The sequence below is a fragment of the Bufo gargarizans genome, chromosome 6 (genome assembly GCF_014858855.1).
Source record: "Bufo gargarizans isolate SCDJY-AF-19 chromosome 6, ASM1485885v1, whole genome shotgun sequence".
NCBI classification, from domain to species: Eukaryota; Metazoa; Chordata; class Amphibia; order Anura; family Bufonidae; genus Bufo; species Bufo gargarizans.
In genome coordinates, this window is record NC_058085.1 from 205,274,791 (window position 1) to 205,346,879 (window position 72,089).

The following is a 72,089-nucleotide window of genomic DNA, read 5'->3' on the forward strand; positions in this document are numbered from 1 at the left end:
CTCCTCAAGGCTGTCTATTTGTTCCACCATCAGCACTGGCAGCCTAACAGAGGCGAGAAATACCTGGGTCTGACTGTCTCTACGCTGTAATCTAGTGGACTATAATTGCTTATAATATTCACCAAGGGGGGCGTGGCCGGATGCCGGGAGGAGAGGGCGCATAGTGCCAGAGCTCCGGCTGTGGAACTCCGACAGCGGCACAAAGCAGCTATATTTCAAAGATTTTGGAGATACTTACCTACCCCAGAACGGACCTTGCTCCAGTACTCCTTCCGATGATGACCAGAGGAAGGAAGAAGGGTTCGCAGCCTCAGAAAATGACGGCATTCTTCCATCCAGCTCCTGGGTCTTCACAAGATGGCGCCGGTTCCCGCCACACGGAGGGAGCGCCTTGCCCGTCCTCTGCAGCGGCGCTCATTCAGCGTTCACCAGGGTCTCCCTCTTCAGCAGGATCCGACTCTCCTTCCTCACAGGAACCTAAAAAACAAAAGAGGGTGAGTGAACAGCAGCCATACAGTCCTCCCCTTGATACTTACCCTGCGTCACCAGGCATAGATCCTGGATTAACAGTCAATGCAATGCAGGACATGCTGTCAGATCTAAAACGATCTATTCATGGCGACTTTAAAGAGACAATCTCTGTTATTCATGCAGACATAGTCGCTATAGGAGAAAGAACCGCACATTTGGAAGAAAAAATGGAGGAATTTGTCTCAGCGCATAACTCACTAGTTGATAATCATAATGCGGTTGAAGATGACATAGCCACCATGAAACTTAAAATCGCTGATCTGGAGGATCGCTCCAGAAGAAACAACATTAGATTCAGAGGCATTCCTGAAAGTGTTCTGGACTCTCAGTTGCAGGACTTTATTGCGGACCTCATAGTGGCATATCTGCCAGACACTCCAGGGCCAGAGTTGATAATAGACCGGGTTCACCGGGTTCCCAAACCCAAAGCTCTTCCAGCCTCTATTCCCAGAGATGTTCTTGCCAGAATACACTTTTATCACCTAAAAGACTCCCTAATGAGAGAAGCTCAAAAAAAGAGGACGGATATCCCTGAAAGATTTTGTAATGTCCTCCTATTCACTGACTTATCACCAGCGACACTGAGCAGGAGACGCGAGTTCCAAGTATACACCAAAGCATTAAGGGACAACAACATTCCCTACAAATGGGGTTTCCCTGTCAAGTTGATTGTGAGATACCAAAATTCATCAAATGTCCTAGTTTCTCCACAGGAAGCGTCAGTAGCTTTTGCCAAATGGAACATCTCTGTGCCACCGGAGGGCGCCAAAGCCAAAGACAAAGACAAAGAAAGAGACAAAGCAATGAACTCTCCTTCTAATAGACCTTCCTCTGATAGAAGCCACCTTAACCTGACTCCAGAATGGACCAAAGTGGGAAGAAATCCTCCGTGAACTTATGCGGGACAGTTTCCTTGATACCATAAGTATCCTTCCATGTTATACTTGTTTGGTTATACTACTATTATGCTATTCTTATGGGGTTCCACACCCTGATGCTCTACCTCTGAGAACACATATTACATCTCTGTGTTCACATTCCCTAATCCACTGTTTTCCTAACGCCTCCCATACTAAGTGAGAACATCACTACTTGTGGTCACTGTTAGACCATTGTTATGTTTCTGTTATTTATTAATCTTTTTTTTTTCCATGTTTTATCTTATTGTTTTATAAGGTTACACAAAAAAGGTCTACCTCAAACAAAGGAAGTCAAAGATTCAAATCTACGTTCCCCACAATTTCCTTACGGTAACATAAGTGTACTTCACTATTTCACTCACACACTAATTATTAATCATCTCAGGTTAGAAATATTAGCATATTGCATTAGAAATCAATATGGCTAGTAAAGGTATAAAAATCTTCTCTGCAAATGTTAAAGGTCTTAATAGCCCATTTAAGCGGTCAGCATGTTGGAATGAGGTGAGGAAACAAGGAGCTGACATCATCTGTATTCAAGAGTCCCACCTTAATAAGGAAGACTCCTACAGATTTTATCACCCCTCCTTTCCACACATCTTTTTCTCATCAGCTTCAAATAAAAGAAAAGGTGTGATTATAGGTTTTCAAAAATTCTGTTGCCTTCCAGTGTCATAATACAATAATTGATGAAGAGGGCAGATACATCATCATTATATGCGATATAAACAACTCTAGATACACAATAGTTAATTTATATGCCCCTAATGCTGATCAGATCAATTTTATCAAACGTACAGTCAAAATAGCTCAGGATACTAAGCAAGGCTCTCTATTGATTTGTGGCGACTTCAACATGTGTCCTGACTCCTCAATTGATAGGCTGCCCTCTCCTCTTCCCTCTCAAAAGAATTCACACCTCAGAGATTTCTTATTCCAAGAGGGTCTTCTAGATATATGGAGGGTTCACCATGCTAATGAAAAAGATTTTACTTTCTTTTCACACCCACACAATACTTACTCTAGAATTGACCTCTTTGTATCAGATAAATGGCTCCTTCAAAAAGTGTTAGAAGTATCAATCTCTAATATAACGTGGTCTGACCATGCGTTTATCACTCTTACTCTGGATGATAAGTATAGTAATAGAATATATTCCCCATGGAGACTCAATAACTCCTTACTCCAAAATTCTTCTATTCGTACAGAAGTAGAAAATTCATTAAATGAATATTTTAAATCCAATGACAATAAGCTGGTTTCAGATATTACATTATGGAGTGCGCACAAGGCATTTATAAGGGGTGTTTTGTTAAAACATGCGGCTATCCAAAAGAAGAATAGACGGAAAACTCTTGATAAATTACTAGCTGATATCAAAAACCTAGAGGATTCTTCTAAGATTTCGTTAGACCCTAAAATTATCAGCAAATTAAAAACAGCCAGACATCATTTATATCTTCATTTACACGAAAAACATGAATTCCACCTGCGTAAACTCAATTCAGACCACTACTCTCAAGGTAATAAAGCGTCAAAATTTTAGCTAATAGAATTAAAAAAAGAGAAATTAAATCAAGAATCCCCTTCTTATACGACAGTCAGGACCAAAAATTATATAATCCCAAGCATATAGCAGAGGAATTCGCCAAATATTATGAAAATTTATATAATCTGGAGAAAGCGCCTGACATTGTCCAACCGACTACTGAATATATTAATGATTTCCTTACTGGTATATCACTTCCTTCTATAACTCCAGCCCAAAACCAATCCCTTAACTCTAAAATCACACATCAGGAAATTTCTGAAGCAATACATTCCCTCAAAAACAATAAATCTCCTGGTCCGGACGGACTTACAAATGAATATTATAAAATTTTCTCACACATTCTAAACCCCTTTTTGAATAGATCCTTCAACTTAATAGCAGAACAGGAGTCGATCCCCAAAGATATGTTAAACGCACTGATAATTACGCTCCCCAAACCTGGTAAATCTGCAGACAAGCCGGCTAACTTCAGGCCTATATCGCTACTAAACTCAGATATAAAGATTTTTGCGAAAATTCTGGCAAAAAGATTATCTGGTATCCTTCCTACATTAATAGCTAATGACCAAATTGGTTTTGTCCCCAACAGGCAATCATCAGATGGCACTAGGAGGTTCATAGACCTTTTAGATGTAGCACACTCTACACGAACGCCTTCTCTGCTCCTCTCCTTGGACGCGGAGAAGGCGTTTGATAGGATACATTGGAAATTCATTCATGCAACCTTGAAAAAATTTGGATTTGGTGATTTTTTCCTGTCTGCGGTAATGTCCTTATACTCCAACCCTAGCGCCTCTATTTACTCATCTAGTTTCTTATCTGCTCCATTCAATATTAAGAATGGAACTAGACAAGGGTGCCCCATGTCCCCTTTAATATTTGCCCTTGCAATGGAACCCTTTGCGGAACATATTAGATCCTCCCCTCTCATTAAAGGGTTAACGGTGGGGAACACAGATCATCGCATAGGTCTTTTTGCAGATGATGTGTTAATCTTAACATCAAACCCTACAACTGCATTAAATGCTATTAACAATATAATTACTAAATTTGGCAAAGCGTCCTTCTATAAAGTTAATATCAACAAGTCCCAAATTCTTGACCTGGGTTTATCCAGAACTACCAAAAACTTAATCTCCAACTCATACAAATACCCCTGGGCTGTAGAATCATTGACATACCTAGGCATTCAGCTTGCATTCCCTACTAGTAAATTATTCAAAGTTAATTTTTGGCCACTATATAATAAGATAAATGATTCCTTAAACAACCTAAGAATGGACTCTCTTTCATGGTTAGGGAGAATAGCAGCAATTAAAATGATGATATTACCCAAAATTATTTATATGTTTCGTAATATTCCAATTGCCATTCCCAAAGGATATTTATCAAAACTACAAACCTTACTCAACCGACATATATGGGGGAAATTTAAACCCAGAGTGAAAGGTCTCATCCTTCAAAGATCACTTAAAACAGGCGGACTCAACACCCCTTCTATTAAACACTACTATGCCTCTTCTATACTTGATCAAATGAGATACTTGATTAAAAATGATACCTCTAAAAAATGGGTTGTACTGGAGAAAAATATAATGGGTGCCCATGACTTAAACTTATGGCTCTCAGCCACAGCGGTCTTTGGTATTAAACATGTCTCTTCACTATCAACCCTGAATGCAATCTTTAGCATCTGGTATGTCATTGCTAGAACAGAAAAATTAGTTACTTCTTCAATCTCCTCCCTACCTCTAGAAATATGTGAATTAGCCATACCAGACCTTCAGATTGGTAACTGGATATCCTCCGGTATTACAGATATTGGTCAATTGAGAATTAATGAAGTTTTTGTTGACTTTGCTTATCTTCATAGAGAATTCAGCATTCCCAACTCAGATTTCTATAAATACCTTAGAATAAGACATCTACTTCAATCCCCAAGAAACTTTCAATTTACCTCACAAAACCATTCGCTAATGGACTGGATCCATATGACACATAGACTAGATAAAGGTATCACGAGAGGATATCAATTACTAAAAGAATCTAGCGCAAATCCATTACAACACATCATGGACTTGTGGAACTCTGAGTTGGGCTCTGTTCTCACAGAAGCGGAATGGGGGGAAGCCTTCAACTCTGTATCTAAGCTTTCCAAATGCTCAGACCATTTAGAAGGAGCGAGAAAAATACTATATAGATGGTACAGAACCCCTATGTACTTGAATAAAATATTTCCTGAAATGTCGCAAGCATGTTGGAGATGTGGTAATGCCCCTGGTACATACCTACACATGTGGTGGGACTGCCCATCAGTTAATTGTTTATGGATCTCAATTTTTGAATTAATATCTCATCTAGCAGGCTCCCAAATCACTCCCTCTCCTAAGATGGCTCTTTTATCTGTAGGCCTTATTGAACTCCCTCAACATTATAGATCCATTGTTAGCCATCTAATATTTGTTACCCGCCTAAAAATTGCTGCCTGCTGGAAAGCCGGTGATCTCCCCAATATCAAGAGAATTCTTAGAACGCTAGATAATTGTTGTTTATATGAAGGAATTTGGGCGTCATCTAGGAACTCGAAACTTACCTTTCTGAAGAACTGGGATATGTGGTTGAACGACAATAAGTGCAAGATACCTCCCAATGCGTCTATTAGGTTATAACGCTTCAATCGTGTTGCGTTACCTGTACACTAATATTTTGTTATGTGAAGTACCTGTGATGTCATTTCTTATTACTGGTATTAGTTTATCTGTCTTATGAAGTGTAATTTCTAATTTTCTAAAAGAAGTTTCACAAGTGCCTAAAAATACCTCTGCTAAGAATGTATTCATGTGATTGTATTCATGCAATTGTAACCTATTTTTTTATTTTATGTAAATCTTAATAAAAAACTATTGTTCAAAAAAAAAAAATATTCACCAAATATTACCATAATGTCTGTGCTTTCCGTTGTTAAATTACCTGTCGCATCCCTCATACACCCTACAAATGAGGGTCCCCGCTGAGCCTTAATGACAGTGGCCAGCATATGGCCCACACTTTCTCCCTCCTCAAAGTACTTCAGTTTCCAGAAAAGCCTTTTATTATTTGCTATTTACACTCCGTATCAGTGACTCTAGACTGTAATTCTTGTGTCAATTGCTTATTTCTAGTTTTGTGCCTTTGGATACGCTTAATGTTCAACAGGCGCCTTAAAGGAGTCCCACACTACCCCCAATGGTGCTGACCCAATGTTGATTGACATGAATTCCTGCTTCTCTGTCAGTATTCCCACCTCATCCTGTAATATGGTCAGCCAGAAAGGATTTAACTTCCACAGGTCTCTCAGATGCAGAATCCAAGTTCAGTTCTACTCTGATGGGGGAATGATATGAAAGACTTCTGGGCAGATATTCCACTGTCCGCACAAGTCTTAATATCTGTTGGTTGCCTATTGCTAAATGAATTTGTGATAGTGAATTATGATAGCTAGAGTGACAGGAGAATTGTCTAGTGTGAGGGTTGCGGATTATCCAAATGTCTCTGAGTGTTGCCTCTGTTAATACCTTTGCCATATTGGACAAACGTGTTTCACCATGGGTGCCTATCTCATGATGTCTATCTATACGATAGTCAAGCATCATGTTAAAATCTCCGACAATAAGCATAGGGATATCAGGGGACGCAGCCACAAACGCCAGTACATGTTTGAACACCTCTCCCGTGTACGGAGGTGGGACATATATTGCCACTACTATACATGTGAGTTGATATATTGTGGACTGTAGGCATACATATCTACCATTGGGATCTATATTTGATGCAGTGAAACGGAATCTGTTTGTGTACAAGTACACTGACCCCTCTAGCATGACTAGAGTATGTCGAGTGGTACGCAGGCCCAAACCATGCACGGTTTAACGTGGCTACAGATTCCGCTATCAGATGCGTTTCGGAGAGACATCTAGTAGCTAGTTGAAATTGTCAAAGGGAGTTCAGCATTGCATATCTTTTGGCTGCCTCACCGAGACCCCTCACATTCCATGCTAACACATTAACCCCCATCATCAAACCCCACAGATATCACACCACGGATATCTCTCCTAGTCCATCCATCTTTCATAATTTCTACATTACTTTCAGCGAAAATACTAGTAGTACAGAGAGACCCGATACTATGGTCATTGATACAGTGATACAAAAACACTCCCCTCTGCAACACGGGCATATAAACTATTAACCAAAATATACCCAGCGACTATGGGCAATGTGAGTGTATCGTCTGCCTGAAGTATGGAATAAGAGATAGTCTCTCCCTCCAACTACTCTTACTCTCAATTCACCCTCCTCCTGGACATATTTTACATAATAAACAAATATGCATCCTATTGTGCTTAATGTAGTGCAACCAGCTTTCCTTAAGATGGCATCTCTGTCTTTGAAGTGCAGCAGCTTCATCAGGATGGGTCTCGGAGGGGCCCCTGGTGGTGAAGAGTGGAAAGGCACTCTATGAGCCTGTTCTATAGCAAACATATTTGATAGGGAGTCTTTCCCAAATTTCTCAATCAGCCACTGCTTAAAGAAAACTGCAGCATTCGTGCCTTATACTTTTTCTGGGACACCCACAAGCCGCAAATTATTCCTGCGGAGTCTGTTCTCCAAAGCGTCCACCTTATTCAGCAAATCAGTGATTTTACCCAGGTCTTTTCTTAAAGGAGACACTGTATCTTCCAAGCAGCTGACCCGTTCCTCCACTTCTTTCATTCTCTCTGTGACCTTTCTGAGGTCATGCCTAATAAAAGACATGTTTTCTTGCAGGCTCCCCATTTGTGTATTCAGGGTTATAAGCACTGTGTTGCAGTTGGTAATTGTCTTAAACACATCAGTCATTGTTGGTTCAGTGGGTATCCCCTCCAGTCATCATGCTCACCACCTCCTCCCCCTCTGCCCCTTGTTTCTCCATGCTGCCAGCACCACCTGCAGTCGCATCCAGAGGTGAGTACACCAAGTCCTCAGCGTCTTCACTATGCTGGTCCACCAGGGCTGCCATATGTTCAGGGGGTTTGGTCTGGCAAACTTTCCCAGCTGTGCTGCGATCTCTGCAGCCTTCTCTCCCGCTCTGGCGCCATCTTGCCTAGAGCGCACCGCTGGCCCGCTCACCTTCTCCTCACTCTCCTTCTTACTTTTTCTTTTCATATCACCGGCGGTCGATGTATCCCGACTCCGGTATCATAGCACTACTTTGAGTGTCTTTCAATAAAGTTACTCTGTGGATGCCGAAGGATTAACAGGATGCTTGTCCAGGAGAGTGAGCTTCAGCGTTTCCTCACATGCCGTGCTAGGCCACGCCCCCAATAGACCTTAATTTCAGTCGCAAAATTTTCTACCACGAAATCTGCCACATATGAAGGCACTCTAATGTAGATAGCACGTATAAAAACGTTATGGCAGCTTGTTAATCCAAGCGCGGTAAAGGCAGTGCAGAGTGCAGTAACGCCGGCAAGGGACCAATTAGAATGGTCCCTTGCTGGCGATCGATCTGATTGGTTAGTCTGTGCAGACTAACCAATTGGATTGCGGCAGTGTAAAAATACAGTTTCAGACTCTGATCTGCACTCTGCAGATCAGAGCCTGAAATCAGGCATCAGCTGATTTGTGCCCCAATCTGTGCCCCCCCATCTGATGGGTCCTACCATGCCCCTTCTATGCAAGCCGGCCGTGCCCCTTCTGCGCCGGCCGTGCCTCTTCTGTGCCGACCGTGCCTTTTTTGTTCTGGCTGTGCCCCATCCATGCCCCCTCCATGCTGGCCGCACCCCCTCTATTCCAGCCCTGCCCCGTGCCCCTGATGCGGTCCCCCTGCTGTATATGATGGCGGCGGCTCAGTTCCTGAGCTCCTGCCATTAGCAGCGAGTGTCAGCTGTATGCTGACACTCTGCTGCAACCCCTTAGATACCGCAGTCAGCGGCATCCAAGGGGTTAACAGAGAGAGGGGGCTCCATCTCTTAACCATCGGGCTGCTGCGATGGTTGCCATGGCAGAGGCCTTGCAGAGTCCAGTGCCATCTATCAGTGTAAAACTAATAGTATTATACAATTCAAGAGCATTGCAAAGTATAGTACAGCCATCAGCCCCACTGGATCTTCAAGATCCAAGTGGGACTTGATTTGAAAAAAAGTGAAAATAAAAAAAAGTTAAAAATAAATGTAAAAAATAAATAAAAATGTTAATTAAAAATAAAATAAATTGCCTTTTCCTATATCCGCTCATTTATAAGAAATAAAAAAATTAAAAAAATAAAATAAACTACACATAATAATTGGTATCACTGCATCCTTAATCACCTGATCTATAAAATGATAATGGTAATAATCCTTCGTGGTAAGCGCTGTACAAAATAAAAATAAAAAACAATGGCGGAATTTTTTTTTTTTAAATGATACCAATAAAAACTACAGCCCATTATGCAATAAATAAGCCCTCATACAACTATGTTGACAGAAAAATAAATAAGTTATAGGTCTTAGATTTCGGTCATGCAAAAAAAAAAAAAGTTGAACAAAAAGTGATTTCATGATATAAAAGTCGTAGAATAATAAAAAAAAAATATACAAATTTGGTGTCGCCATAATTCTATCAACCCACAAAATAAAATTATCATATCAAATATACCACATGGAGAACCCCATTAAAAAATTAAAATAAAAAACACTGGCAGAAATGCAATTTTTGCCGACTTCACCTCCTAAAAATGTAATAAAAAGCGCTCAAAAAGTCATATAATTGGTCTTTTGACCATATTTTGTCTTTTTCATGTGCTGCTAATTAAAACACAGCTTTTATGAACTCTCCTTTAAAAACTGCCTTTACAAACTTACTATTTCTAATAATGCTGTGTCTCTTTTTTTTTTATCTCAGTTTTTGAGCAGGAAAATAGATCAGCTTATAGCTGATTTAATTGATATGTTACTGCTGTTATTGTCTTTCACGGCAGCACGTCTTTTGAAACACTGTAACTGTTCAGCCATAGGCCTCATGCACACGACCGTTATGTGCATCCGTGGCCGTTGTGCCGTTTTCCTTTTTTTTTCGCGGACCCATTGACTTTCAATGGGTCCGTGGAAAAATCGGAAAATGCACCGTTTTGCAGCCGAGGCCGTGATCCGTGTATCCTGTCCGTCAAAAAAATATGACCTGTCCTATTTTTTTGACGGACAACGGTTCACGGACCCATTCAAGTCAATGGGTCCGTGAAAGAACACGGATGCACACAAGATTGGCATCCGTGTCTGTGATCCGTGGCCGTAGGTTGCTTTCATACAGACGGATCCGAAGATCCGTCTGCATAAAAGCTTTTTCAGATCTAAGTTTTCACTTCGTGAAAACTCATATCCGACAGTATATTCTAACACAGAGGCGTTCCCATGGTGATGGGGACGCTTCTAGTTAGAATACACTACAAACTTTGTACAAGACTGCCCCCTGCTGCCTGGCAGCACCCGATCTCTTACAGGGGGATATGATAGCACAATTAACCCCTTCAGGTGCGGCACCTGAAGGGGTTAATTGTACTATCATATCCCCCTGTAAGAGATCAGGGCTGCCAGGCAGCAGGGGGCAGACCCCCCCCCAGTTTGAATATCGTTGGTGGCACAGTGTGCGCCCCCCATCGGGCCCCCCGTCCTCCCTCTAGTGTAATAAATCGTTGGTGGCACAGTGTGCACCCCCCATCGGGCCCCCCTTCCTCCCTCTAGTGTAATAAATCATTGGTGGCACAGTGTGCGCCCCCCATCGGGCCCCCCCTTCCTCCCTCTATTGTTATAAATCGTTGGTGGCACAGTGTGCACCCACCATCGCCCCCCTCCCTCCCTCTATTGTAATAAATCTTTGGTGGCACAGTGTGCGCCCCCCATCGGCCCCCCTCCCTCTATAGCAGTAACAACATTGGTGGCAGTGTGCGGCCTCCCATATCCCCCCCCCCCCGATCATTGGTGGCAGCGGAGTTCCGATCGGAGTCCCAGTTTAATCGCTGGGGCTCCGATCGGTAACCATGGCAACCAGGAAGCTACTGCAGCCCTGGTTGCCATGGTTACTTAGCAATAGTACAACAGTAGAAGATTCATACTTACCTGCTTGCTGCTGCGATGTCTGTGACCGGCCGGGAGCTCCTCCTACTGGTAAGTGACAGTTCTTTAGCAATGCGCCGCACAGACCTGTCACTTACCAGTAGGTGGAGCTCCCGGCCGGACACAGACATCGCAGCAGCAAGCAGGTAACTATGAATCTTCTACTATTGTACTATTGCTAAGTAACCATGGCAACCAGGACTGCAGTAGCGTCCTGGTTGCCATGGTTACCGATCGGAGCCCCAGCAATTAAACTGGGACTCCGATCGGAACTCCGCTGCCACCAATGATCGGGAGGGGGGGGGAGATGGGAGGCCGCACACTGGCCACCAATGTTGTTACTGCTATAGAGGGAGGGGGGCCGATGGGGGGTGCACACTGTGCCACCAACGATTTATAACAATAGAGGGAGGCAGGGGGGCCCGATGGGGGGTGCACACTGTGCCACCAACGATTTATAACAATAGAGGGAGGAAGGGGGGTCCCGATGGGGGGCGCACACTGTGCCACCAACGATTTATTACACTAGAGGGAGGAAGGGGGGCCCGATGGGGGGCGCACACTGTGCCACCAACGATTTATTACAATAGAGGGAGGAAGGGGGGCCCGATGGGGGGCGCACACTGTGCCACCAACGATTTATTACACTAGAGGGAGGACGGGGGGCCCGATGGGGGGTGCACACTGGGCCACCAACAATATTCAAACTGGGGAGGGGGGGTCTGCCCCCTGCTGCCTGGCAGCCCTGATCTCTTACAGGGGGATATGATAGTACAATTAACCCCTTCAGGTGCCGCACCTGAAGGGTTAATTGTGCTATCATATCCCCCTGTAAGAGATCGGGTGCTGCCAGGCAGCAGGGGGCAGTCTTGTACAAAGTTTGTAGTGTATATTAACTAGAAGCGTCCCCATCACCATGAGAACGCCTCTGTGTTAGAATATACTGTCGGATCTGAGTTTCACGATGTAGCTCATATCCGACAGTATATTCTAACATAGAGGCGTTCCCATGGTGATGGGGATGCTTCAAGTTAAAATATACCATCGGATTGGAGAAAACTCCAATCCGATGGTATAAAAGAACTCCAGACTTTGCATTGAAAGTCAATGGGGACGGATCCGTTTGAAATGGCACCATATTGTGTCCACGTCAAACGGATCCGTCCCTATTGACTTGCATTGTAATTCAGGACGGATCCGTTTGGCTCCGCACGGCCAGGCGGACACCAAAACGACTTTTTTTTCATGTCCGTGGATCCTCCAAAAATCAAGGAAGACCCACGGACAAAAAAACGGTCACGGATCACGGACCTACGGACCCCGTTTTTGCGGACCGTAAAAATAAACTGTTGTGTGCATGAGGCCTTAGACTAGGTCTACACGACGAAATGTGTCGCACGACAATAAGTCGCATGACAGATAGGGCAAAACTACACTACAACATTTGTCGTACAACATTTTTTATAATGATAGTCTATGGTGTCGCAATGCAACATGCTGTGACTGCGGTGAGGCTGTCGCAGAAAAATCCAGCTTGAATGGATTGTTTGCGACTGTCGTGTTGCAGTCGCAGCATGTCGCATGTCGCAGTGCGACAACATAGTCTATCATTCGTGAGAAGGCACAAGGTGCCATAATAGATGATAGATACGTGTCACCAAGGTGCCTGGCCTCAGTGAAATGAACCTGTAATGTTTTGTCAGTAACCCTAGGTTACTGACAGTTGCTAGAAGTAGTTTAGCTGCTAGCTGCAGCTCATCCGGGCCGGGTTTCATTGGGGTAGTCAAAGAGCAGGGTGGGATGACTACTCCCACGTATCCAGGCCAGGTGTTGGCTGGCCTATTTAAGCCAGGAATCCCAGGATGTGGTTCCTAGTCTGGAAGTGTAAGAGACTGGGAGTAAAGCTGTGTGGTGTGTTGCTGTGGATAAGCCTGCCGTTGCCTACTCTTTTCCCCCCTCTCCAGCGGGTGGTGGAACTCTGGAACTACAGAGGACTGTGACTTGTACTATTTCATATGGACTGTGTTTCTTTGTGTTTACCCGCTGAAGTAAGCAAGCATTTGTTAAGGCTGTGTTGAACAAAATAAAAGACTATTGTTTAAATGACACCTGAAGTCACTGTTTGAGCTGATCCCCACACATTATAAAAATTGTCGGGCAACATTGGTGCGACAAAAAGCAGATGCCGCTCCTTTCCTTTTGAATTCTGCTATCTGCTCATACAGGAGTTTACGACCACATGTGGAGTGTTGCCGTATTCAGGAAAAAATGGGTAACAAATAATGGGGTGAATTTGCTCCTGTTATTCCTTGTCACTGTTTGAGCTGATCCCCACAAGTGGTGTCGGATGCAGGCATAAACCCGCGGTCGAATTACATGTCCTGGGTCAAAGCTGCAACACAGAGCCAACCCACACCAGCTGCCATGGAGGAAGTGATTAAGCATCTGGTGCAGGCAAACTTGCAGCAACAGAAAGCACATACGGACGCCATGCAAGCCCAGCAAGAGACCAACAAGCTGCTCATCCAGCAGATGGCCGTTCTGACCGACACCGTTCGCACCCGGGAGAGTTCAACTCCTCCCACTCCGAATGATGGTCATCATGTCAGGAGGACTGTGAGGGAAGCTTTACAAAAGATGACGTTGAGGTTTTCCTAATGGTAAAAAATGTAGGGAGTTCAGTCAGCACAACCCATGTGAATAGCCCCTCCTTCCCGCCACCTCTTTAGCCCTCTCGGTATCCCCATTAGGACTTTGCCCACTTCCTTGCCCACACTGCAACTATAGGCAGTATGCGCATGCGCGCGCACAACGGCATGATGCACGCTCCTCCCTAATGCAGCAGGACTACGTCACTACTGAGCACCCCGCCCAATGGCTCTATCCTGGCGCGTGCGTTCACTCAACAAAGACGCGCATACATCATTGTGGAGCGCCGCCCCCACATGGCCAGCGAGTTTAAAAAGGGTGCCAGATACATATCTAATCCAGATCCAGCGCACGCCTATTTCTACTGCCTTCAGGTACGTCAGGACTCTCTTGCTCTAACCTTCTATACCCAACAATAGAGCGATTGCACTTTAGAGAATATTTACCTATACTTAATAAGCTAGTCTAGCCTCTAGAATCATCACCACCATGGTATCAAAGGAATCGCATCTTTCACTCCAGTGTATGCTGGGGTTCTCGCTTTTTAACCCTCACCCTGTGTTCTTTCACACCCCGTCTTTTAAAATTTACTATTAGGACAAAAAACCTCTGTAAAACGCTGCTTTTCTCATTTTATCTTAATCTATAACAGCATGTCCATATACTCAAGAAACTTGTATGACTACATTATATGCATGTTATATATCTCTTTAGACCCCGCTGAAGAAGGTTGCAGAGACCGAAACTTTCGGGATTTTTCTATCTGATATGGCATTAATACTTACTATATGTAAATGAATTTGCACTGGATGTATATTAACAGCATTCTGTTTACTAAGAATTAAATGAGATTATTTATCTTGCAAAAACTTTTGAAGTGCCGTGGATTTAACTTATACAGCACAACCCTGTATGCAGGTGCACATTGCTATGGCGAAATACACATACAAACGCAAAAACACAAATAAAATGGCACTCTGCAACCAGCACTCTGCCCTGCCTCTATGCTGGATGTTGAATGAGGCATTAGTGTACATTTTGGCCAAATCGTAATAAGACACTCACCACGTCAAGGTCGCCTCTATGAGTGGTCCCTAATAGAGTTGAGCAGACACCTGGATGTTCGGGTTCGAGAAGTTCGGCCGAACTTCCCGGAAATGTTCGGGTTCAGGATCCGAACCCGATCCGAACTTCGTCCCGAACCCAAACCCCATTGAAGTCAATAGGGAAACGAACTTTTCGGCACTAAAAAGGCTGTAAAACAGCCCAGGAAAGAGCTAGAAGGCTGCAAAAAGCAGCAACATGTAGGTAAATCCCCTGAAAACAAAAGTGGATAGGGAAATAAATAAAAATAAAAATAAATAAAAATTAACCAATATCAATTGGAGAGAGGTCCCATAGCAGAGAATCTGGCTTCACGTCACCCACCACTGGAACAGTCCATTGTCATATATTTAGGCCCAGGCACCCAGGCAGAGGAGAGAGGTCCCGTAACAGAGAATCTGGCTTCATGTCAGCAGAGAATCAGTCTGCATGTCATAGAAGAGAATCAGGCTTCACGTCAGCCACCACTGTAACAGTCCATTGTCATATATTTAGGCCCAGGCACCCAGGCAGAGGAGAGAGGTCCCGTAACAGAGAATCTGGCTTCATGTCAGCAGAGAATCAGTCTGCATGTCATAGCAGAGAATCAGGCTTCACGTCAGCCACCACTGTAACAGTCCATTGTCATATATTTAGGCCCAGGCACCCAGGCAGAGGAGAGAGGTCCCGTAACAGAGAATCTGGCTTCATGTCAGCAGAGAATCAGTCTGCATGTCATAGCAGAGAATCAGGCTTCACGTCACCCACCACTGTAACAGTCCATTGTCATATATTTAGGCCCAGGCACCCAGGCAGAGGAGAGAGGTCCCGTAACAGAGAATCTGGCTTCATGTCAGCAGAGAATCAGTCTGCATGTCATAGCAGAGAATCAGGCTTCACGTCAGCCACCACTGTAACAGTCCATTGTCATATATTTAGGCCCAGGCACCCAGGCAGAGGAGAGAGGTCCCGTAACAGAGAATCTGGCTTCATGTCAGCAGAGAATCAGTCTGCATGTCATAGCAGAGAATCAGGCTTCACGTCAGCCACCACTGTAACAGTCCATTGTCATATATTTAGGCCCAGGCACCCAGGCAGAGGAGAGAGGTCCCGTAACAGAGAATCTGGCTTCATGTCAGCAGAGAATCAGTCTGCATGTCATAGAAGAGAATCAGGCTTCACGTCAGCCACCACTGTAACAGTCCATTGTCATATATTTAGGCCCAGGCACCCAGGCAGAGGAGAGAGGTCCCGTAACAGAGAATCTGGCTTCATGTCAGCAGAGAATCAGTCTGCATGTCATAGCAGAGAATCAGGCTTCACGTCAGCCACCACTGTAACAGTCCATTGTCATATATTTAGGCCCAGGCACCCAGGCAGAGGAGAGAGGTCCCGTAACAGAGAATCTGGCTTCATGTCAGCAGAGAATCAGTCTGCATGTCATAGCAGAGAATCAGGCTTCACGTCAGCCACCACTGTAACAGTCCATTGTCATATATTTAGGCCCAGGCACCCAGGCAGAGGAGAGAGGTCCCGTAACAGAGAATCTGGCTTCATGTCAGCAGAGAATCAGTCTGCATGTCATAGAAGAGAATCAGGCTTCACGTCAGCCACCACTGTAACAGTCCATTGTCATATATTTAGGCCCAGGCACCCAGGCAGAGGAGAGAGGTCCCGTAACAGAGAATCTGGCTTCATGTCAGCAGAGAATCAGTCTGCATGTCATAGCAGAGAATCAGGCTTCACGTCAGCCACCACTGTAACAGTCCATTGTCATATATTTAGGCCCAGGCACCCAGGCAGAGGAGAGAGGTCCCGTAACAGAGAATCTGGCTTCATGTCAGCAGAGAATCAGTCTGCATGTCATAGCAGAGAATCAGGCTTCACGTCAGCCACCACTGTAACAGTCCATTGTCATATATTTAGGCCCAGGCACCCAGGCAGAGGAGAGAGGTCCCGTAACAGAGAATCTGGCTTCATGTCAGCAGAGAATCAGTCTGCATGTCATAGCAGAGAATCAGGCTTCACGTCAGCCACCACTGTAACAGTCCATTGTCATATATTTAGGCCCAGGCACCCAGGCAGAGGAGAGAGGTCCCGTAACAGAGAATCTGGCTTCATGTCAGCAGAGAATCAGTCTGCATGTCATAGCAGAGAATCAGGCTTCACGTCAGCCACCACTGTAACAGTCCATTGTCATATATTTAGGCCCAGGCACCCAGGCAGAGGAGAGAGGTCCCGTAACAGAGAATCTGGCTTCATGTCAGCAGAGAATCAGTCTGCATGTCATAGAAGAGAATCAGGCTTCACGTCAGCCACCACTGTAACAGTCCATTGTCATATATTTAGGCCCAGGCACCCAGGCAGAGGAGAGAGGTCCCGTAACAGAGAATCTGGCTTCATGTCAGCAGAGAATCAGTCTGCATGTCATAGCAGAGAATCAGGCTTCACGTCAGCCACCACTGTAACAGTCCATTGTCATATATTTAGGCCCAGGCACCCAGGCAGAGGAGAGAGGTCCCGTAACAGAGAATCTGGCTTCATGTCAGCAGAGAATCAGTCTGCATGTCATAGCAGAGAATCAGGCTTCACGTCAGCCACCACTGTAACAGTCCATTGTCATATATTTAGGCCCAGGCACCCAGGCAGAGGAGAGAGGTCCCGTAACAGAGAATCTGGCTTCATGTCAGCAGAGAATCAGTCTGCATGTCATAGCAGAGAATCAGGCTTCACGTCAGCCACCACTGTAACAGTCCATTGTCATATATTTAGGCCCAGGCACCCAGGCAGAGGAGAGAGGTCCCGTAACAGAGAATCTGGCTTCATGTCAGCAGAGAATCAGTCTGCATGTCATAGCAGAGAATCAGGCTTCACGTCAGCCACCACTGTAACAGTCCATTGTCATATATTTAGGCCCAGGCACCCAGGCAGAGGAGAGAGGTCCCGTAACAGAGAATCTGGCTTCATGTCAGCAGAGAATCAGTCTGCATGTCATAGCAGAGAATCAGGCTTCACGTCAGCCACCACTGTAACAGTCCATTGTCATATATTTAGGCCCAGGCACCCAGGCAGAGGAGAGAGGTCCCGTAACAGAGAATCTGGCTTCATGTCAGCAGAGAATCAGTCTGCATGTCATAGCAGAGAATCAGGCTTCACGTCAGCCACCACTGTAACAGTCCATTGTCATATATTTAGGCCCAGGCACCCAGGCAGAGGAGAGAGGTCCCGTAACAGAGAATCTGGCTTCATGTCAGCAGAGAATCAGTCTGCATGTCATAGCAGAGAATCAGGCTTCACGTCAGCCACCACTGTAACAGTCCATTGTCATATATTTAGGCCCAGGCACCCAGGCAGAGGAGAGAGGTCCCGTAACAGAGAATCTGGCTTCATGTCAGCAGAGAATCAGTCTGCATGTCATAGAAGAGAATCAGGCTTCACGTCAGCCACCACTGTAACAGTCCATTGTCATATATTTAGGCCCAGGCACCCAGGCAGAGGAGAGAGGTCCCGTAACAGAGAATCTGGCTTCATGTCAGCAGAGAATCAGTCTGCATGTCATAGCAGAGAATCAGGCTTCACGTCAGCCACCACTGTAACAGTCCATTGTCATATATTTAGGCCCAGGCACCCAGGCAGAGGAGAGAGGTCCCGTAACAGAGAATCTGGCTTCATGTCAGCAGAGAATCAGTCTGCATGTCATAGCAGAGAATCAGGCTTCACGTCAGCCACCACTGTAACAGTCCATTGTCATATATTTAGGCCCAGGCACCCAGGCAGAGGAGAGAGGTCCCGTAACAGAGAATCTGGCTTCATGTCAGCAGAGAATCAGTCTGCATGTCATAGCAGAGAATCAGGCTTCACGTCAGCCACCACTGTAACAGTCCATTGTCATATATTTAGGCCCAGGCACCCAGGCAGAGGAGAGAGGTCCCGTAACAGAGAATCTGGCTTCATGTCAGCAGAGAATCAGTCTGCATGTCATAGCAGAGAATCAGGCTTCACGTCAGCCACCACTGTAACAGTCCATTGTCATATATTTAGGCCCAGGCACCCAGGCAGAGGAGAGAGGTCCCGTAACAGAGAATCTGGCTTCATGTCAGCAGAGAATCAGTCTGCATGTCATAGCAGAGAATCAGGCTTCACGTCAGCCACCACTGTAACAGTCCATTGTCATATATTTAGGCCCAGGCACCCAGGCAGAGGAGAGAGGTCCCGTAACAGAGAATCTGGCTTCATGTCAGCAGAGAATCAGTCTGCATGTCATAGCAGAGAATCAGGCTTCACGTCAGCCACCACTGTAACAGTCCATTGTCATATATTTAGGCCCAGGCACCCAGGCAGAGGAGAGAGGTCCCGTAACAGAGAATCTGGCTTCATGTCAGCAGAGAATCAGTCTGCATGTCATAGCAGAGAATCAGGCTTCACGTCAGCCACCACTGTAACAGTCCATTGTCATATATTTAGGCCCAGGCACCCAGGCAGAGGAGAGAGGTCCCGTAACAGAGAATCTGGCTTCATGTCAGCAGAGAATCAGTCTGCATGTCATAGCAGAGAATCAGGCTTCACGTCAGCCACCACTGTAACAGTCCATTGTCATATATTTAGGCCCAGGCACCCAGGCAGAGGAGAGAGGTCCCGTAACAGAGAATCTGGCTTCATGTCAGCAGAGAATCAGTCTGCATGTCATAGCAGAGAATCAGGCTTCACGTCAGCCACCACTGTAACAGTCCATTGTCATATATTTAGGCCCAGGCACCCAGGCAGAGGAGAGAGGTCCCGTAACAGAGAATCTGGCTTCATGTCAGCAGAGAATCAGTCTGCATGTCATAGCAGAGAATCAGGCTTCACGTCAGCCACCACTGTAACAGTCCATTGTCATATATTTAGGCCCAGGCACCCAGGCAGAGGAGAGAGGTCCCGTAACAGAGAATCTGGCTTCATGTCAGCAGAGAATCAGTCTGCATGTCATAGCAGAGAATCAGGCTTCACGTCAGCCACCACTGTAACAGTCCATTGTCATATATTTAGGCCCAGGCACCCAGGCAGAGGAGAGAGGTCCCGTAACAGAGAATCTGGCTTCATGTCAGCAGAGAATCAGTCTGCATGTCATAGCAGAGAATCAGGCTTCACGTCAGCCACCACTGTAACAGTCCATTGTCATATATTTAGGCCCAGGCACCCAGGCAGAGGAGAGAGGTCCCGTAACAGAGAATCTGGCTTCATGTCAGCAGAGAATCAGTCTGCATGTCATAGCAGAGAATCAGGCTTCACGTCAGCCACCACTGTAACAGTCCATTGTCATATATTTAGGCCCAGGCACCCAGGCAGAGGAGAGAGGTCCCGTAACAGAGAATCTGGCTTCATGTCAGCAGAGAATCAGTCTGCATGTCATAGCAGAGAATCAGGCTTCACGTCAGCCACCACTGTAACAGTCCATTGTCATATATTTAGGCCCAGGCACCCAGCAGAGGAGAGAGGTCCCGTAACAGAGAATCTGGCTTCATGTCAGCAGAGAATCAGTCTGCATGTCATAGCAGAGAATCAGGCTTCACGTCAGCCACCACTGTAACAGTCCATTGTCATATATTTAGGCCCAGGCACCCAGGCAGAGGAGAGAGGTCCCGTAACAGAGAATCTGGCTTCATGTCAGCAGAGAATCAGTCTGCATGTCATAGCAGAGAATCAGGCTTCACGTCAGCCACCACTGTAACAGTCCATTGTCATATATTTAGGCCCAGGCACCCAGGCAGAGGAGAGAGGTCCCGTAACAGAGAATCTGGCTTCATGTCAGCAGAGAATCAGTCTGCATGTCATAGCAGAGAATCAGGCTTCACGTCAGCCACCACTGTAACAGTCCATTGTCATATATTTAGGCCCAGGCACCCAGGCAGAGGAGAGAGGTCCCGTAACAGAGAATCTGGCTTCATGTCAGCAGAGAATCAGTCTGCATGTCATAGCAGAGAATCAGGCTTCACGTCAGCCACCACTGTAACAGTCCATTGTCATATATTTAGGCCCAGGCACCCAGCAGAGGAGAGAGGTCCCGTAACAGAGAATCTGGCTTCATGTCAGCAGAGAATCAGTCTGCATGTCATAGCAGAGAATCAGGCTTCACGTCAGCCACCACTGTAACAGTCCATTGTCATATATTTAGGCCCAGGCACCCAGGCAGAGGAGAGAGGTCCCGTAACAGAGAATCTGGCTTCATGTCAGCAGAGAATCAGTCTGCATGTCATAGCAGAGAATCAGGCTTCACGTCAGCCACCACTGTAACAGTCCATTGTCATATATTTAGGCCCAGGCACCCAGGCAGAGGAGAGAGGTCCCGTAACAGAGAATCTGGCTTCATGTCAGCAGAGAATCAGTCTGCATGTCATAGCAGAGAATCAGGCTTCACGTCAGCCACCACTGTAACAGTCCATTGTCATATATTTAGGCCCAGGCACCCAGGCAGAGGAGAGAGGTCCCGTAACAGAGAATCTGGCTTCATGTCAGCAGAGAATCAGTCTGCATGTCATAGCAGAGAATCAGGCTTCACGTCAGCCACCACTGTAACAGTCCATTGTCATATATTTAGGCCCAGGCACCCAGGCAGAGGAGAGAGGTCCCGTAACAGAGAATCTGGCTTCATGTCAGCAGAGAATCAGTCTGCATGTCATAGCAGAGAATCAGGCTTCACGTCAGCCACCACTGTAACAGTCCATTGTCATATATTTAGGCCCAGGCACCCAGGCAGAGGAGAGAGGTCCCGTAACAGAGAATCTGGCTTCATGTCAGCAGAGAATCAGTCTGCATGTCATAGCAGAGAATCAGGCTTCACGTCAGCCACCACTGTAACAGTCCATTGTCATATATTTAGGCCCAGGCACCCAGGCAGAGGAGAGAGGTCCCGTAACAGAGAATCTGGCTTCATGTCAGCAGAGAATCAGTCTGCATGTCATAGCAGAGAATCAGGCTTCACGTCAGCCACCACTGTAACAGTCCATTGTCATATATTTAGGCCCAGGCACCCAGGCAGAGGAGAGAGGTCCCGTAACAGAGAATCTGGCTTCATGTCAGCAGAGAATCAGTCTGCATGTCATAGCAGAGAATCAGGCTTCACGTCAGCCACCACTGTAACAGTCCATTGTCATATATTTAGGCCCAGGCACCCAGGCAGAGGAGAGAGGTCCCGTAACAGAGAATCTGGCTTCATGTCAGCAGAGAATCAGTCTGCATGTCATAGCAGAGAATCAGGCTTCACGTCAGCCACCACTGTAACAGTCCATTGTCATATATTTAGGCCCAGGCACCCAGGCAGAGGAGAGAGGTCCCGTAACAGAGAATCTGGCTTCATGTCAGCAGAGAATCAGTCTGCATGTCATAGCAGAGAATCAGGCTTCACGTCAGCCACCACTGTAACAGTCCATTGTCATATATTTAGGCCCAGGCACCCAGGCAGAGGAGAGAGGTCCCGTAACAGAGAATCTGGCTTCATGTCAGCAGAGAATCAGTCTGCATGTCATAGAAGAGAATCAGGCTTCACGTCAGCCACCACTGTAACAGTCCATTGTCATATATTTAGGCCCAGGCACCCAGGCAGAGGAGAGAGGTCCCGTAACAGAGAATCTGGCTTCATGTCAGCAGAGAATCAGTCTGCATGTCATAGCAGAGAATCAGGCTTCACGTCAGCCACCACTGTAACAGTCCATTGTCATATATTTAGGCCCAGGCACCCAGGCAGAGGAGAGAGGTCCCGTAACAGAGAATCTGGCTTCATGTCAGCAGAGAATCAGTCTGCATGTCATAGAAGAGAATCAGGCTTCACGTCAGCCACCACTGTAACAGTCCATTGTCATATATTTAGGCCCAGGCACCCAGGCAGAGGAGAGAGGTCCCGTAACAGAGAATCTGGCTTCATGTCAGCAGAGAATCAGTCTGCATGTCATAGCAGAGAATCAGGCTTCACGTCAGCCACCACTGTAACAGTCCATTGTCATATATTTAGGCCCAGGCACCCAGGCAGAGGAGAGAGGTCCCGTAACAGAGAATCTGGCTTCATGTCAGCAGAGAATCAGTCTGCATGTCATAGAAGAGAATCAGGCTTCACGTCAGCCACCACTGTAACAGTCCATTGTCATATATTTAGGCCCAGGCACCCAGGCAGAGGAGAGAGGTCCCGTAACAGAGAATCTGGCTTCATGTCAGCAGAGAATCAGTCTGCATGTCATAGCAGAGAATCAGGCTTCACGTCAGCCACCACTGTAACAGTCCATTGTCATATATTTAGGCCCAGGCACCCAGCAGAGGAGAGAGGTCCCGTAACAGAGAATCTGGCTTCATGTCAGCAGAGAATCAGTCTGCATGTCATAGCAGAGAATCAGGCTTCACGTCAGCCACCACTGTAACAGTCCATTGTCATATATTTAGGCCCAGGCACCCAGGCAGAGGAGAGAGGTCCCGTAACAGAGAATCTGGCTTCATGTCAGCAGAGAATCAGTCTGCATGTCATAGCAGAGAATCAGGCTTCACGTCAGCCACCACTGTAACAGTCCATTGTCATATATTTAGGCCCAGGCACCCAGGCAGAGGAGAGAGGTCCCGTAACAGAGAATCTGGCTTCATGTCAGCAGAGAATCAGTCTGCATGTCATAGAAGAGAATCAGGCTTCACGTCAGCCACCACTGTAACAGTCCATTGTCAGATATTTAGGCCCAGGCACCCAGGCAGAGGAGAGAGGTCCCGTAACAGAGAATCTGGCTTCATGTCAGCAGAGAATCAGTCTGCATGTCATAGCAGAGAATCAGGCTTCACGTCAGCCACCACTGTAACAGTCCATTGTCATATATTTAGGCCCAGGCACCCAGCAGAGGAGAGAGGTCCCGTAACAGAGAATCTGGCTTCATGTCAGCAGAGAATCAGTCTGCATGTCATAGAAGAGAATCAGGCTTCACGTCAGCCACCACTGTAACAGTCCATTGTCATATATTTAGGCCCAGGCACCCAGGCAGAGGAGAGAGGTCCCGTAACAGAGAATCTGGCTTCATGTCAGCAGAGAATCAGTCTGCATGTCATAGCAGAGAATCAGGCTTCACGTCAGCCACCACTGTAACAGTCCATTGTCATATATTTAGGCCCAGGCACCCAGGCAGAGGAGAGAGGTCCCGTAACAGAGAATCTGGCTTCATGTCAGCAGAGAATCAGTCTGCATGTCATAGCAGAGAATCAGGCTTCACGTCAGCCACCACTGTAACAGTCCATTGTCATATATTTAGGCCCAGGCACCCAGGCAGAGGAGAGAGGTCCCGTAACAGAGAATCTGGCTTCATGTCAGCAGAGAATCAGTCTGCATGTCATAGCAGAGAATCAGGCTTCACGTCAGCCACCACTGTAACAGTCCATTGTCATATATTTAGGCCCAGGCACCCAGGCAGAGGAGAGAGGTCCCGTAACAGAGAATCTGGCTTCATGTCAGCAGAGAATCAGTCTGCATGTCATAGAAGAGAATCAGGCTTCACGTCAGCCACCACTGTAACAGTCCATTGTCATATATTTAGGCCCAGGCACCCAGGCAGAGGAGAGAGGTCCCGTAACAGAGAATCTGGCTTCATGTCAGCAGAGAATCAGTCTGCATGTCATAGCAGAGAATCAGGCTTCACGTCAGCCACCACTGTAACAGTCCATTGTCATATATTTAGGCCCAGGCACCCAGGCAGAGGAGAGAGGTCCCGTAACAGAGAATCTGGCTTCATGTCAGCAGAGAATCAGTCTGCATGTCATAGAAGAGAATCAGGCTTCACGTCAGCCACCACTGTAACAGTCCATTGTCATATATTTAGGCCCAGGCACCCAGGCAGAGGAGAGAGGTCCCGTAACAGAGAATCTGGCTTCATGTCAGCAGAGAATCAGTCTGCATGTCATAGCAGAGAATCAGGCTTCACGTCAGCCACCACTGTAACAGTCCATTGTCATATATTTAGGCCCAGGCACCCAGGCAGAGGAGAGAGGTCCCGTAACAGAGAATCTGGCTTCATGTCAGCAGAGAATCAGTCTGCATGTCATAGCAGAGAATCAGGCTTCACGTCAGCCACCACTGTAACAGTCCATTGTCATATATTTAGGCCCAGGCACCCAGCAGAGGAGAGAGGTCCCGTAACAGAGAATCTGGCTTCATGTCAGCAGAGAATCAGTCTGCATGTCATAGCAGAGAATCAGGCTTCACGTCAGCCACCACTGTAACAGTCCATTGTCATATATTTAGGCCCAGGCACCCAGGCAGAGGAGAGAGGTCCCGTAACAGAGAATCTGGCTTCATGTCAGCAGAGAATCAGTCTGCATGTCATAGCAGAGAATCAGGCTTCACGTCAGCCACCACTGTAACAGTCCATTGTCATATATTTAGGCCCAGGCACCCAGCCAGAGGAGAGAGGTCCCGTAACAGAGAATCTGGCTTCATGTCAGCAGAGAATCAGTCTGCATGTCATAGCAGAGAATCAGGCTTCACGTCAGCCACCACTGTAACAGTCCATTGTCAGATATTTAGGCCCAGGCACCCAGGCAGAGGAGAGAGGTCCCGTAACAGAGAATCTGGCTTCATGTCAGCAGAGAATCAGTCTGCATGTCATAGCAGAGAATCAGGCTTCACGTCAGCCACCACTGGAACAGTCCATTGGCATATATTTAGGCCCAGGCACCCAGGCAGAGGAGAGAGGTCCCGTAACAGAGAATCTGGCTTCATGTCAGCAGAGAATCAGTCTGCATGTCATAGCAGAGAATCAGGCTTCACGTCAGCCACCACTGTAACAGTCCATTGTCATATATTTAGGCCCAGGCACCCAGGCAGAGGAGAGAGGTCCCGTAACAGAGAATCTGGCTTCATGTCAGCAGAGAATCAGTCTGCATGTCATAGCAGAGAATCAGGCTTCACGTCAGCCACCACTGGAACAGTCCATTGGCATATATTTAGGCCCAGGCACCCAGCAGAGGAGAGAGGTCCCGTAACAGAGAATCTGGCTTCATGTCAGCAGAGAATCAGTCTGCATGTCATAGAAGAGAATCAGGCTTCACGTCAGCCACCACTGTAACAGTCCATTGTCATATATTTAGGCCCAGGCACCCAGGCAGAGGAGAGAGGTCCCGTAACAGAGAATCTGGCTTCATGTCAGCAGAGAATCAGTCTGCATGTCATAGCAGAGAATCAGGCTTCACGTCAGCCACCACTGTAACAGTCCATTGTCATATATTTAGGCCCAGGCACCCAGCCAGAGGAGAGAGGTCCCGTAACAGAGAATCTGGCTTCATGTCAGCAGAGAATCAGTCTGCATGTCATAGCAGAGAATCAGGCTTCACGTCAGCCACCACTGTAACAGTCCATTGTCATATATTTAGGCCCAGGCACCCAGGCAGAGGAGAGAGGTCCCGTAACAGAGAATCTGGCTTCATGTCAGCAGAGAATCAGTCTGCATGTCATAGAAGAGAATCAGGCTTCACGTCAGCCACCACTGTAACAGTCCATTGTCATATATTTAGGCCCAGGCACCCAGGCAGAGGAGAGAGGTCCCGTAACAGAGAATCTGGCTTCATGTCAGCAGAGAATCAGTCTGCATGTCATAGCAGAGAATCAGGCTTCACGTCAGCCACCACTGTAACAGTCCATTGTCATATATTTAGGCCCAGGCACCCAGCAGAGGAGAGAGGTCCCGTAACAGAGAATCTGGCTTCATGTCAGCAGAGAATCAGTCTGCATGTCATAGAAGAGAATCAGGCTTCACGTCAGCCACCACTGTAACAGTCCATTGTCATATATTTAGGCCCAGGCACCCAGGCAGAGGAGAGAGGTCCCGTAACAGAGAATCTGGCTTCATGTCAGCAGAGAATCAGTCTGCATGTCATAGCAGAGAATCAGGCTTCACGTCAGCCACCACTGTAACAGTCCATTGTCATATATTTAGGCCCAGGCACCCAGCAGAGGAGAGAGGTCCCGTAACAGAGAATCTGGCTTCATGTCAGCAGAGAATCAGTCTGCATGTCATAGAAGAGAATCAGGCTTCACGTCAGCCACCACTGTAACAGTCCATTGTCAGATATTTAGGCCCAGGCACCCAGGCAGAGGAGAGAGGTCCCGTAACAGAGAATCTGGCTTCATGTCAGCAGAGAATCAGTCTGCATGTCATAGCAGAGAATCAGGCTTCACGTCAGCCACCACTGGAACAGTCCATTGTCATATATTTAGGCCCAGGCACCCAGCAGAGGAGAGAGGTCCCGTAACAGAGAATCTGGCTTCATGTCAGCAGAGAATCAGTCTGCATGTCATAGAAGAGAATCAGGCTTCACGTCAGCCACCACTGTAACAGTCCATTGTCATATATTTAGGCCCAGGCACCCAGCCAGAGGAGAGAGGTCCCGTAACAGAGAATCTGGCTTCATGTCAGCAGAGAATCAGTCTGCATGTCATAGCAGAGAATCAGGCTTCACGTCACCCACCACTGGAACAGTCCATTGTCATATATTTAGGCCCAGGCACCCAGCAGAGGAGAGAGGTCCCGTAACAGAGAATCTGGCTTCATGTCAGCAGAGAATCAGTCTGCATGTCATAGCAGAGAATCAGGCTTCACGTCAGCCACCACTGTAACAGTCCATTGTCATATATTTAGGCCCAGGCACCCAGGCAGAGGAGAGAGGTCCCGTAACAGAGAATCTGGCTTCATGTCAGCAGAGAATCAGTCTGCATGTCATAGCAGAGAATCAGGCTTCACGTCAGCCACCACTGTAACAGTCCATTGTCATATATTTAGGCCCAGGCACCCAGGCAGAGGAGAGAGGTCCCGTAACAGAGAATCTGGCTTCATGTCAGCAGAGAATCAGTCTGCATGTCATAGCAGAGAATCAGGCTTCACGTCAGCCACCACTGTAACAGTCCATTGTCATATATTTAGGCCCAGGCACCCAGGCAGAGGAGAGAGGTCCCGTAACAGAGAATCTGGCTTCATGTCAGCAGAGAATCAGTCTGCATGTCATAGCAGAGAATCAGGCTTCACGTCAGCCACCACTGTAACAGTCCATTGTCAGATATTTAGGCCCAGGCACCCAGGCAGAGGAGAGAGGTCCCGTAACAGAGAATCTGGCTTCATGTCAGCAGAGAATCAGTCTGCATGTCATAGAAGAGAATCAGGCTTCACGTCAGCCACCACTGCAACAGTCCATTGGCATATATTTAGGCCCAGGCACCCAGGCAGAGGAGAGAGGTCCCGTAACAGAGAATCTGGCTTCATGTCAGCAGAGAATCAGTCTGCATGTCATAGAAGAGAATCAGGCTTCACGTCAGCCACCACTGTAACAGTCCATTGTCAGATATTTAGGCCCAGGCACCCAGGCAGAGGAGAGAGGTCCCGTAACAGAGAATCTGGCTTCATGTCAGCAGAGAATCAGTCTGCATGTCATAGCAGAGAATCAGGCTTCACGTCAGCCACCACTGGAACAGTCCATTGGCATATATTTAGGCCCAGGCACCCAGCAGAGGAGAGAGGTCCCGTAACAGAGAATCTGGCTTCATGTCAGCAGAGAATCAGTCTGCATGTCATAGAAGAGAATCAGGCTTCACGTCAGCCAGCCACTGTAACAGTCCATTGTCAGATATTTAGGCCCAGGCACCCAGGCAGAGGAGAGAGGTCCCGTACAGAGAATCTGGCTTCATGTCAGCAGAGAATCAGTCTGCATGTCATAGAAGAGAATCAGGCTTCACGTCAGCCACCACTGTAACAGTCCATTGTCAGATATTTAGGCCCAGGCACCCAGGCAGAGGAGAGAGGTCCCGTAACAGAGAATCTGGCTTCATGTCAGCAGAGAATCAGTCTGCATGTCATAGCAGAGAATCAGGCTTCACGTCAGCCACCACTGGAACAGTCCATTGGCATATATTTAGGCCCCGGCACCCAGACATAGGAGAGAGGTCCCGTAACAGAGAATCTGGCTTCATGTCAGCAGAGAATCAGTCTGCATGTCATAGAAGAGAATCAGGCTTCACGTCAGCCACCACTGTAACAGTCCATTGTCAGATATTTAGGCCCAGGCACCCAGGCAGAGGAGAGAGGTCCCGTAACAGAGAATCTGGCTTCATGTCAGCAGAGAATCAGTCTGCATGTCATAGAAGAGAATCAGGCTTCACGTCACCCACCACTGCAACAGTCCATTGGCATATATTTAGGCCCAGGCACCCAGGCAGAGGAGAGAGGTCCCGTAACAGAGAATCTGGCTTCATGTCAGCAGAGAATCAGTCTGCATGTCATAGAAGAGAATCAGGCTTCACGTCAGCCACCACTGTAACAGTCTATTGTCATATATTTAGGCCCAGGCACCCAGGCAGAGGAGAGAGGTCCCGTAACAGAGAATTTGGCTTCATGTCAGCAGAGAATCAGTCTGCATGTCATAGCAGACAATCAGTCTGCATGTCATAGCAGAGAATCAGGCTTCACGTCACCCTACATTGGAACAGTCCATTGGCATATATTTAGGCCCCGGCACCCAGACAGAGGAGAGAGGTCCCATAACAGAGAATCTGGCTTCATGTCAGCAGAGAATCAGTCTGCATGTCATAGAAGAGAATCAGGCTTCACGTCAGCCAGCACTGTAACAGTCCATTGTCAGATATTTAGGCCCAAGCTCCCAGGCAGAGGAGAGAGCTCCCGTTACAGAGAATCTGGCTTCATGTCAGCAGAGAATCAGTCTGCATGTCATAGCAGAGAATCAGGCTTCACGTCACCCACCACTGTAACAGTCCATTGTCATATATTTAGGCCCAGGCACCCAGCCAGAGGAGAGAGGTCCCGTAACAGAGAATCTGGCTTCATGTCAGCAGAGAATCAGTCTGCATGTCATAGAAAGAATCAGGCTTCACGTCAGTCACCACTGTAACAGTCCATTGTCATATATTTAGGCCCAGGCACCCAGCCAGAGGAGAGAGGTCCCGTAACAGAGGATCTGGCTTCATGTCAGCAGAGAATCAGTCTGCATGTCATAGCAGAGAATCCGGCTTCACGTCAGCCACCACTGTAACAGTCCATTGTCAGATATTTAGGCCCAGGCACCCAGGCAGAGGAGAGAGGTCCCGTAACAGAGAATCTGGCTTCATGTCAGCAGAGAATCAGTCTGCATGTCATAGAAAAGAATCAGGCTTCACGTCAGTTACCACTGAAACAGTCCATTGGCATATATTTAGGCCCAGGCACCCAGGCAGAGGAGAGAGGTCCCGTAACAGAGAATCTGGCTTCATGTCAGCAGAGAATCAGTCTGCATGTCATAGAAGAGAATCAGGCTTCACGTCAGCCACCACTGTAACAGTCCATTGTCAGATATTTAGGCCCAGGCACCCAGGCAGAGGAGAGAGGTCGCGTAACAGAGAATCTGGCTTCATGTCAGCAGAGAATCAGTCTGTATGTCATAGCAGAGAATCAGGCTTCACGTCACCCAACATTGGAACAGTCCATTGTCATATATTTAGGCCCCGACACCCAGACGTAGGAGAGAGGTCCCGTAACAGAGAATCTGGCTTCATGTCAGTAGGGAATCAGTCTGCATGTCATTGAAGAGAATCAGGCTTCACGTCAGCCACCACTGTAACAGTCCATTGTCAGATATTTAGGCCCAGGCACCCAGGCAGAGGAGAGAGGTCCCGTAACAGAGAATCTGGCTTCATGTCAGCAGAGAATCAGGCTGCATGTCATAGAAGAGAATCAGGCTTCACGTCAGCCACCACTGCAACAGTCCATTGGCATATATTTAGGCTGAGGCACCCAGCCAGAGGAGAGAGGTCCCGTAACAGAGAATCTGGCTTCATGTCAGCAGAGAATGAGTCTGCATGTCATAGAAGAGAATCAGGCTTCACGTCAGCCACCAATGTAACAGTCCATTGTCAGATATTTAGGCCCAGGCACCCAGGCAGAAGAGAGAGGTCCCGTAACAGAGAATCTGGCTTCATGTCAGCAGAGAATCAGTCTGCATATCATAGAAGAGAATCAGGCTTCACGTCAGCCACCAATGTAACAGTCCATTGTCAGATATTTAGGCCCAGGCACCCAGGCAGAAGAGAGAGGTCCTGTAACAGAGAATCTGGCTTCATGTCAGCAGAGAATCAGTCTGCATGTCATAGAAAAGAATCAGGCTTCACGTCAGCCACCACTGTAACAGTCCATTGTCAGATATTTAGGCCCAGGCACCCAGGCAGAGGAGAGAAGTCCCGTAACAGAGAATCTGGCTTCATGTCAGCAGAGAATCAGTCTGCATGTCATAGCAGAGAATCAGGCTTCTTGTCAGCCAACATTGGAACAGTCCATTGGCATATATTTAGGCCCCGGCACCCAGACATAGGAGAGAGGTCCCGTAACAGAGAATCTGGCTTCATGTCAGCAGAGAATCAGTCTGCATGTCATAGAAGAGAATTGCATGATTTTCCTATCTTATGACGTAAAGTCATGATTTTATTAAAGACACGGAGGCGAGTATTGCTATCTCTTTCTTTACTAAAATCGTATAGCAGCAAAAAACGAACAAATCAATCAAAGTGGAAACCATGGCAACTGACTCCTCCCCACTGTGCCAGTATAACAGTCCTAGTCACTGTCGACTCCTCCTCTTTCTTTGATGGTGATAGTCCACTGGAAAAACTGATCTCGATGATTAAAACTCCATAGAAACTGAAGATGAATCAACTCTTTAACCGAAGGACGAAAACTGGAAACTGAAACGATAGCAGTAGCTGGGAAGTAGTAAATTCATCCTATGAAAGGAAAAAAGACAAAAGGTAGAAAAAACGTCTAAATGAAGGTAACAATCATCAGTTACACATTGCAGTATACATATAGTACTATAACTGTCAGATGTAGATATAATATAAAAAATCATAGTTATTCAAATCCCAAAACCTCAGGGGGGGAAATAGGGCGGGGCAATACTCGCCTCCGTGTCTTTAATAAAATCATGACTTTACGTCATAAGATAGGAAAATCATGCAATTTTATTACATGACACGGAGGCTCCTATTGCGAGTTCAAAGCTGACTTACCACAGAAGAAAAAACATGAACCGGAGGCCGGAAATAGAATTCACGAAAGGTAGAAACTCGAGACCAATCCGCTAATTTCATAATGTCCTCCAAACGGGCGCCTGCCATAGTCATTGAGGTTGCCGAAGCCCCTCTAGTGGAATGTGCGGTGAAAATTTCCGTATTCACACCTGCCAAAGACATAACCCACTTCACCCAGCGGGCTAGAGTGATTGTTGATACCGGACCAAAAGGGCGACGGTATGATAGAAAAAGCTGAGGACAATTAGGGGAACGAAAAGGGAGAGTACGTATCTCATATTCCCGAAGGCAGGTCACTGGGCAGAGGGCAGGGGAGTCCGGAAAACATGGATAAGAAACGGACCTGATACTAGTCTTGGTGCGTCGTGTGATATTGAACACAACCCCATTGGGAGTGAAGGATCTAGCGTCGTAATCCAAAGCGCGGACGTCGGATACCCTCTTGCAGGAGATCAAACAAAACAAGGAAACCAGCTTAGCCGAAAGCTGGCGAAGGGTAAGGTCCGTATTAGAAGGCCAGGAGGAAAAAAGGGACAGCACAGAGGAGACATCCCACGTAGAGGAAAAACGAGGCCTGGGCGGACGGGAAAGACGGGAACCTCTAAGAAGACGGCAAACAAGGGGATGCTGACCCGCCGGGCACCCCCCAAACCCGTGGTGAAAAGCAGAAATAGCAGAGCGGTACAGGTTGATGGTACGGTAAGCTTTACCGTCCTCAAAAAGTGAAGCAAGAAATTGAAGCATGTCTGTTACAGGGGCTGAAACGGGATCCAGGTGCCTAGCCAGGCACCAATCAGTCCAAGATCTCCAGGCTGACCGATAAGACCGTCTGGTCCCTGGAGCCCATGCCTCGTCCAATAGGCGTCTAGCTGAGTCCGAAATTCCAGCGATGTTCCAGGGTTCCCTGAAATTCTGCACGTCAGAAATTGGAGGGAGCCCTCGAGGATAAGAGGATGTCCGAGCCCCGAAGGATCTAACAAGAGGTCCGGGAAAAGCGGAAGAAGTAGAGGACACTGAATTAAGCACTCCAGAAGTTGGGGAAACCACGACTGGGTGGTCCAAAACGGGACTATAAGAACAAGGTCCGCTCCCTGAAGGCGGGTCAGAGTTAAGACCCGCGGGATCAGAGCGAACGGAGGGAAGGCGTAGGAGATGTGACCTGTCCAATCTTGAAGGAATGCATCTACCGCCTCTGCGTCTGGATCCGGACGCCAGCTGTAAAATCGTGGAAGTTGGGAGTTCAGGCGAGACGCAAAAAGGTCTAGATAAAAAGGACCCCAACGGGATGAAATGGATGAGAAGACTGTGGTGTCTAATCTCCAATCGCTGGAGTCCGACAGAAAACGAGAGCTCCAGTCCGCATGGGTATTGTGTAGGCCCGGTATATATTCTGCCGACACTGTGATCTCCCTGGCAAGGCAGAAAGTCCAGAAATCCCGCGCCAGGTGGGATAGGGTTGTAGAATGTGTGCCTCCCATGGCATTGACATACCTGACTGCAGAGATGTTGTCCATCCGTAATCTGATGCAAGTCTTGGTCAGGTTGCTCGCGAAACTGTGAACTGCAAAAGAACCCGCCAGCAGTTCTAAGGCGTTGATGTGAAGGGTCGACTCCTCTACCGACCAACGACCTCCAGTAGACACACCGTTGCTGTAAGCTCCCCAGCCTAGAAGGCTGGCATCTGACTCTATCGTGATATCCGGATGGGGGCGAAAAATCGCCTTCCCATTCCACACTTCCAGGTTGTGGATCCACCAAGACAACTCGTCTCTGGTGTCCTCGTCCAAGGTGATCAAATCCGCGTAGGATGCTCCCGATTGAAGGTGGGCAATCTTGAGCCTCTGCAAGGCCCGATAATGTAGAGGAGCTGGGAACACTGCTTGGATGGACGAAGAGAGAAGGCCTATTATACGGGCCAGGTGGCGTAGGGAGACTTCTGGAAGAGAGAGGGCATGAAGGAGCTCCTTGCGGATGGCTCGCACTTTGGAAGGAGGGAGACTGAGGGTCTCCGTGGACGAATTGATGGTGAAGCCTAGAAACTCTATGGACTGGGCCGGAGTCAAAGTCGATTTCTCTAGGTTGAGAAGAAGACCCAGTCGAGATAATAGGTCCATGGAACATTGCAGATGTGTAAGCAGGACGGAAGGGCACTGGGCCATGATGAGGATATCGTCTAGATAAATAATCAGACGAATCCCTTGACTGCGGAGACAGGAGATGACCGGCCGTAGAAGTTTGGTGAAGCACCAGGGGGCCGAAGAAAGACCGAAAGGTAGACATGTGAATCTCCATATCTCCGAGCCCCAGAGAAAACGAAGAAGATCCCTGGACGACTCGGCTACCGGCACTGTCAGGTAGGCATCTTTCAGGTCTAGTTTGACCATCCAGTCGCCATGGAGTAGCAAATCCCTGAGAAGGTGAATGCCCTCCATCTTGAAGTGCCGATACCGCACGAAAGCGTTTAGGGCCCGAAGGTTGATTACGGGGCGCATTTGACCTCCTTTTTTGGCCACCAGGAACATACTGCTTAGGATTCCCTCCGTGGATACGGGAGCTCGCTCTATGGCACCCTTCTGACATAGCGTCGTCAGTTCCTGATGTAACAGCCTGCGCGTTGAGGACGGGAGGACTACAGGATGTGGGGGGGGAATTTGGATCTGCGAGCAAATCAGTTCTATGTGGAATCCCCGTACAGTAGAAAGAACCCATGGGTCGGCCGTGATGGTTGACCAGACATGGGAAAAAATACGGAGTCTGCCCCCTACCCAAGGGGTCAAAGAAGATGTTGGAAGTCGACTTACCGAAAGGGCGTCGGTTAGATGAACCCCTGGCTCCGCGGGAACGCCAAGTTGATCCTCGGGTGGGGAAGAAGGCGGGTGGCTGTCGGAACTCTTGAGTGTAGTGACGATAGGGGATGGAGCCTCGACCCGAACCACGGGTCTGGAAGGAAGAACGGCCGGACAGGCGGCCCCTGGAGCTGCCGGCCCTGTGAGAGACCCTACCCTGGAATACTCGTTTCATCGAGGTCTGGGCCTTGTCAAGGGCAGTGAAGGTTCCTACGAACCGGGACATGTCCTTTATAAAGGAGTCCCCAAACAGTAATCCCTGGGCCTCTTTACCAGCCTCTGTGAGGGCTAAATTGGAGAGTTTGGGTTCTATTTTGAAAAGAATCGCCTTTCTTCTCTCTATGGATAGTGACGTATTAACGTTGCCTGTTATGCACACAGCCCGCTGAACCCATCCCCGGAGTTCCTCCGGATCCACCAGTGAATTCTGGGATTTGGCTGACTCAGCCATTTCGAAAATTTTTGTTAGTGGGCCCAATAGGTCTAACAGTTTGTCCTGACAGGACTTTAAGGCCGACTCTAAACCCTTCTTTGGGTTCCAGCCCGATTTAGCGAGGAATTGACACATTTTCGGGTCAACGATAGGTGTCTCGCATACTTTATTTGGGATTATGGGTCTGGGGCACTCCGCTTTCATTTTATTGCGCGCCTCCTTAGAAAGAGGCTGGCGCACTCGGGCTTCTAGGTACTTTGCCACATGTGAGGACGGGAGCCACTCTGCGGACCTTGGGTGATGCAATGTATCGGGATCAAATAGGGGTTCACCCTCGGGATCTAAAATGGCTGAGGATTCTATAGGAACCTCCGTGGAAGCAGACCGTGGCGTGATAGATCTGGAGGATGGACCTGGAAGGTCCGGATCCAAAAGATCGTCCTCCTCCAAGTCCTCAAATTCAATAGAGTTGTACTGAGCCTCCTCATCTGAGTCGGGTTCAGAGCCCGAAACATAATCTTGTAGCGCTCTAGCGCTTTTCCACCGCCTCGCCTTTTCTGCCTGGCGGGCATAGGCTCTTTTGCGTGAACGGGGCACGCCATCTTGGGTGGCTTCAGTTCCACCAGTCTTAATGGTTCTGGAGGCAGGTAGTAAGGTCTCGGATGGATGGGACCTAGAAGTTTTGGAGGAGGAGGGGCCGGCCATAAGGGCCTCAGAAATTGAAGTGGATATGGCCGTGGACATAGACCCCATGGCAGCCTGGATAGCTGCAGTCACTGAACGCTGAATAGCTGAAGTTTGTGCCTCTACAGACATGACAGCTTGTTCTTGAGTATCAGAGGGCACCTCTACAATTTCAGGGTTAGATTCACACCCACCCATATTCACTTTGGACATTGTATCCAAGACAGGGTATTATTAATAGAACCTAATGTGGCTTAACAAGAACGGGCTAATATTAATAGGGCCTAATGTGGCTTATCAACAAAGGGCTAATATTAATAGGCTGATATTAATAGGGTTATAAGCAGTATGAAAATATAGCCCAATGCGACCAAAAAACCCTAAATTCTATATATCTAAGGGGTAGCAGATATACTGAGGTATACTGTGATGCTCCGGCAGCTCTACTGAGGAGAATCGGCGCAAATCTCGCGAAATCCCGCGAGATCACGCTCGATTCAGAGGAGAGAGCGGGATGCGCGCGAAAAGACGTCTGAGGTAAAATGGCGGCCGAAATCTCGCGAGATCTCGGCCGCCCAGAAGGAAGCAGAAGCTGAGCGGTGCAGAGGTGGCGGTGGGTGACGGGAGAGTTATGGAGCGGCGAAATGGCCACACATGGAGTGGGGACGAACCCAGCAGCGCTACAGGTGGGAAATGAAGCCTAAAAGGGAGGAAAATTTGTGCCTATGGGGAAAAGCAATAAGGGCAAAAGGAAAGGGTGGGGAGGAATGACACACCTCACCAGAATGAAGACTACAAGGAGGCATAAAATATATAACATATAATATATGACATATACAATAATACAATAATACTAATAATACTAATAATGCTCAGCCCACAGACAATGAGACCACTGTACTTATCTGTGAGGAGAGCAGCAAAGAAAGAGGAGGAGTCGACAGTGACTAGGACTGTTATACTGGCACAGTGGGGAGGAGTCAGTTGCCATGGTTTCCACTTTGATTGATTTGTTCGTTTTTTGCTGCTATACGATTTTAGTAAAGAAAGAGATAGCAATAGGAGCCTCCGTGTCATGTAATAAAATCAGGCTTCACGTCAGCCACCACTGTAACAGTCCATTGTCAGATATTTAGGCCCAGGCACCCAGGCAGAGGAGAGAGGTCCCGTAACAGAGAATCTGGCTTCATGTCAGCAGAGAATCAGTCTGCATGTCATAGAAGAGAATCAGGCTTCACGTCACCCACCACTGCAACAGTCCATTGGCATATATTTAGGCCCAGGCACCCAGGCAGAGGAGAGAGGTCCCGTAACAGAGAATCTGGCTTCATGTCAGCAGAGAATCAGTCTGCATGTCATAGAAGAGAATCAGGCTTCACGTCAGCCACCACTGTAACAGTCTATTGTCATATATTTAGGCCCAGGCACCCAGGCAGAGGAGAGAGGTCCCGTAACAGAGAATTTGGCTTCATGTCAGCAGAGAATCAGTCTGCATGTCATAGCAGACAATCAGTCTGCATGTCATAGCAGAGAATCAGGCTTCACGTCACCCTACATTGGAACAGTCCATTGGCATATATTTAGGCCCCGGCACCCAGACAGAGGAGAGAGGTCCCATAACAGAGAATCTGGCTTCATGTCAGCAGAGAATCAGTCTGCATGTCATAGAAAAGAATCAGGCTTCACGTCAGATACCACTGCAACAGTCCATTGGCATATATTTATGCCCAGGCACCCAGGCAGAGGAGAGAGGTCCCGTAACAGAGAATCTGGCTTCATGTCAGCAGAGAATCAGTCTGCATGTCATAGAAGAGAATCAGGCTTCACATCAGCCACCACTGTAACAGTCCATTGTCAGATATTTAGGCCCAGGCACCCAGGCAGAGGAGAGAGGTCGCGTAACAGAGAATCTGGCTTCATGTCAGCAGAGAATCAGTCTGCATGTCATAGCAGAGAATCAGGCTTCACGTCACCCAACATTGGAACAGTCCATTGGCATATATTTAGGCCCAGGCACCCAGCCAGAGGAGAGAGGTCCCGTAACAGAGAATCTGGCTTCATGTCAGCAGAGAATTAGTCTGCATGTCATAGAAGAGAATCAAGCTTTACGTCAGCCACCAATGTAACAGTCCATTGTCAGATATTTAGGCCCAGGCACCCAGGCAGAAGACAGAGGTCCCGTAACAGAGAATCTGGCTTCATGTCAGCAGAGAATCAGTCTGCATATCATAGAAGAGAATCAGGCTTCACGTCAGCCACCAATGTAACAGTCCATTGCCAGATATTTAGGCCCAGGCACCCAGGCAGAAGAGAGAGGTCCCGTAACAGAGAATCTGGCTTCATGTCAGCAGAGAATCAGTCTGCATGTCATAGCAGAGAATCAGGCTTCACGTCACCCCACATTGGAACAGTCCATTGGCATATATTTAGGCCCCGGCACCCAGACAGAGGAGAGAGGTCCCGTAACAGAGAATCTGGCTTCATGTCAGCAGAGAATCAGTCTGCATGTCATAGAAGAGAATCAGGCTTCACGTCAGCCACCACTGTAACAGTCCATTGTCATATATTTAGGCCCAGGCACCCAGGCAGAGGAGAGAGGTCCCGTAACAGAGAATTTGGCTTCATGTCAGCAGAGAATCAGTCTGCATGTCACAGCAGACAATCAGGCTTCACGTCACCCTACATTGGAACAGTCCATTGGCATATATTTAGGCCCCGGCACCCAGACAGAGGAGAGAGGTCCCATAACAGAGAATCTGGCTTCATGTCAGCAGAGAATCAGTCTGCATGTCATAGAAGAGAATCAGGCTTCACGTCAGCCAGCACTATAACAGTCCATTGTCAGATATTTAGGCCCAGGCACCCAGGCAGAGGAGAGAGCTCCCGTTACAGAGAATCTGGCTTCATGTCAGCAGAGAATCAGTCTGCATGTCATAGCAGAGAATCAGGCTTCACGTTACCCACCACTGTAACAGTCCATTGTCATATATTTAGGCCCAGGCACCCAGCCAGAGGAGAGAGGTCCCGTAACAGAGAATCTGGCTTCATGTCAGCAGTGAATCAGTCTGCATGTCATAGAAAAGAATCAGGCTTCACGTCAGCCACCACTGTAACAGTCCATTGTCATATATTTAGGCCCAGGCACCCAGCCAGAGGAGAGAGGTCCCGTAACAGAGGATCTTGCTTCATGTCAGCAGAGAATCAGTCTGCATGTCATAGCAGAGAATCCGGCTTCACGTCAGCCACCACTGTAACAGTCCATTGTCAGATATTTAGGCCCAGGCACCCAGGCAGAGGAGAGAGGTCCCGTAACAGAGAATCTGGCTTCATGTCAGCAGAGAATCAGTCTGCATGTCATAGCAGAGAATCAGGCTTCACGTCACCCAACATTGGAACAGTCCATTGTCATATATTTAGGCCCCGACACCCAGACGTAGGAGAGAGGTCCCGTAACAGAGAATCTGGCTTCATGTCAGCAGAGAATCAGTCTGCATATCATTGAAGAGAATCAGGCTTCACGTCAGCCACCACTGTAACAGTCCATTGTCAGATATTTAGGCCCAGGCACCCAGGCAGAGGAGAGAGGTCCCGTAACAGAGAATCTGGCTTCATGTCAGCAGAGAATCAGGCTGCATGTCATAGAAGAGAATCAGGCTTCACGTCAACCACCACTGCAACAGTCCATTGGCATATATTTAGGCCCAGGCACCCAGCCAGAGGAGAGAGGTCCCGTAACAGAGAATCTGGCTTCATGTCAGCAGAGATTTAGTCTGCATGTCATAGAAGAGAATCAGGCTTCACGTCAGCCACCAATGTAACAGTCCATTGTCAGATATTTAGGCCCAGGCACCCAGGCAGAAGAGAGAGGTCCCGTAACAGAGAATCTGGCTTCATGTCAGCAGAGAATCAGTCTGCATATCATAGAAGAGAATCAGGCTTCACGTCAGCCACCAATGTAACAGTCCATTGTCAGATATTTAGGCCCAGGCACCCAGGCAGAAGAGAGAGGTCCCGTGACAGAGAATCTGGCTTCATGTCAGCAGAGAATCAGTCTGCATGTCATAGCAGAGAATCAGGCTACACGTCACCCCACATTGGAACCGTCCATTGGCATATATTTAGGCCCCGGCACCCAGACAGAGGAGAGAGGTCCCGTAACAGAGAATCTGGCTTCATGTCAGCAGAGAATCAGTCTGCATGTCATAGAAGAGAATCAGGCTTCACGTCAGCCACCACTGTAACAGTCCATTGTCATATATTTAGGCCCAGGCACCCAGGCAGAGGAGAGAGGTCCCGTAACAGAGAATTTGGCTTCATGTCAGCAGAGAATCAGTCTGCATGTCATAGTAGACAATCAGTCTGCATGTCATAGCAGACAATCAGGCTTCACGTCACCCTACATTGGAACAGTCCATTGGCATATATTTAGGCCCCGGCACCCAGACAGAGGAGAGAGGTCCCATAACAGAGAATCTGGCTTCATGTCAGCAGAGAATCAGTCTGCATGTCATAGAAGAGAATCAGGCTTCACCTCAGCCAGCACTGTAACAGTCCATTGTCAGATATTTAGGCCCAGGCACCCAGGCAGAGGAGAGAGCTCCCGTTACAGAGAATCTGGCTTCATGTCAGCAGAGAATCAGTCTGCATGTCATAGCAGAGAATCAGGCTTCACGTCACCCACCACTGTAACAGTCCATTGTCATATATTTAGGCCCAGGCACCCAGCCAGAGGAGAGAGGTCCCGTAACAGAGAATCTGGCTTCATGTCAGCAGTGAATCAGTCTGCATGTCATAGAAAAGAATCAGGCTTCACGTCAGCCACCACTGTAACAGTCGATTGTCATATATTTAGGCCCAGGCACCCAGCCAGAGGAGAGAGGTCCCGTAACAGAGGATCTGGCTTCATGTCAGCAGAGAATCAGTCTGCATGTCATAGCAGAGAATCCGGCTTCACGTCAGCCACCACTGTAACAATCCATTGTCAGATATTTAGGCCCAGGCACCCAGGCAGAGGAGAGAGGTCGCGTAACAGAGAATCTGGCTTCATGTCAGCAGAGAATCAGTCTGCATGTCATAGCAGAGAATCAGGCTTCACGTCACCCAACATTGGAACAGTCCATTGTCATATATTTAGGCCCCGACACCCAGACGTAGGAGAGAGGTCCCGTAACAGAGAATCTGGCTTCATGTCAGCAGAGAATCAGTCTGCATGTCATTGAAGAGATTCAGGCTTCACGTCAGCCACCACTGTAACAGTCCATTGTCAGATATTTAGGCCCAGGCACCCAGGCAGAGGAGAGAGGTCCCGTAACAGAGAATCTGGCTTCATGTCAGCAGAGAATCTGGCTTCATGTCAGCAGAGAATCAGGCTGCATGTCATAGAAGAGAATCAGGCTTCACGTCAGCCACCACTGCAACAGTCCATTGGCATATATTTAGGCCCAGGCACCCAGCCAGAGGAGAGAGGTCCCGTAACAGAGAATCTGGCTTCATGTCAGCAGAGAATTAGTCTGCATGTCATAGAAGAGAATCAGGCTTCACGTCAGCCACCAATGTAACAGTCCATTGTCAGATATTTAGGCCCAGGCACCCAGGCAGAAGAGAGAGGTCCCGTAACAGAGAATCCGGCTTCACGTCAGCCACCACTGTAACAGTCCATTGTCAGATATTTAGGCCCAGGCACCCAGGCAGAGGAGAGAGGTCCCGTAACAGAGAATCTGGCTTCATGTCAGCAGAGAATCAGTCTGCATGTCATAGCAGAGAATCAGGCTTCACGTCACCCAACATTGGAACAGTCCATTGTCATATATTTAGGCCCCGACACCCAGACGTAGGAGAGAGGTCCCGTAACAGAGAATCTGGCTTCATGTCAGCAGAGAATCAGTCTGCATGTCATTGAAGAGAATCAGGCTTCACGTCAGCCACCACTGTAACAGTCCATTGTCAGATATTTAGGCCCAGGCACCCAGGCAGAGGAGAGAGGTCCCGTAACAGAGAATCTGGCTTCATGTCAGCAGAGAATCAGGCTGCATGTCATAGAAGAGAATCAGGCTTCACGTCAACCACCACTGCAACAGTCCATTGGCATATATTTAGGCCCAGGCACCCAGCCAGAGGAGAGAGGTCCCGTAACAGAGAATCTGGCTTCATGTCAGCAGAGATTTAGTCTGCATGTCATAGAAGAGAATCAGGCTTCACGTCAGCCACCAATGTAACAGTCCATTGTCAGATATTTAGGCCCAGGCACCCAGGCAGAAGAGAGAGGTCCCGTAACAGAGAATCTGGCTTCATGTCAGCAGAGAATCAGTCTGCATATCATAGAAGAGAATCAGGCTTCACGTCAGCCACCAATGTAACAGTCCATTGTCAGATATTTAGGCCCAGGCACCCAGGCAGAAGAGAGAGGTCCCGTGACAGAGAATCTGGCTTCATGTCAGCAGAGAATCAGTCTGCATGTCATAGCAGAGAATCAGGCTACACGTCACCCCACATTGGAACCGTCCATTGGCATATATTTAGGCCCCGGCACCCAGACAGAGGAGAGAGGTCCCGTAACAGAGAATCTGGCTTCATGTCAGCAGAGAATCAGTCTGCATGTCATAGAAGAGAATCAGGCTTCACGTCAGCCACCACTGTAACAGTCCATTGTCATATATTTAGGCCCAGGCACCCAGGCAGAGGAGAGAGGTCCCGTAACAGAGAATTTGGCTTCATGTCAGCAGAGAATCAGTCTGCATGTCATAGTAGACAATCAGTCTGCATGTCATAGCAGACAATCAGGCTTCACGTCACCCTACATTGGAACAGTCCATTGGCATATATTTAGGCCCCGGCACCCAGACAGAGGAGAGAGGTCCCATAACAGAGAATCTGGCTTCATGTCAGCAGAGAATCAGTCTGCATGTCATAGAAGAGAATCAGGCTTCACCTCAGCCAGCACTGTAACAGTCCATTGTCAGATATTTAGGCCCAGGCACCCAGGCAGAGGAGAGAGCTCCCGTTACAGAGAATCTGGCTTCATGTCAGCAGAGAATCAGTCTGCATGTCATAGCAGAGAATCAGGCTTCACGTCACCCACCACTGTAACAGTCCATTGTCATATATTTAGGCCCAGGCACCCAGCCAGAGGAGAGAGGTCCCGTAACAGAGGATCTGGCTTCATGTCAGCAGAGAATCAGTCTGCATGTCATAGCAGAGAATCCGGCTTCACGTCAGCCACCACTGTAACAATCCATTGTCAGATATTTAGGCCCAGGCACCCAGGCAGAGGAGAGAGGTCGCGTAACAGAGAATCTGGCTTCATGTCAGCAGAGAATCAGTCTGCATGTCATAGCAGAGAATCAGGCTTCACGTCACCCAACATTGGAACAGTCCATTGTCATATATTTAGGCCCCGACACCCAGACGTAGGAGAGAGGTCCCGTAACAGAGAATCTGGCTTCATGTCAGCAGAGAATCAGTCTGCATGTCATTGAAGAGATTCAGGCTTCACGTCAGCCACCACTGTAACAGTCCATTGTCAGATATTTAGGCCCAGGCACCCAGGCAGAGGAGAGAGGTCCCGTAACAGAGAATCTGGCTTCATGTCAGCAGAGAATCTGGCTTCATGTCAGCAGAGAATCAGGCTGCATGTCATAGAAGAGAATCAGGCTTCACGTCAGCCACCACTGCAACAGTCCATTGGCATATATTTAGGCCCAGGCACCCAGCCAGAGGAGAGAGGTCCCGTAACAGAGAATCTGGCTTCATGTCAGCAGAGAATTAGTCTGCATGTCATAGAAGAGAATCAGGCTTCACGTCAGCCACCACTGTAACAGTCCATTGTCATATATTTAGGCCCAGGCACCCAGGCAGAGGAGAGAGGTCCCGTAACAGAGAATCTGGCTTCATGTCAGCAGAGAATCAGTCTGCATAGTCATAGAAGAGAATCAGGCTTCACGTCAGCCACCACTGTAACAGTCCATTGTCATATATTTAGGCCCAGGCACCCAGGCAGAAGAGAGAGGTCCCGTAACAGAGAATCTGGCTTCATGTCAGCAGAGAATCAGTCTGCATGTCATAGCAGAGAATCAGGCTTCACGTCACCCCACATTGGAACCGTCCATTGGCATATATTTAGGCCCAGGCACCCAGCCAGAGGAGAGAGGTCCCGTAACAGAGAATCTGGCTTCATGTCAGCAGAGAATCAGTCTGCATGTCATAGAAGAGAATCAGGCTTCACGTCAGCCACCACTGTAACAGTCCATTGTCATATATTTAGGCCCAGGCACCCAGGCAGAGGAGAGAGGTCCCGTAACAGAGAATCTGGCTTCATGTCAGCAGAGAATCAGTCTGCATGTCATAGCAGAGAATCAGGCTTCACGTCAGCCACCACTGGAACAGTCCATTGGCATATATTTAGGCCCAGGCACCCAGACAGAGGAGAGAGGTCCCGTAACAGAGAATCTGGCTTCATGTCAGCAGAGAATCAGTCTGCATGTCATAGAAGAGAATCAGGCTTCACGTCAGCCACCACTGTAACAGTCCATTGTCATATATTTAGGCCCAGGCACCCAGGCAGAGGAGAGAGGTCCCGTAACAGAGAATCTGGCTTCATGTCAGCAGAGAATCAGTCTGCATGTCATAGAAGAGAATCAGGCTTCACGTCAGCCACCACTGCAACAGTCCATTGGCATATATTTAGGCCCAGGCACCCAGGCAGAGGAGAGAGGTCCCGTAACAGAGAATCTGGCTTCATGTCAGCAGAGAATCAGTCTGCATGTCATAGAAGAGAATCAGGCTTCACGTCAGCCACCACTGTAACAGTCCATTGTCATATATTTAGGCCCAGGCACCCAGGCAGAGGAGAGAGGTCCCGTAACAGAGAATCTGGCTTCATGTCAGCAGAGAATCAGTCTGCATGTCATAGCAGAGAATCAGGCTTCACGTCACCCAACATTGGAACAGTCCATTGGCATATATTTAGGCCCCGGCACCCAGACAGAGGAGATGTTCATTCAACTTTGGGTTGCCCCGCAATATAATGGTAAAATGAAAATAAAAATAGGATTGAATGAGGAAGTGCCCTGGAGTACAATAATATATGGTTAAGGGGAGGTAGTTAATGTCTAATCTGCACAAGGGATGGACAGGTCCTGTGGGATCCATGCCTGGTTCATTTTTATGAACGTCAGCTTGTCCACATTGGCTGTAGACAGGCGGCTGCGTTTGTCTGTAATGACGCCCCCTGCCGTGCTGAATACACGTTCAGACAAAACGCTGGCCGCCGGGCAGGCCAGCACCTCCAAGGCATAAAAGGCTAGCTCTGGCCACGTGGACAATTTAGAGACCCAGAAGTTGAATGGGGCCGAACCATCAGTCAGTACGTGGAGGGGTGTGCACACGTACTGTTCCACCATGTTAGTGAAATGTTGCCTCCTGCTAACACGTTGCGTATCAGGTGGTGGTGCAGTTAGCTGTGGCGTGTTGACAAAACTTTTCCACATCTCTGCCATGCTAACCCTGCCCTCAGAGGAGCTGGCCGTGACACAGCTGCCTTGGCGACCTCTTGCTCCTCCTCTGCCTTGCCTTGGGCTTCCACTTGTTCCCCTGTGACATTTGGGAATGCTCTCAGTAGCGCGTCTACCAACGTGCGCTTGTACTCGCGCATCTTCCTATCACGCTCCAGTGCAGGAAGTAAGGTGGGCACATGGTCTTTGTAGCGTGGATCCAGCAGGGTGGCAACCCAGTAGTCCGCACACGTTAAAATGTGGGCAACTCTGCTGTCGTTGCGCAGGCACTGCAGCATGTAGTCGCTCATGTGTGCCAGGCTGCCCAGAGGCAAGGACAAGCTGTCCTCTGTGGGAGGCGTATCGTCATCGTCCTGCCTTTCCCCCCAGCCACGCACAAGTGATGGGCCGAGCTGCGTTGGGTGCCACCCCGCTGTGACCATGCTTCATCCTCATTTCCTCCACCTCATCCTCGTCCTCCTCATCCTTTAGTAGTGGGCCCTGGCTGGCCACATTTGTACCTGGCCTCTGCTGTTGCAAAAAAACTCCCTCTGAGTCACTTCGAAGAGACTGGCCTGAAAGTGCTAAAAATGACCCCTCTTCCTCCTCCTCCTGGGCCACCTCCTCTTCCATCATCGCCCTAAGTGTTTTCTCAAGGAGATATAGAAGTGGTATTGTAACGTTGATAACGGCGTCATCGCCACTGGCCATGTTGGTGGAGTACTCGAAACAGCGCAACAGGGCACACAGGTCTCGCATGGAGGCCCAGTCATTGGTGGTGAAGTGGTGCTGTTCCGTAGTGCGACTGACCCGTGCGTGCTGCAGCTGAAACTCCACTATGGCCTGCTGCTGCTCGCACAGTCTGTCCAGCATGTGCAAGGTGGAGTTCCACCTGGTGGGCACGTCGCATATGAGGCGGTGAGCGGGAAGGCCGAAGTTACGCTGTAGCGCAGACAGGCGAGCAGCGGCAGGATGTGAACGCCGGAAGCGCGAACAGACGGCCCGCACTTTATGCAGCAGCTCTGACATGTCGGGGTAGTTGTGAATGAACTTCTGCACCACCAAATTCAGCACATGCGCCAAGCAAGGGATGTGCGTCAAACCGGCTAGTCCCAGAGCTGCAACGAGATTTCGCCCATTATCGCACACCACCAGGCCGGGCTTGAGGCTCACCGGCAGCAACCACTCGTCGGTCTGTTGTTCTATACCCCGCCACAACTCCTGTGCGGTGTGGGGCCTGTCCCCCAAACATATGAGTTTCAGAATGGCCTGCTGACGTTTACCCTGGGCTGTGCTGAAGTTGGTGGTGAAGGTGTGTGGCTGACTGGATGAGCAGGTGGAAGAAGAGGAGGAGGAAGCTGAGTAGGAGGAGGTGGCAACAGGAGGCAAAGAATGTTGCCCTGCGATCCTTGGCGGCGGAAGGACGTGCGCCAAACAGCTCTCCGCCTGGGGCCCAGCTGCCACTACATTTACCCAGTGTGCAGTTAGGGAGATATAGCGTCCCTGGCCGTGCTTACTGGTCCACGTATCTGTGGTTAGGTGGACCTTGCTACAGATGGCGTTGCGCAGTGCACACTTGATTTTATCGGATACTTGGTTGTGCAGGGAAGGCACGGCTCTCTTGGAGAAGTAGTGCCGGCTAGGAACAGCATACTGTGGGACAGCAAGCAAATGAGCTGTTTGAAGCTGTCTGTGTCCACCAGCCTAAATAACAGCATTTCATAGGCCAGTAGTTTAGAAATGCTGGCATTCAGGGCCAGGGATCGAGGGTGGCTAGGTGGGAATTTACGCTTTCTCTCAAATGTTTGTGAGATAGAGAGCTGAACGCTTCCGTGTGACATGGTTGAGATGCTTGGTGACGGAGGTGGTGGTTGTGTTGGTGGTATATCCCCTGTTTGCTGGGCGGCAGGTACCAACGTTCCTCCAGAGGCGGAGGAAGAGGCCGATGCGGCAGCAGCAGAAGAGGCCGAGGCGGCAGCAGCAGAAGAGGTAGCAGGGGGAGCCTGAGTGACTTCCTTGGTTTTAAGGTGGTTACTCCACTGCAGTTCATGCTTTGCATGCAGGTGCCTGGTCATGCAGGCTGTGCTAAGGTTCAGAATGTTAATGCCTCGCTTTAGGCTCTAATGGCACAGCGTGCAAACCACTCGGGTCTTGTCGTCAGCACATTGTTTGAAGAAGTGCCATGCCAGGGAACTCCTTGAAGCTGCCTTTGGGGTGCTCGGTCCCAGATGGCGGCGGTCAGTAGCAGGCGGAGTCTCTTGGCGGCGGGTGTTCTGCTTTTGCCCACTGATCCCTCTTTTGCTACGCTGTTGGCTCGGTCTCACCACTGCCTCTTCCTCCGAACTGTGAAAGTCAGTGGCACGACCTTCATTCCATGTGGGGTCTAGGACCTCATCGTCCCCTGCATCGTCTTCCACCCAGTCTTGATCCCTGACCTCCTGTTCAGTCTGCACACTGCAGAAAGACGCAGCAGTTGGCACCTGTGTTTCGTCATCATCAGAGACATGCTGAGGTGGTATTCCCATGTCCTCATCATCAGGAAACATAAGTGGTTGTGCGTCAGTGCATTCTATGTCTTCCACCGCTGGGGAAGGGCTGGGTGGATGCCCTTGGGAAGCCCTGCCAGCGGAGTCTTCAAACAGCATAAGAGACTGCTGCATAACTTGAGGCTCAGACAGTTTCCCCTGGTATGCATGGGGGTGATGTGACAGACTGATGGGCTTGGTTTTCAGGCGCCATCTGTGCGCTTTTTGCATAAGACTGGGTGGGAGATAATGTGAACGTGCTGGATCCACTGTCGGCCACCCAATTGACTAATGCCTGTACCTACTCAGGCCTTACCATCCTTAGAACGGCATTGGGCCCCACCAAATATCGCTGTAAATTATGGCGGCTACTGGGACCTGAGGTAGTTGGTACACTAGGACGTGTGGCTGTGGCAGAACGGCCACGTCCTCTCCCAGCACCAGAGGGTCCACTAACACCACCACGACCATGTCCGCGTCCTTTACTAGATGTTTTCCTCATTGTTATCGTTCACCACAACAACAAAAATATTATTTGACCCAATGTATTGAATTCAAATTCAGACCATTTTTTTAAAGACAACTACTACTATCTGGCTATCTATTTAGGTACCGTATTACACTAATACAGGCACAGCAGTAACCACAGATTTAGCTGACTATAAATTTGAGGCCTATTATTTAGGTGCTGGGTGACAGGTATACGTTTACAGACAGAATTAGACTTGGAAATGCACAGTAGCGTGTGTGTGAAGTTATTCAGAATGACCCTATGTGCACCTTGAATCTGATATACCCTTTTAGGGATAGATTTAAAATAGCTCTGATACAGCAGAAACCACTAAATTAGGAAATTGCTAAATTGGGAATTGTATTTAAACCCAGAACAAAAAATGTGCTTTGACGGACACTAAATACCTTGACCAGCCACAGCAGTAACGACAGATTTAGCTGGATATAAATTTGAGGCCTAGTATTTAGGCGCTGGGTGACAGGTATAGGTTTACTGACAGAATTAGACTTGGAAATGCACAGTAGCGTGTGTGTGAAGTTATTCAGAATGACCCTATGTGCACCTTGAATCTGATATACCCTTTTAGGGATAGATTTAAAATAGCTCTGATACAGCAGAAACCACTAAATTAGGAAATTGCTAAATTGGGAATTGTATTTCAACCCAGAACGAAAACTGTGCTTTGACGGACACTATATAACTTGACCAGCCACAGAAGTAACAACAGATTTAGCTGGATATAAATTTGAGGCCTAGTATTTAGGCGCTGGGTGACAGGTATAGGTTTGCTGACAGAATTAGACTTGGAAATGCACAGTAGCGTGTGTGTGAAGTTATTCAGAATGACCCTATGTGCACCTTGAATCTGATATACCCTTTTAGGGATAGATTTAAAATAGCTCTGATACAGCAGAAACCACTAAATTAGGAAATTGCTAAATTGGGAATTGTATTTCAACCCAGAACAAAAAATGTGCTTTGACGGACACTAAATAACTTGACCAGCCACAGCAGTAACAACAGATTTAGCTGGATATAAATTTGAGGCCTAGTATTTAGGCGCTGGGTGACAGGTATAGGTTTACTGACAGAATTAGACTTGGAAATGCACAGTAGCGTGTGTGTGAAGTTATTCAGAATGACCCTATGTGCACCTTGAATCTGATATACCCTTTTAGGGATAGATTTAAAATAGCTCTGATACAGCAGAAACCACTAAATTAGGAAATTGCTAAATTGGGAATTGTATTTCAACCCAGAACAAAAAATGTGCTTTGACGGACACTAAATAACTTGACGAGCCACAGCAGTAACAACAGATTTAGCTGGATATAAATTAGAGGCCTATTATTTAGGCACTGGGTCCCAGGTATACGTTTACTGACAGAATTAGATTGGGATATGGCCAAAAAATAACCACACTATTGATGGTTAAATGCACTCGGTGTGACAGCTTGACCAACCACACTATTGAGGGTTAAATGCACTTGGTGACAGGCTCAGCTTGCCCTTGATGTAGTATATGGCCAAAGAATAACCAGACTTTTGATGGTAAAATGCACTTGGTGTGACAGCTTGACCCTGATGTAGGATTTAGCCAAAGAACAACCACACCATTGAGGGTTAAATGCACTTGGTGACAGCTTGCCCCTGATGTAGTATATGGCCAAAAAATAACCAGACTATTGATGGTTAAATGCACTTGGTGTGACAGCTTGACCCTGATGTAGGATTTAGCCAAAAAACAACCACACCATTGAGGGTTAAATGCACTTGGTGACAGCTTGCCCCTGATGTAGTATATGGCCAAAAAATAACCAGACTATTGATGGTTAAATGCACTTGGTGTGACAGCTTGACCCTGATGTAGGATTTAGTCAAAAAACAACCACACCATTGAGGGTTAAATGCACTTGGTGACAGCTTGCCCCTGATGTAGTATATGGCCAAAAAATAACCAGACTATTGATGGTTAAATGCACTTGGTGTGACAGCTTGACCCTGATGTAGGATTTAGCCAAAAAACAACCACACCATTGAGGGTTAAATGCACTTGGTGACAGCTTGCCCCTGATGTAGTATATGGCCAAAAAATAACTACACTATTTCTGGTTAAATGCACTTGGTGTGACAGCTTGACCCTGATGTAGGATTTAGCCAAAAAACAACCACACCATTGAGGGTTAAATGCACTTGGTGAAAGGCTCAGCTTGCCCCTGATGTAGTATATGGCCAAAAAATAACCACACTATTGCTGGTTAAATGCACTTGGTGTGACAGCTTGACCCTGATGTAGGATTTAGCCAAAAAACAACCACACCATTGAGGGTTAAATGCACTTGGTGGCAGCTTGTGCTGGCACACCACAAGACACAAAATGGCCGCCGATCACCCCAGAAAAAAGTGACCGAAAAACGCTCTGGGCAGCCTAAAAACAGTGAGCAATTCAATAGCAGCATTTCAATCATCCACAGCTGCAGATCGATCTCTGAATGAAGTCTTTTGGAGGAGTTAATCACTGCCTAATCTCGCCCTAACGTCGCAACTGCAACCTCTCCCTATGCTGATCAGAGCAGAGTGACGGGCGGCGCTATGTGACTCCAGCTTAAATAGAGGCTGGGTCACATGGTGCTCTGGCCAATCACACCCATGCCAATAGTAGGCATGGCTGTGACCGCCTCTTGGAGCAAGTAGTATGACGCTTGTTGATTGGCTGCTTTGCAGCCTTTCAAAAAGCGCCAAGAAAGCGACGAACACCGAATCCGAACCCGGACTTTTATGAAAATGTCCGGGTTCGGGTCTGTGTCACGGACACCCCAAAATTCGGTACGTGTCACTCTTCCCTACCCCCTACCCATCTGCGATCACTAGCCCTGAATGCCAGCATTTCTAAATGAGTGGCCTTTGAAATGCTGTCATTCCGTCTGGTGGAGATGGATAGTTTTAAAGGCATTATGGCGATGGCTGTCCAACAGTACGTAGTGCCCAGCCACCACAACTTTTCCAGGTGAGCCATCCCTTCCCTGCACAACCAAGTAGGGGATAAAATCAGGTGTGCACTGCGCAACGCCATCTGTGGCAAGGTGCACCTCATTACGGATACGTAGATCAGTAAGCATGGTCAGGGCCGTTATATCTCCATAATAGCACACTGGGTAAATGCAGTGGCGGCTGGGCCTGAGGCGGATAGCAGTTTGGCGCATGTCCTTCCACCACCGAGGATTGCAGGGCGCTTCAGTTTGCCTCCTGTTGCTTCCTCCTCCTACTCTGCTTCCTCATCCTCTACCAGCTCCTCATCCTGTCAGCGTAACACCTTCACCACCAACTTCAGCACAGCCAGGGGTAAAAGACAGCAGGCAGTTTTAAAACTTATCTGTTTGGGGGACAAACCCCACACTGCGCAGGAGCTGTGGACGGGCCTTGAACAACAGACCGATGAGTAGTTGGTGCCAGTGAGCCTCAAGCCCAGCCTGGTGGTGTGCGATAATGGGCGAGCAGCGAACAGCGACAGGTGATAGTGGAGTTTCAGCTGCAGCACGCACGGGTGAGTCGCTCGGCGAAACAGCACCACTTCACCACCAATGACTGGGCCTCCATGCGAGACCTGTGTTCCTTGTTGCGCTGTTTCGAGTACCCCACTAACATGGCCAGTGCCGATAACGCCGTTCTCAGCGTAACTATCCCACTTCTATGCCTTCTTGAAAAAACGCTGCTGGCGATGATGGAAAAGGATGTGGCACAGGAGGAGGAGGAAGAAGGATCATTTCGTAGGGTTTCCGGCCAGTCATTCCCAAGTGGCTCCGAGGGTGGGTTCCTACACCCACAAACCCAAGGTACACAATTGTCCAGCCAGGGCACAGCTCTGGATGATGACGAGGTGGAGGATGAGGAATAGGAGATGGAGGAACCATGTTCACAGCAGGGTGGCTCATGGCCATTACTGGTGCATGGCTGGGGGGATACAGAGGACACAGACGATACACCTCCCATAGAGGACAGCTTTTTGTTGCCTCTGGGCAGCCTGGCACACATAAGCGATTACATGCTGCAGTGTCTCCACAATGACCGCCGAGTTGCCCACATTCTAACTTGTGCTGATTACTGGGTAGCCACGCTACTGGATCTCCGTTACAAGGACAACATACCGTCCTTAATTCCATCACTGGAGCACGATCATAAGATGCGCGAGTACAAGCAAATGCTGGTAGACGCGCTGCGGGTGTCATTCTCACCTGACAGTTGTCAGTTACATTTTTTGGTGAAAATCGCCAATTTTGGGGTGTGAAGTACCACTGCTATACCTAGTAGACCAAAAAAAAATAATAATAATTGTCAGTTACATTTCTGGTGAAATTCACAAATTTTGGGGTGTGACGTCCCACTGTTATAACTAGTAGACCGGTAAAAAAATAATTAAAAAAAAATTGTCAGTTACTTTTTCTGGTGATATCACCAATTTTTATATCTGATGTACCACTGATATACCTAATAGATGGGTAAAAAAAAAAAAATTGTCTGTTACATTTTCTGGTGAAATTCAACAATTTTGGGTGTGAAGTACCACTGCTATACCTAGTTGACAGCTTAATACATTTCAATAATTTTTCTTTAACATTTTCGGGTAACAATAAACAATTTTTTTCTGTCATAGACCCCTACTCTAGCAAGTAGACATGTTAATAAATTTCACTAATTATTCTGTTACATTCTTGGGTTGACATTGTACAATTTTAGATGTGAATAAACCCCTGCTCTGCATAGGTGACAGGGAATAAAATTTCTGAAATTCTTCTTTAATTGATGCGCGCCATCAATTCCTCTTTACTCTTTTGGCCAACATTTTCACTTCAATACTTTGTCCCACATTTCCGCTTTACTCTTTAGGCCCACATTTGGGCTTCTGTAATTTGTACCACATTCGCGCTTTAACAGCTTTTCTCACATTTCCGCTTTACTCTTTTGGCCCACATGTGGGCTTCTGCAATTTGTACCACATTTGCGCCTCAATAATATTTCCCATAATTCCGCTTTACTCTTTTGGCCCACATTTAGGCTTCTGTAATTTGTCCCAAATTTGCGATTTAACAGCTTTTGCCACATTTCCACTCAATCAAACTTTTTTTTTTATAAACTTATCTCCCTTAAATTTGGTCTCTTTCTCACACTCCATATTCGTGTGGAACCCTCATTCGCCGATGTTTAACATGGTAGGCTCTGAAAAGAACATCAAAAGTTGATAGAGAAGATATCAAAATGGATGGTGGATGTCACTGGAGCACCTCTACATAGGTGACAGGAACATAAATTTAGGGCTCTTTCACACCTGCGTTCTTTTCTTCCGGCATAGAGTTCCGTCGTCGGGGCTCTATGCCGGAAGAATACTGATCAGGATTATCCTAATGCATTCTGAATGGACAGTCCGTCCTTCAGGATGCATCAGGATGTCTTCCGTTCCGGAACGGAACGTTTTTGGGCCGCAGCAAATAGCGCTTTTTGCTCCGGCCAAAAATCCGGAACACTTGCCGCAAGGCCGGATCCGGAATGAATGCCCATTGAAAGGCATTGATCTGGATCCGGCCTTAAGCTAAACATCGTTTCGGCGCATTGCCGGATACGACGTTTAGCTTTTTCTCAATGGTTACCATGGCTGCCGGGACGCTAAAGTCCTGGCAGCCATGGTAAAGTGTAGTGGGGAGCGGGGAGCAGCATGCTTACCATCCGTGCGGCTCCCGGGGCGCTCCAGAGTGACGTCAGGGCGCCCCACGCGCATGGATGACGTGATCGCATGGATCACATGATCCATGCGCATGGGGCGCTCTGACGTCACTCTGGAGCGCCCCAGGAGCCACACGGACTGTAAGTATACTGCTCCCCCGCTCTCCGCTCCTACTATGGCAACCAGGACTTTAATAGCGTCCTGGGTGCCATAGTAACACTGAAAGCATTTTGAAGACGGATCCGTCTTCAAATGCTTTCAGTACACTTGCGTTTTTCCGGATCCGGCGTGTAATTCCGGCAAGTGGAGTACACGCCGGATCCGGACAACGCAAGTGTGAAAGAGGCCATAAAATAATCGTCAATTACATTGTCAGGTGACATTTTTCACATTTTGCCGGATAGAAACCCCTGCTCTACATAGGTGACAGGAAATAAAATTTAATAAATTCTTCATTAATTATTGCGCGGCACATTCTTTCATTCAATGCTTAAACTTTAAAAAGTTGTCCCACTTTTACGCTTTAATAATTTGTCCCATAATTCCACTCTATAATTTTAAATTTGAAAAAAATAATCCTCCCTTGGATGTGGTCTCTCTTTCTCACGCTCCCTATCCGCCGTGGAACCCTGATTCCCTGACACCCGTGATCACCATGGTAGGAGCAGAAAAGAACATCGAAAGTTGATAGAGCAGATATTAAATTGTATCCTGAACATCACGGGACGAGCAACATGGTGGAGCAGTAAGCGTGCACACACCTACACTAACTGACTGACAGGGGTCATCCCCTGCAACTTCTGGGTCTGCAAATTGGGCACATGGCCTGAGCTTGCCCTTTACCCCTTGGAGGTGCTGGCCTGCCCGGCAGCCAGTGTATTGTCTGAACCAGGGGCGTAGCTAGAAATGACTGGGCCCCATAGCAAAAAAAATTTATGGGCCCCCCCTCCCGGATCTCCCACCCCCACATTACCTCTCGGACCTCGCCGCCACATCCGCAGCAGCTCATGCTCTTGCGACGGTTACGTGTAGAACTGAGCATAGACAGTTGGTCACTGGTCAACGCATTTGTGCCAGTGTAGGAAATGTATGAATCTAAATGTTTGTGTATTAAAGTAGGACTAGTCAGAACTGCCGCCCCCAGACTGCAGGACCACTCCAGGGGTCAAGTCCTGGGAAAAAAAGTGGGGGAACTCACCCAAGATCCACTGCTACCCCGACCCCCCCCCCCAAAAAAAAATATATATATATATATATATATTTTGCAGAAAATTCAGTGCAACATATACAAAAACTGGAATTTGCGCTATATGTCTGTTCAGACATAATTCGTCTCTTCCATATTATATGCTTCCCTTATATATAATTTACTTACAGTTCTGAAGACTCAGGGGTGCTGGCAGGCTTGGCCTCAGGGGTGCTGGGTGGCTTGGCAGAAGGAGTGTGGGAGACTGTGAGGCCTTTTTTCTACAAGCTGCTCCAGAAAAAAAAAAAAAATTCATTACACCTCAGGTCAGACCACCAATCAGACCCTTAATGTTAATCAGACCTCAGATCACACCTCAGCTCAGACCCCAATATGAATGACCCCCAATCAGACCTCAGATAAGAGCCCCATGCCTATCGTCCACCAGCAAGGCAGCTGGCACTGGGATCTCCATGTTATTGGTCAGTTAATACATCAGGGACCCCCTGGCATGGGGCCTGGGCATAGCTAAGTGCAAACTGGGTGATCCATAGGCAGGACCGGGTGGCTGCCCTCATCCACCAGCCCATCCCTAGGAAATCTCTCATCAGATGTGAGAGCAGCAGCGATCGATCAGCCAGGATTAATGTGCACAGTGGGAGGCCCCCTCTTAGGCAATTGACAAACTGCCCCCCCCCCCCCCCTCATTCTTAGGCAAGTGACAAACTCAGCTCTGCTACATCTACAATGAGCAACTACAACAAATGTAATGCCAAACTGCAGTTCCTCTATGTGATGCCTTGGATAGCTACCACTGGACCCACAGGCTGTGTGGGTCAAGTGGAAGCTATCCAAGGCATCACAAGGAACTGCAGTTTGGCATTACATTTGCTGTAGTTGCTCATTGTAGATGTAGCAGAGCTGAGTTTGTCACTTGCCTAAGAATGAGGGGGGGGGGCAGTTTGTCAATTGCCTAAGGGGGGGCCTCCCACTGTGCACATTAATCCTGGCTGATCGATCGCTGCTGCTCTCACTTTTGATGGGAACTGTTAGGAGGCACTGGGGTGACTTTGTAATTGCTCCCTATATAATTGATTTTGTCTGCTAATAGATCAGGGCACCCAGAGAGAAATCAGATTACGCAAACCAGCTGCTTAAGAATAAGGGGCCACACAAAGGGGCCCATCCAAGCTGAATGACAGATGTAAGGTCATTTACCTGAAGGGCCCCTTACATATGGCAGCACCTTGATAATTCTGACCCATTGTGTAGCAAACTGACAAGGCTTTAATAAAGTGACATTAGTGCTCCGGGCAGACATACCATAGCTGCAACTGGTGCAGCTGCATAGGGGCCCTGCAGGCATTAGGGCCACAGGCCAGCTCAAAAGTAGCATATGTTCCCTACTGTCTAACTTCCCCTATGCTTTCCGGGGACGTGGGGGCCCAGAAGCCTCCTGACAACTAACAGACACCAGTAATAGAAGTGGCACATTGTAGATGGGGCCCCAGATACAGATTTTGCACTGGGGCCATGGAGCTTCTGGTTACACCTTACATATGCATCTGTAATAGAAAACCTCCGGGTGCCTCCCTATAAAATCGGAGCACACTGAAGTGCAGTAAGGACCCACAGCAGTGTATGAGCACCATATTACGGATCCGTATGTGCGGGGGTGGGTGGTTACCTAGAGAGGAAGGGGCCCATATACTGATCTTGTATCCCCTGCGCAAATGCTGGTACCAGGAGCAGATGCCATAGGTCCCACGTGATCCTATGATGTTGCACGAAGCTTCTCTGTGTGACATATTCACATTAATATAAAACCGTATAATGTACGCAGCACAGTGGTGAAGAACTTTCCGGATACACACTTATCTCATGAGGCTGACACCAGCGCTGTTGCCATAGGCGTGTAAACATGAATATACAGCAGGGTCATCACTAGGAGTATGACAGCCAAAACGTGACACGTCAGATCAGCCGTACCCGAAAATTCCTGAGCCTGAGGTGGAACATGACGGCAAGAGGTGGCGCTGATATTCGCCAAGATTTAAAGCATTTAGAAATAATTGTCCCAGTATGACCACTGTAACTGCCTGCACCCAGCTTTCCCAATCCCCTGAATGGCAAACCTGGAGGCGGGTCAGGGGGGCCCGGACTCACTCAGGGACAGTCACTCACTGACTCTACAGTCAGTGAGTCACTCACTTGTCTCGCAAGTTCGCAGCACCGCGCGCTGCACACAGCAGCTTCCTCTTCCGACCGCAACTGAAGGCTGAAGCCGCTCCCCCTCCTCACTTCGCCTGGCCCTGCCCTGCACAGTGCGCGTCACGCAGGGCTCGGCTCTCAGCCTCCGCTCCGCCCCCTGTCCTGTGAATCTGATTTCAGATAGTTCGCAGCTGCGCCTGCGGGCCACGTGCTCCTGGCTTGAGGCGGGGGCCCCGTGGGCCCCCCTGACTTAGGGGCCCGGTCGCAATTGCGACCGCTGCGACCCCTATAGCTACGCCACTGGTCTGAACGTGTGTTTAGCACGACTGCAGGAGGTTATCACAGGTTATATTTCCCAATGGTTTGGGGTGTACCCTAATTTAAAAAAATTAAAACAAATTTAAAACCAAAAAGCAATGTAGGCTACCTCCTCCACCGCCGCTTCCACCTACACCACTACATCCACCGCCTCCTCAACCTCCTACTCTATATGGACCTCGTCCTCCTAGATCAGGATTATTATTTAAAATGTTAAGTATTTTATGTTATTTAAAGTCATTTACCTATCCACATTTGTTTGAAGAGCGCTTGCCATGCTCTTAATCACATTTTGATGCCATTTGCAACCCTCTAGCCCTTTCCATTACATTTTTACAGCCATTTTAGTGCTCCAAAGTTCGGGTCCCCATTGACTTCAATGGGGTTCGGGGTCACCTTCGGGTCAAACACGTCGAACCGGAACATCTAGGCGTCTGCTCAACTCTAGTGGCCATCGCTGGCACAATTTGCCATGGAACTCTTGGCTTGCCCCTCGTCAAGTGTCCTGTCCGAAAGGACATACAGCGCAGCAGAGGGGATCTTGACTGATAAGCGCACTCGCCTAGCTCACGACAGTGTGGACTACCTCACATTTTAAAAAATGAATGAGGCATGGATCTCGTAGGAATTCAACACCTGTGATGACCACGGATAATTGAATTTTCTCATGCCAGCCCACGCATATCCGGCACCACACAGAACAAAAAATGGTACTTGCCTTATGTATATGTATGCAAGAAAATTTAGACTAGAACCTTCAGAATCACAGGTGCATATCCATGAAGCAAACATAATTACAAAAGCTCTTAGCGCACATACGTGTCGGGCCCATCTACCAGGCGTCAAGGTGGCTACCGCAGATGGGTCCCTAACACTAAATATACTGCCTCACTTTGGACTTACTTAAGCCTACAATATTGAGGACAGTGTAGAAACCAGCTACAAACGTACTCTGCTCAGAAGTCCCAGGTAGATGGGTGTGTTCAGTCTAAAAGTGGTGCTACCCTCAATATATTGGAATAAAATGTAGACCAGAACCTTCAGAATCACAGGTGCATATCCATGAAGCAAACATAATTACATATGTGCGCTAAGAGCTTCCATTACTTATTTATAGTCGGTATTGTACCACTTTTATCTAGAATGACCCCCATTTCTTAGCCCTATTGTTTGTATATATAACGGTGTGCAGCCATTTTGTTTTTTGTAATTATGTATATACAGTGGCATAAAAGGCCTTTTATGTCAGGTGAATGCCTAATTTTTGGGGCCTATACTGGCCAACAGTTACATATTTATCCTGTGACCGCCTAATGTACCTCCAGCTGCAAAATCCAAAGTTCTTTGCTGTCAGGTGAATGCCTATTGGCTCATTTTTGGGCTTGTACTGGCCGACATTTACATATTTATCCTGTGACCGCCTAATGTACCTCCAGGCACAGAATCCAAAGTTCTTTGGTGTCAGGTGAATGCCTATTGGCTAATTTTTGGGGCTTGCACTGGCAGACAGTTACATATTTTAACAATGGCTGCTATGTACCTCAGTCGAACTGCACACAAGGCTCCTCTTCTCCACTGCAAGCTCTGGACCCGCTTTCCTGCACTGTCGCGGGCAGCGACAGCTTTAATTGCACCTTGTAGGAGCCGCACGCGTCCTGTTTCTTTAAGGGTTCGTGCACACCCCTGATTCCGCCTTCTCTCCAATCCTGGCCAGGCACCCCCTTTATAAGGGTGCTTCCCCCTTCCTGTGATGCCTGAGCAATATTGTAGTTTTCTAAAGGGAAGGTTCCAGCTTGTTGTTCCTGTGTTGTTATCCTGCTTCCGACCTTAGCCTGTATCCTGACCTTGTCGCTGCTCTCAAGTGTATGATTCTGATTGTCGACCACGCCTCTGTCTGCTGTTCAGATTGTTAAACCTGCTGCACCTGAGCTATTCAGCTCTGCAGTTCTAACAGCTCCAGCTCTGCTAAATCACTAACTCAGCTCTGCTTCATCTGACTCTGCTGCTGCACTCCTTCCATCCAGTGACAGCTCGCTCCACCTGCCTGTATCCCCAGTGCTTGCACGAGCAGGCCAGCTGCCACTTAACCGGGACCACTCTTGCGGTAGCGACCTGGTGTCTCCCCAGCAGCTAAGACCAGCTTCCGCATCTTGGAGTGGATAAAGAGTGAAAACCAGGGGAACACTCAGATTCCGCTCCCAAGTTTGGCCTAAAGCCAAACCAGTAAGTGGCCCAGTGGGTCCACACCCGTTGGAGCGTTACACTGTGCTATCCAGAATACAGCACCACATACCTCTTACATCAAGTGACTTCTCCTCTGATGCAGACCTTCTCTTTCTTCATCTTCTCCTATGAGACCAGACCGCCATGATGATTTTTCACCCATTTCTTGTCTCTGCAGTTTGACAAAAGACATCTTAGGTTCCTTCTTTTCCATTATCCTCCTACCTTCTTAACATCTCACCTGCCACCTTCAATAATAATAATGTGCACTAGTTCAAAAATGCTCCCGTTCTGTGTGCCAGTACAAAAAAATTCCCTCAGTTCCCCCAGTTGAGCTAATGTCCCCTTAGTGCCCCAATAATGTGTGCAAGTATAAAATACCCCTATATAATGTCCCTAGTAAATGCCCACAAAGTGCTCCTCTCCTCTTCCCAATGGTGTCCTCAAAATGTGCCAGTATAAGATTCCCCCTTAGTGTCACCCAGAATGTGCCAGTATAAATGCTGCTTCTTAGTGCCCCCATATTGTGCCTATATAATATGTCCCCATAGTGTTCTTCCTTCCCTCCAACACCATAGTGTCCCCATAATGTGCCAGTATAAGATGCCCCTATAGTGTCCCCCATGATGTGCCAGTAATACCCCATAGTGTCCCACATGTGCCAGCAATGCCCCAGTAGATTCCAACCCATAGTGTCCCCTATATGCCAGCGATGCCCCCAGTAGATGCCCCATAGTGTCCCCATGTGCCAGCAATTCCCCCAGTAGATGCCCCCATAGTTCCCCCCATGTGCCAGCAGTGTCCCCAGTAGATGCCCCCCATTGTGTCCCCAAGAATGTGCCAGTAGATTCCCCTATAGTGTCCCCCATGTGCCAGCAATGCAGCAGTAGATACCCCCATAGTGTCCCCCATGTGCCAGCCATGCCCCCATTAGATACCCCCATAGTGTCCCCCATGTGCCAGCACTGTCCCCAGTAGATGCCCCCCATTGTGTCCCCAAGGATGTGCCAGTAGATTCCCCCATAGTGTCCCCTATGTGCCAGCCATGCCCCAGTAGATACCCCCATAGTGTCTCCCTTGTGCCAGCCATGCCCCCATTAGATACCCCCATAGTGTACCCCATGATGTGCTAGTAATGCCCCCAGTAGATGCCCAATAGTGTCCCCATAATGTGCCAGTATAAGATGCCCCCATAGTGTCCCCCATGATGTGCCAATAATGCCCCCATCATGTCCCCATGTGCCAGTAATGCCCCAAGTAGATGCCCCCATATGCCAGCAATACCACCAGTAGATGCCCTCATAGTGTCACCCATGTGCCAGCAATGTACACAGTAGATGCCTCCCATTGTGTCCCCATAGTGTCCCCCATGATGTGCCAATAATGCCCCCATCATGTCCCCATGTGCCAGTAATGCCCCAAGTAGATGCCCCCATATGCCAGCAATACCACCAGTAGATTCCCCCATAGTGTCCCCTATGTGCCAGCAATGCCCTAGTAGATACCTCCATAGTGTCCCCCATGTGCCAGCCATGCCCCCATTAGATACCCCCATAGTGTACCCCATGATGTGCCAGTAATGCCCCAGTAGATGTCCCCATAATGTGCCAGTATAAAATGCCCCATAGTGTCCCCCATGATGTGCCAGTAATGCCCCCATCATGTCCCACATGTGCCAGCAATGCCCCCAGTAGATGCCCCCCATATGCCAACAATGTCACCAGTAGATGCCCCCATAGTGTCACCAATGTGCCAGCAATGTACACAGTAGATGCCCCCCATAGTGTCCGCAAGGATGTGCCAGTAGATGCCCCCATAGTGTCCGCCATGTGCCAGCAATGCCCCCAGTAGATACCCCAGGTGTCCCGCACGATGTGCCAGTAATGCCCCAAGTATATGCCCCCATGATGTGCCAGTATTGCTACCATAGTGTCCCCCATGATGTGCCAGTAAATGCCCCTATAGTGTCCCCCATGATGTTCCAGTAGATGCCCCCATAATGTCCCCCATGTTGTGCCAGTATTGCCCCCATAGTGTTCCCCATTAAATTTGTGTTGTTCCTCTAAGAAAAGTGAATATTAGACCGTTAAAAAAATTGCTGTTTTTGTATTCTTCTGTACAAACTCAAACATTTACTATATAAACTGAAAAATGTTTGAAGATTTTGCTTTCCTTTGAATCACTTAACTAATATTTAGTTGTATAACCACTGTTTCTGAGAACTGCTGTACATCGGGCACCTGTGAACAGGTATACCAGCTCAGGATGATTGGACTACATTCCACAGTTCTTCTCTATTTCTTAGTTTTGCCTCAGAAACTGCTTGTTTTGCCAGAAATGACCCCAGTAGATTCCACCCATAGTGTTCCCCATATGCCAGCAATGTCCCCAGTAGATGCCCACCATTGTGTCCCCAATAATGTGCAAGTAGATTACCCCATAGTGTCCCCATGTGCCAGCAATGCCCCAGTAGATACCCCTATAGTGTCCTCCATGTGCCAGCCATGCCCCCAGTAGATAACCCAATAGTATCCCCCATGATGTTCCAGTAATGCCCCAAGTAGACGCCCCCATAGTGTTCCCAGTAGATGCATCCCATTGTGTCCCCAAGGATGTGCCAGTAGATTCCCCTATAGTGTCCCCTATGTGCCAGTAATACCCCCAGTAGATGTCCCCATAGTGTCCCCATAATGTGCCAGTATAAGATGCCCCCATAGTGTCCCCTATGATGTGCCAGTACTGCCCCCATCATGTCCCAGCAATGCCCCCAGTAGATGCCCCCATATGCCAGCAATGCCAACAGTAGATGCCCCCATAGTGTCGCCCATGTGCCAGCAATGTACACAGTAGATGCCCCCCACAGTGTCCCCAAGGATGTGCCAGTAGATGCCCCCATAGTGTCCGCCATGTGCCAGCAATGCCCCAGTAGATACCCCCATAGTGTCCTCCATGTGCCAGCCATGCCCCCAGTAGATAACCCAATAGTATCCCCCATGATGTTCCAGTAATGCCCCAAGTAGACGCCCCCATAGTGTTCCCCATGATGTGCCAGTATTGCTACCATAGTGTCCCCCATGATGTTCCAGTAGATGCCCCCATAATGTCCCCCATGATGTGCCAGGAATGCCCCCATAGTGTTCCCCATCAAATTTGTGTTGTTCCTCTAAGAAAACTGAATATTAGACCGTTCAAAAAATAGCAGTGTTTGGATTCTTCTTTACATACTCAAACATTCACTATATAAACTGAAAAATGTTTGAAGATTTTGTTTTCCTTTGAATCACTTAACTAATATTTAGTTGTATAACCACTGTTTCTGAGAACTGCTGTACATCTGGCACCTGTGAACAGGTATTCCAGCTCAGGATGATTGGACTACATTCCAATGTTCTTCTCAATTTCTTAGTTTTGCCTCAGAAACTGCTTGTTTTGCCAGCAATGCCCCCAGTAGATGCCCCTATAGTGCCCCCCATGTGCCAGCAATGTTCCCAATAGATGCCCTCCATTGTGTCCCCAAGAATGTGCTAGTAGATGCATCCCATAGTGTCCCCCATGTGCCAGCAATGCCCCAGTAGATACCCCTATAGTGTCCCCCATGTGCCAGCCATGCCCCCATTAGATACCCCCATAGTGTCCTCCATGTGCCAGCAATGTCCCCAGTAGATGCCCACATTGTGTCCCCCATGTGCTAGCAATATCCCCAGTAGATGCCCCCATTGTGTCCCCAAGGATATGCCAGTAGATTCCCCCATAGTGTCCCCTATGTGCCAGTAATGCCCCAGTAGATGTCCCCATAGTGTCCCAATAATGTGCAAGTATAAGATGCCCCCATAGTGTCCCCCATGATGTACCAGTAATGCCCCCATCATGTCTCCCATTTGCCAGCAATGCCCCCAGTAGATGCCCCCCTATGCCAGCAATGCCACCAGTAGATGCCCCCATAGTGTCACCCATGTGCCAGCAATGTACACAGTAGATGCCCCACAGTGTCCCCGAGGATGTGCCAATAGATGCCCCCAAAGTGTCTGCCATGTGCCAGCCATGCCCCCAGTAGATACCCCAATAGTGTCCCCCACGATGTTCCAGTAATGCCCCAAGTAGATGCCCCATAGTGTCCCCATGATGTGCCAATATTGCTACCATAGTGTCCCCCATGATGTGCCAGTATATGCCCCTATAGTGTCCCCCATGATGTTCCAGTAGATGCCCCCATAATGTCCCCCATGATGTGCCAGTAATGCCCCCATAGTGTTCCCCATCAAATTGGCTTTGTTCCTCTAAGAAAAGTGAACATTAGACCGTTCAAAAAAAAAGCAGTGTTTGCATTCTTCTTTACAAACTCAAACATTCATTATATAAACTGAAAAATGTTTGAAGATTTTGCTTTCCTTTGAATCACTTAACTAATATTTAGTTGTATAACCACTGTTTCTGAGAACTGCAGTATATCTGGCACCTGTGAACAGGTATTCCAGCTCAGGATGATTGGACTACATTCCACAGTTCTTCTCAATTTCTTAGTTTTGCCTCAGAAACTGCTTGTTTTGCCAGCAATGCCCCCAGTAGATTCCCCCCAGAGTGTCCCCCATATGCCAGCAATGCCCCCAGTAGATGCCCCCATAGTGCCCCCATGTGCCAGCAATGTCCCCAGTAGATGCCCTCCATTGTGTCCCCAAGAATGTGCTAGTAGATTGCCCCATAGTGTCCCCCATGTGCCAGCAATGCCCCAGTAGATACCCCTATAGTGTCCCCCATGTGCCAGCCATGCCCCCATTAGATACCCCATAGGGTCCCCCATGTGCCAGCAATGTCCCCAGGAGATGCCCCCATTGTGTCCCCCCATGTGCCAGCAATATCCCCAGTAGATGCCCCCATTGTGCCGTTGTGTCCCCAAGGATGTGCCAGTAGATTCCCCCATAGTGTCCCCTATGTGCCAGTAATGCCCCCAGTAGATGTCCCCATAGTGTCCCCCATGATGTGCCAGTATTGCTGCCATAGTGTCCCCATGATGTGCCAGTATATGCCCCTATAGTGTCCCCCATGATGTTCCAGTAGATGCCCCATAATGTCCCCCATGATGTTCCAGTAGATGCCCCATAATGTCCCCCATGATATGCCAGTAATGCCCCCATAGTGTTCCCCATCAAATTTGTGTTGTTCCTCTAAGAAAAGTGAATATTAGACCGTTCTTCTTTACAAACTCAAACATTCACTATATAAACTGAAAAACTGAAAAATGTTTGAATATTTTGCTTTCCTTTGAATCACTTAACTAATATTTAGTTGTATAACCACTGTTTCTGAGAACTGCTGTACATCTGTGTTGCATGGAGTCAGCCAACTTCTGGCACATGTGAACAGGTATTCCAGCTCAGGATAATTGGACTACATTTCACAGTTCTTCTCTATTTCTTAGTTTTGCCTCAGAAACTGCATTTTTATGTCACGCCACAAGTTTTCTATTTATTTAAGATCTGTGGATTGGGCTGGCCACTTCATAATGTCAATCTTGTTGGTCTGGAACTAAGATGTTGCACGTTTACTGGTGTGTTTGGGGTTGTTGTCTTGTTGGAACACCCATGTCAAGGGCATTTCCTCTTCAGCATAAGGCAGCATGACCTCTTCAAGTATTCTGATGTATTCAAACTGATTCATGATCCCTGGTATGCGATAAATAGTCCCTACACCTTAGTATGAGAAACATCCCCATATCATGATGCTTGCGCCACCATGCTTCACTGGCTTCACAGTGCACTGTGGCTTGAATTCAGTGTTTGGGGGTCATCTGACAAACTGTCTCTGGCCACTAGACCCAAAAAGAACAATCTTACTTTCATCAGTCCACAAAATGTCTCTTTAGGCCATTCAATGTGCTCTTTGAAAATTGTAACCTCTCGAGTTTTTGGTTGCCATTTTAAAGCATTTGCGATAATTTTAGATGAGCAGCCTATCATTTTCTGCACTTCTTTATACGTTTTCCCCTCTCTAATCAACTTTTTAAACAAGGTACGCTGTTCTTCTGAACAATGTCTGGAACTACCCATTTCCCTCAGAATTTCATGAGAGAAATGCACTGTAACCAGCATGTACAACATTTGCTGCCTTCCGTCCTTAAATAAGGGCAATAATTGCCGCCTGTTTTTCAAAGAATGAATGACCTCACTCATTGAACTCCACACTGCTATTATTTTGAACATGCCCCTTTTAATAAGTGATTCAATTACAGAGAATCAGCAGCATGCATGTCATGACTGTTGGTTCTGTTGGATTTCTATTACTCTACTACACTTGCTAGTAAATTATTTGCCATGTAGAAATATCATTTCTACCAAAAACAGTGATTGATCAGGTTAGTGATGTTTGACTGCTATTTTTTTTAGCACAGCTGTACATTCTGCTACAAATGCTGAACAATTGACCTTTTTTTAAATCTAAAAACCCTATTATGTGGATGTGATAACCAGTATAGCAATCTAATAACAACAAGGACAGGTGCAATCTTCCTAAGCCCTCAAACTGATGTTAAAATTGAGAGATTAGCAAACATGTCTGAGACCGAGGACTGCGCCAAGGTTTCTCAAGTAGTATGTAGTTATCACATCCACATACTTGCTATCTTGTGTAGGAAGTCTTTTGTGGTACTTGTGGTCAGCTCCGGGCATCCTCCACTGTAAGCATTTTTGCTCGGGACATGAAGCCGATGACTCTGTGCTCAGCTGCATCGGAGCTTAGGAGTCATGTGACCCTGGCCACGTCACATGACCCACCAGCTCCCTATTTAAACAGGCAATCTGCTGGCCACAGATTGCCTGTTATTGAGGTCCTTCCTGAGATATACTTACCTGGTTTGTTGTTCCTGCTTTGCTTCTGATTTCCTGTCCGTCTCATTCTTTGGTCTCCTGGTTTTGACTTCAGCTTCTCCTGACGATCCTCTGCTTGCTCCTCTGGTACCTTTCTGCTCTCCTGGTTACTGACGCGGCTTGTTTGACTTCCCTGTTGCATGTGTTGATTGTCTTCCCTGCACTTTCCTAGCTAAGGGTTTGTTGACCGGTTGTCCCTTGTTGCTAGGAATTGCGAGGCAAGTAGGCAGGGACAGGGGTGTGGGTGGAGTTCAGGGGTCACTTCCCCACACTCTGTGTGTGACAGGAAGCTCTTTACCTCAGAGCTCAGAAGTAACATTGTTTTGTGTGTATTAATAGGACGGCAGCCATTTTGTTTCTCCTAATGATTGCTCACTAAACAAAATGAGCCATTAGAAATGTGTATGGGAATAGATTTACAATAAAGTAATATTTAAGTATTTTCATATTCTAAATTCCCGGAGAACCCCTTTAAGCCAGTAATATTGTGCAACCAATTCCTACCTTTCATGAGATAAGACTCATTGAGCAAAGCAAAACAATGCACATCACTAAATTACCAACTATAAAATGGGTTATTTCCATCTAATTATGTTAGGCATGCCACTAGAAAATGTTGACATTTTGAATGGTTGCGGTTCTGACCATTGATCCTGAGAATTTAGAAAAAGAGGTAGTGGCACATCAGTACTCCCAGCTAACTACTGCACAAAGAACTACAGCACAACAAGTTGTGCCAAAGTATCTAGAAAAGAGGGTGACTGGGAGTATTGTTGAACATAAAAGTCACAGAAAAAAACTAAGATAAAAACATCCTGCACAATATGATAGATAAATGTGCGGATGTCCCTGGCCACATTCATGAAAAAAATTACAGAAAAAAAATAATAATGCAATTAATAATATAGATGCAAGCATTATATATGGACCAAGCCCTCATTCTGATGTAATAAAATTTGAGACACTTAGCCAATATATTTTGATCAAAACACATCTGTGCCCACCCTACCAAGCGCCAAGGTGGTCTCAGGTTAGGCGGGTCCTACACTAAACCTCCATGTGACATAATTAATGGTTGCGGTTCTGACCATTGAAACCCTTATCGATCCTGAGAATTTAGAGAAAGAGGTACTGGCAGCTACCTACTGCACAAAGAACCACAGCACAACTCCATTCATATACAACAAGTTGCGCCAAAGTATCTAGAAAAGAGGGTGACTGGCAGTATTGTTGTGCAGAAAAAAACTGGGAAAGGACAACAGCAATTATCAAAACAAAAATGGGATATACTGGGATGAAGCTCTTAATCATGCTAATATTATTGTATTACTCTATACAGGCGTGATCCCTAAAAACAAGTCTTATATTGAAGATACCATTAAAATGTATATAATCAAGTGCTATGAACACACTGAAAAAAGAGAAAAGGAAAACAGATATTGTAAAGAAAAAGTCCTTCATGGTAAAGGATAACCGTGGATATCTATAAATTAAAAAAGCCAATATTGGAGATGGGATAATCTCTCCCTGGTAAACCCTATATAGCCCTCAGCCCCCATAAGGTAGGGGCTCCCTATCCTCATTCCTATCCTAAGCCACCCTAACAATACCCTATATGATGTTAATAGTGTATGTATAAGGTAGCATAATAGTACCTGCACCCCAACGTGTTTGCCCCAAACCAAGGGTTCATCAGGGGTAATGAAGGGAAAAAGAACACATGTAAGATATTGAGGTAAAATAAATGGTATAGATATAAAGCACTTATGATGATATTCAAGTACTTGCCACACAGAAATTTCTGCCCAAATGGAGCCAAAAGATATTCAGCGAAAACAGAGATACATTGGAGGAGAGGGGGCTGGCCTGCTCCTCTAATGGTATAGAGGTCTCATTTGATGGGCCAATCCTGAGGATAGTCCAATCATGAAACGGTACTGTAAAGCCTGTTTAACCAATGCTACAGTCCCTTCATTCAGAGGATTAGTAGGGAGAGTTCATCTGTCTATTTACTGTGTCTTGCTACAATTTTCCAACATCAAAAACAAGCTGGAATAAATCCCACTTAGATGACAATTTTCTCAATTTTCCACAGTCTTATTTCATAGAAAGTTGATTTTAATATAGGTCTTTGATTCATGGTTGCCTTCGAGATTTAATTTGTTTTTCTCTTGCCAAACATAAGGGCATAGTCAATTATTTTTGTTTGTGCTTTAGATTTGACATATTTCTGGAAGCCAAGAATAGAGCCACTGTTAATGGAAATAGAATTAGTTTTCATGATTAAAACTAAGTCTCCTCTTCTCATACTGCCAAATAAATATTTTCCAATTTAAAAACAATACATTTTATGTTCTTATTTATTTGCCGTAAAGATCTGGTATTACATTCCCCATAGTTTATCCTTTGGGTATTACTATGAGAAATGGCTGGAGAGTGTCCATCTTTGTTTTGTGCTGTATGCAGATTATTCTGCTTTGCAATGCCGCTGCTCTATTTATTCTGACTCTATTATTAATACTGCATTTGTATTTCTAATCGTGTTCCAGGCCTTCTTATTATGTGCGTCTCTGGAGTTCATAATTTCCTTTTTACTGGTAAAATATATATGAATAACTTCCCTACCATCTTCTGTATGTGGTTTCCCCTTATGACTTGTTGAGCTATATACCTCAAGCTTTGATGTTCACAAAGCCACAAACAACAAAATTATCAAAGTCATTAGACAACAAATGGGCTCTCATCATGCATAAATTACTAATGCATCACAGTATTTTCATAATGACATCAAAAGGGACTTCACGGTCCAAAAATGCTTTCTTCATTATCAGTCTGAAGAACAGTTATAAGGATAAGTGTAATGTTTTCTGTGATCTACTTTTGTTATCCTTTATTTGTTATAAAGTATATGTACAAATGGCAAATATGATAAAATACAATACATTCGGAAAGTGTTCTCAGACTTCAGAAAATGTTTTCATATTTTGTTTTGTTGCAGACATGTACAAAAAAAAATCAAAAAAATCCCCATCATTAAATTGCATGCAATACACTATAAAGAGAACAGCATTTCAATGTTTTAAACCTTTGCTAATTTATTAAAAAGGAAAAAATATATATTGCAATTACATAAGTATTCAGACCCTTTACTCAGTACTTGATTGAAGCACATTTGACAGCTATTATAAAGTCCAGCCAACACTTAACATATTTATACCATGTAAGGCATGGCATAAACCGTTAAAACAACAGCAGATTTACAGTGTTTTCCACACCCCCACAAAAAAAGGTGTAAAAAACACAAACCCACATATGACTACATTGGTGGCAAAATACAAGTTACGGTTCTTAAAACTAGTTGCCACAGAGATTACTTTTTTCCTCCATTAAACGTTTTTTTAATTGTGCTAAGTAGCAAAATGTACAAGCACCACACACACTTGGTATCAAGTATCAACTTATTTATTCTGAACTATAAAATAAAGGTCTATTGTTGTTTTTGCCACACAGTAAACAGAGTGGGGGGGGGGGGGGACGACAAAAAGCTATGGCAGAATCACTATAATTTTAGGAGCTCCTATAAACTTAACCCCTTAAAGATCTAAGCTGATTCCCTCACATTACAAGACTCATAACTTTTTAGTTTTCCATTCACTTACGGTAGCCATATGAGGGCTTATTTTTTATGGGACAAGTTGTATTTTTAACGTCACTATTTCATTTGCCATGTCTTTTATTAGAAAACAAATTCTTTGTGGGATGAAATTGAAAAAGCCCACAATTGTTCTCACTGTGCAGTAAAAAATTACACAGCATCCTTATTTTGTTTGTACTATAATTGGGGTTGGTATGTTTTTTTGATCACTTTTATTAAATTTTCTTGAGGGGACAAGGTGAACAATAAATGGTAGATCATGGATTTTTATTTTTTCATTGCAGAGTTCACCACGCAGGAAAAATATTTTAATATATTAAAAATATTGGGTTGGGTTGCGGCAATACCTGTTTATTTGATGTGTTTATTTTTTTATTGTTTATTTTTATATGTAAAATTGGGAAAGGTGTCCCACAGACCACAATAGAATACTATTTCGGTCTATGGTATTTTTAGACACTGCCTGCTGAGCCATGCCTTGCACATGGCTTTGCAGAAAGTTAACCATCACAGGCCTGGAAACTTTCAGAAGCCTTTTTTTTTATTTATTTATTTTTTTATACCCAGAATAATGTAAAAAAATAGGAATAATTGTTTTTCACTGTTTATTATTATTTTTTATTTATTGCCAATACATCCTATGGAGCCTCACTGTAGAGCTGATCTGGGCCAGTTCCAGGAACACGGGATAAGAAAGCATCATGGCCACTACCTTACGTATACATACAGCAATGGAGAAGGCAGGGACGGTAATCAAGCATTTCTGCTTTTTTTATGGGGAGTCTGGCTGTCACTGACAACTAACTTCCTGCTCCTGCAGCTGCATAATCTTTCTGCAGATACTGTCTCTGCAAGGTCATTGCAGAGTTACATGTGGATCTGGCAGGGGCAATATTTGAATTTGCAATATTTCGTGAATATTTGGGCAAATATTCATCATATATTTGTGCATTTGTAAATTTGTGATTATTTTCTTGATTGCGAAAATCTGCTATTTAATATGCGCGTATTGTGCGCGCAATACAGGTGTGGGTCACTGTTGCTAAATTTTTTAAGCAGCTTAGAAGTTTCCTGAGACTGGAGACAATTTTTGGCATGGCAGAACATTACAATAGCTTTATATGCAGATAGTGCTCCAATATATTCGTGATTGCACAAATCGGCAATTAATGATGTGAATATTTTTGCTCAATACGTGCAACTTCACATTTTAGCAGGTCTGACTACATATAACTGATTGATGCACTAAGTATTGTCACACTACCTAACACTCTGCATGGAACCTATCAGCTACACTATATCACGATCTAACCTACACTGAGTATCTTCCACTATCTTTATTAAATAAATAAGCTAAAAAACTATCTAATGTAATTTAACAGTAAAGCACAGAGCACAGCAATAACACTGCTGTCTCTCTCAGAACTCTAAAAACTACAGAAAATGGCTGCTGGGGAGGTTCTTATATAGTTAGAAGTAGGCAACATTCCTATTGGTGGCTAGGGATGTTGCTAAGCTCAAAGACATT